The following is a 60,948-nucleotide window of genomic DNA, read 5'->3' on the forward strand; positions in this document are numbered from 1 at the left end:
AAAGGGTAACCAGGGAGAGAATAGGGCCCCTCAGAGATCAGCAAGGCGGCCTTTGTGTGGAGCCACGGGAGATGCAGGAGATACTAAATGAATACTGTGCATCAGTGTTTACTGTGGAAAAGGACATGGAAGATATAGAATGAAGAGAAATAGATTGTGACACCTCGAAAAATGTTCATATTACAGAGGAGGAAGTGCTGGATGTCTTGAAATGCATAAAAGTGGATAAATCCCCAGGACCTGACCCAGAGACTTAAGGGGCAACGTTTTCATGCAGAGGGTGGTACGTGTATAGAATGAGCTTTCAGCAGAAGCGGTGGAGGTTAGTATAATTGCAACATTTAAAAGGCATCTGGATGGGTATATGAAATACCAAGGGTTTAGAGGGATACGGGCCCGGTGCTAGCAGGTGGGACGAGATTGGGTTGGAATATCTGGCCGGCACAGACGAGTTGGACCGAAGAGTCTGTTTCCGTGCTGTACATCTCTGTGTCTCTATGACTCTATCTCTCCTTATCACCACCTGAAATGGAAGCCCCTTATTTTTAAGCTTTGCCCCCTAGTTTCATTCTCAGCTACAAGGGAATCATCATTTCAGCATGCACCTTGCCCGACATGAAGAGATCTTCTTTATGAACAAAGACTCAACATGTTGGGACTCTACTAATTGATATTTAGAAGAATGAGAGGTGATCTCATTGAAACATACAGGATTCTTAAGAAGCTTGAGTGGGCAAATGCTGAGAGGACGTTTCCCTTCCTGGGAGAGTCTAGAACCATGCGACATGGTCTCAGAATAAAGGGGCACCAATTTAAGACTGTGATGAGGTGGAAATTCTTCTCTCAGAGAGTTGTGAGTCTTTGGAACTCCTTGCCACAGAAAGCTGTCAGGGCAGTGTCTTTGTGTGTATCAAAGCTTGAGATAGATAAATTCCTGATTAGCAGGGAATCAAGGGCTATGGGGAAAAGCAAACTGCAACTCCTGTTCCTATTTCTTATGGTCTGGTCAAATCATAGAATCCCTATAGTGTGGAATCACACCAATTGGCCCGTCAAGTCTACACTGACCTTCCAAAGAGATCCCCACCCAGACTTAACTCTGTAGTCTATCACCATAATCCTGCATTTCATTTGTTCAAAATACAAATGGACCGCATTCTATTTTTCTATTTCCTACCTAGTCTGCACATCCCCGGACACTATAAGCAATTAATCATGGACAATCCATCAGACAGTGGGAGGAAACCAGAACACCTGGAGGAATTCCATGCAGACACAGGAAGAATGTGCAAACTCCACACAGACAGTCACCTGACGGTGGAATTGAACCCAGGATCCTTGGGGTGCTGTGTGACAGCAATGCTAACCACTAGGCCACCCCAAACTGCCCCAGAGCCTCTCAAGACCTTACATATCTCAGTAAGAGATATTCTCAGTCTTCTAAATCCCAATGATACAGACCCAACATGTCCAACCTTCCCTCATAAGATAACCACTCCCTCTTTCCAAGTATCCATTGGGTGAACCTCCTGAATTGCTTCTGGCCCATTTATATCCTTTCTTAAAGAAAGACAACAAAACAGTGCACAGAACTCCAGATGTGGTCTCACCAACAGGATGTGCAATTGTGATAAACCAGCCTACTCTGTGCTCCATTCCAGGTCACACTCCATGGTAAGGAAGCCTCAATAAACTATCTGCTAGGTTACAGCTCATTCCCATATTTAGAGTGTAATATTAAGGGAATTAAACAGGATAGCATATAGAGTTTTATGTCAGTAATTAGATATCATTACAAGGAGTTGTTCTATCAAATTGTATGATATTAAGGGAATTAAGCTGAGATATAAATTGAATTTTCTTTGACTACATTGATAATTAATAGGCTGAGTTTATATGGCACAGTGAACGTCTGTTTGGCTAGACCCACACACTGAATCTCAGGGTAGCAGTATTTCATTTGAGAATCCATGGTACCCCAGAACTACTAACACTGAACTTGGCCCTGACTGTCTAATAGGGAGGATGGGGACTGGGAGTGACCACAGAAAATCTCGAAAATTATTTTCCACAGACAGTAATGGGTCACTGCACATGTGCATAATCATTTAGTAACTATTAGTGTCAGCTCTATGTAAATAAAATCAATTAATGTCACTATATAATACAAAAATGCTTGCAGTAACTGCAATTCTTCATATAACTAAAGGAAAATGTGTGTTTTGTTTTATTTATGTCAAGGACTGTTTTACGAAAGCTTTTAATCAAGAAATGGTAGGAATTTTCATTTAATACAAATGGACCGCATTCTATTTTTCTATTTCCTACCTGGTTCTTTAAGCCAAAATTAGATGCAGTGTGGAAATTAGATGAGGCACAGAATTGGGGCTAATTCTAGTTCTGGGTGCTTTGAGTTTTTTTCTCTTCTGTAATTGGGACGAAGACACACCCGGCTAGGTCAGGAGAGGAGTGATTCAATCTGAACTGATCTGAACAATCTAGCTTTTTGGTGGCATAGTGGCGAAGTGGTTAGTACTGCTGCCTTACAGCACCAGGGACCCAGGTTCAATTCCACCCTTGAGCGATTGTCTGTGTGGGGTTTGCACATTGTCCCTGAGTCTCTGCATAGATTTCCATCAGGTGCCCTGCAGTCCAAAAATGTGCAGATTAGATTGATTGCCCAGAAAGGTGCAGGCCAGTTGGATTAACCATGGGAAATGTGGGATTGCAGGGATTAAGTTGGAGGAGTTGTGGTGAATCTGGGTGGGATACTATTCAGAGGGTTGGGTGTGGACCCAATTGGCTGAATGACCTGCTTACATGCTATAGGAATTCTATGATCCAACAAGATACCAGGCAGAATTGAAGGATCAACACAGTTTTCCAATCATTATTAGTTCCACCTCCTTACACTGTTATATTTACAGTAGTTTGTCATTCCTACTATTTGTTTCATGCAAAGGACAACACTTCACTTAAACTGACATAACAGAGGCATTTTCATTCTCCAGCTCTATGTGCGCTTGATCCAAGATTACCCAACTTGAACTCACTCACCTTGGAAATGACAGGAAAAAGGGACCATTTGACAGCCAGGGTAGAAAATGGAATGATTGTACAGGAGCAAATGATTGAGAGTTGGGGGCTGGGTTCTTTTGCTGCAGCGTTGAGGATGTTTCATTTTAATAAAAGGCCTTAAAGATACATAAATGGGAAATGTTCCATTCCCCAGGATTCATATTCCTCACTTTGATGAGCAGAATATTCTCAGTCTAAATTGAAGCCTATCGGCATCTTCCCTGCCATTTAATTAAAGTTTTACTTCACTGAGCACATATTTAACATCTTATTTCATCATGCAGCTTTCAAGAAGTCCTTGTATTTCCAGGGACTTTGGCACAACTACACAGCAAATATGAAAAGTGATTAAAAGGTAATGAGATTAAGGCAGTGGGAAGTGCAGCTAAGTATTGGCCTGATCTGCTATTAATAATATTGTGCAGAGAAATGTGACCAGTTTCCTTTCTGACGGAATAATGTTTTGAACTAGTTTGTAACATCTCAACATGACCATGTAATGAAATAAAGAATCAAATTGTAGAATCGTGGAATGGTTCCAGTACAGAAGAAAGCACTTCACTCATGTCTTCTGGCCCTCTGAAGGAGCAATTTTTCCTGTAGCTCTGCACATTCTTCCTTGTCAAATGATGACTCCTTGAGAAAGTCTCAGTTGATCCTGTTTCCAGCAGACTCACTACTGAGTGCGTCACTCTGATAGGCTTTTTTGACAGAGCATTGGAGGTTCTGCAGCCCGCCCTTTGAGAAGCTCGTGACTCCTTGTGAACTACATTTGGCTTTCCGAATTTCATCAGGGTTGACCACAGCATAATTAAAATGCAATTAGCAATCATGCTGCAGACATCAGTCCATCTCATCGAAAAAACCTCATCATAAAGTCATTAAGGAATGAGGAGAATTTTTTGGCTCAATTAATTTTGGACCGGAGTAAAAGAAGAGAGACAGCAGTCAAGGTCAGCAAATAGAAAACACCTTTGAAAATGTAATGGGTTTTAAATAGGTCTGTAGAAAGGAAGCAAAGATTAGATATTTCCAAAATAATTTTCAAAGTCACCATGAATGAAAGGACAACCCTGTACAAAGTCATGCAACTTACGTTAAGTGTGTGTCATTGGGCAATAACTGCTTTCAGTCCCGGTTCCTTTTAGCTCAGTTGTGATTTGCAAGGGACAGTCATTTAGCTGCTAAAGGTGTGTTAATGTATCTGTTTGTGTAATGTTTACACATGCCAGACATGTGCAGAACACAACTTGTTAGAATTTCTCTCCTATTCAAAATATTTGCCTGTTTAGTAATGTTCCTGTGAAGCAGCTTGGCATTTTTGTCAATGTTAAAGCATTAAATTAAATTCTTGTTGTTACTGAATAACAAAGTATTCACCCATAAGCTTGTGTTCTGCTGAAAGGTACCCGGTTTCTGTTGAATGCATTGTGGCTGCATTCTAAGCCCTCACCCCAGTGATCACTTTTTATGTGTGAACTTGCTGACTCAATTAGACTCATCCAAAGTCCACACATACACACTGCAGGAGAGGCCATTGGATAGTGATGAGGAGTAGGCATACAAGCTAATTTTCTTTCATCATGGTGGTACAGTGGTTAGCATTGTTGCCTTGCAGCGCCAGAGACCCGGGTTCAATTCCAGCCTCAGGCGACTGACTGTGTGGAGTTTGCACGTTCTCCCCGTGTCTGCGTGGGTTTCCTCCAGGTGCTCCGGTTTCCTCCCACAGTCCAAAAATGTGCAGGTTAGGTGAATTGGCCATGCTAAATTGTCTGTAGTGTTAGGTGCAGGGGTAAATGTAAGGGAATAGGTCTGGGTGGATTGCGCTTCGGGGGTCGGTGTGGACTTGTTGGGCCGAAGGGCCTGTTTCCACACTGTAAGTAATCTAATCTAATCTAAATCTAATCACCCTGGAAAAGCAGATTTTGGCACCTAAAGAAGATGCTAAAAGTATACATGGAACAATCAACGTACACAAAAAGAAAGGACAGGGTAACATTTCAGGCATGATTTTCACCAGAATTAAAATTGAAAGAAGTATTTGCCAAATTGAGGGAAAAGCTTTGTAGCAATTGCAGAGACTTGAATCAGAGAGAAGCTGTTTAAAAGAAAGATGATATTAAAGATTTGGCGATAGGAACAGTAAAAATAATTGACAATGAACAAGTCCGCATAAACCCAAAAAGATAGAGCAACTTGGGGAGTATGGACTACATTTGCGGGAATTTGGAATAGGAAACCAAGCACAACATGTCCCGTTGGGCATCTAGACACTTATTTACTGGTGTATGCTGATGCGTAGGTTCATGTTGATTCTCAACACGATGAAATCCTATCTCGAGCTCCTTCTAGCCTTATGGAAATTCCAGTTGTACCGAACAGCAACACAGAGTAATAGAGATGTAAAGCATAGAAACAGACCATTTGGTCCAACTCATCCATGCTGACCAGATATCCCAACCTAATCTCATCCGGTTTGCCAGCATTGGGCTCATATCCCTCTAAATCCTGGGAGACAGTGAGGTCTGCAGATGTTGGAGATCAGAGTTAAGATCATGTTGCTGGAAAAGCACAGCAGGTCAGGTAGCATCTGAGGAGCAGGAAAATCAACATTTCAGGTCAGAGCCTGATGCAGTGCTCCTACCCGAAACATTGATTTTCCTGCTCCTCGGATGCTGCCTGACCTGCTGTGCTTTTCCAGCAACACAATCTCAACTCCCTCTAAATCCTTGCATTCATATAACCATCCAAATACTTTTTAAATGTTGCAATTGTACCATCCTCCACCACTTCCTATGGCAGCTCATTCCATACACACACTATCTTCTGTGTGAAAAAGTTGCCCCTTAGGTCCCTTTTAAATCTTTCCCTCTCACCTTAAACCTAAGCCCTTTAGTTTTGGATTGCTCCCCTCCCAGGCAAAATACTCTGTCTGTCTATTTATCCTATCCAGCCTCTGATGCTCCAGAGAAAACAGCCCTCAGCCTATTCAGCCTCTCCCGATAGCTCAAACCCTCCAACCCTGGTAACATCATTGTAAGTCTTTTCTGAACCCTTTCAAGTTTACAACATCTTTCCTATAGCAGGGAGATCAGAACTGAATGTAGTATTTCAAAAGTGGCATAACCAATGTCCTGTACAACCACAACATGACATCCCAATTCCTATACTCTATTCACTAACTGATGAAGCAAGTGTACAAAATGCCTTCTTCACCATTCTATCTCCCTGTCACACTACTTTCAAGGAACTGTGAAACAACACGCCAAGTTCTCTTTGTTCAGAAACACTCCCCAGGATCCTTAGTGTATAAATCCTGCCCTGATTTGCCCTACCAAAATGTAACACCTCACATTTATCATCTTTGTGGAAGGATCTTGTATCCATCTGTAACCGCAGCAGGTCAGTAGAAACACAAGTCAACATCAGAGGAAAGGACTTCACATTCTTCCAGGACTTTACACTGTCAAAAGGTTCATCCTTCCCACCCCTATATCACCTTTATTGAACTTATCAAGGATTGTGCTTCTCAATTTTCTGTATTAAAGACAGGTTGTGCTGAAATCTGAAAAACAATGTGCTCTTCTCTTAAAAGGAAATTCAGGGTAACAGTTGTTAAAAGTTGTGAAGAGATGTATTCAGACAAATGTGGAGAAGATGTTTCCACCTTTTGAAGAACAGGACTAGGAACTGCAGATAAACTATAAGAAAATAACATGGTACTGACAAAGGTTCCAGAGATGACAATGACAAATACAGCTCTGTTGACCTATGAAGTCCTTCTTATTAATATTTGCTCGTGCCAAAATTTGGACAGTTGCCTCCCAGTCATGCAACAGCCTGATATAGTTATACTTGTAGAATTATACTTTACAGACTATGTCCCAGGTAACACCATGACCTTTCCTGTCCCAACAGTACCATAGATCCAACACTGCTGGGGGCACAGGCCTAACAGGTGAGAGGGAATTGTCTTAGGAGTCCTCAACATTGACTTGGAACACCACAAAATCTCATGGCACCAGGTCAAACATAGGCAAAGAAACCTCCTGCTGATTATCACATACCACCCACCTGATTATTCAGTGCTCCTTCATGTGGAACACTACTTAGAAGAGTGTGGTAAAGGTGCATTGGGTAGCATACTTCAATGTCTATCACCAAGTGTGCTCAGCAGGAGAACCACTGATTATGCTGGTCAAGTCTGATATGACACTACAGTTGGAATGGATCTGTGGAAGATGGTGAGGGAGCCAACAAGATGGAAAAACATGCATGATCTCATCCTCACCAATCCTATCCTACAGAGGCATCTGTTCATGACAGTATCAGGAAGACTGACCGTGGTAGAGTGTTTGTGGAGTCAAAGTTTCATCTCAACATTGAGAATGCCCTGCATACTTTCATGTGGCATCATGCTAAACAGAATAGACTTCAAACAAATTTCACAGCTCAAAACTGCTCATCATGATCTGCTGTAGGCCATCAGCAGCAGCAGAGCTGTACTCCAACATAATCTGCAGCCTTTGGGTCTGTCATACTGCCCTCACTCACCAATACCATCAAGGTATCCACCCTGGTAATGAAGAATACAGAATACAGGCCATGTCAGGAGCAGCATCAGGCATACCTAAAAATGACGTGCCAACCTGGAGCAGCTACAATGCAGGACTGCTAGAGTGCCAAACAGTGTAAGCAGCAAGTGGTAGACTGAGCTGAGCAATGCCACAAATGGATCAGATATGAGCTCTGCAGCCCAGCCACATCCAGTCATCAATGATGGTTGAGAATTAAGCAATGAAATAGAGGAGGGTGCTCCACAAATATCCCCATCCTCAATAATGGGTGAGGCCAGCAAATTGGTGCAAAAGACTGAAAGTGGATGATCATAAGACTACAAGACATAAGAATAGAATTAGGCCATTTGTCCCATAGAGTCTGCATCATCATTCGATCATGGCTGATGTTTCTCAAGTCCATTCACCTGCTTTGTCCCTGTAACCCTTGACTTGACCTTCAAGGCCCTTTGAGACATTGCATTCCCCACTCTCTGCAGAGCTCACATCTGATCCATTGATTGTGGTATTTCCAGTTCAGTCTACCACTTGCTTCTTACACCACTCTACATCTCAGTTCTCAAAGATCATCCCTTTGCTCTGAGGCTGTGTGCTCAGGTCCTGGTCTCTCCTACTACTGGAAACATCCTCTCCATGTCCACTCTATCCAGGCCTCTGAGTATTCTCTAAGTTTCAATCAGTTCCTTCCTCCAAATCCTTTTAAACTCCATCGAGTACAGATCCAGCATCCTCAACCTCCTCCCATATGACAAGCCCTTCATCCCAGGTTGATTCTTGTAAACCTCCTCTAGACCTCCTTTAATGCCACTACAATCTTCCTTAGTTATGGGGCCTAAAACAGCTCACATTATTCCAAATGCAATCTGACCAGAGACTTACACAATCCCCAGCAGTACACCTCTGCTCTTGTATTCTAGCCCTTTTGAAATGAATGCAAACATTGCACTTGCCTTCGTAACTGCCAACCGAACCTACATGTTAACATTAAGGGAATGCAGAACTTGTGCTTCAGGTTTCCAAAGCCTTCCCCCTCTATTTTTTCTGAGCAAAGTGCTTAATGTCATTCTTTTCCACAGTGTATTCCATCTGCTGCTTCTTTGTTACTTGCCGAGCCTGGCCAAGTCCTTCTGCAAACCTGAAAAAGAATGCCCTTTTATCCCCACTCTCTGCCTTCTGCCAGTCAGCCAATCCATTCCTGAAGAAGGGCTCATGCCTGAAACATCGATTCTCCTGCTCCTTGGATGCTGCCTGACCTGCTGCGCTTTTCCAGCAACACATTTTCAGCAGCAATCCACGCCAGTATCTTGCCCCAATACCACGGGCTCCTTACCTTATTTGGCAGCCTCACATTTGTCACCTTGTCAACGGCCTTCTGGAAATCCAAACAGATCATATTCACAGGCTTTTCCTTTGTCTGGCTTGCCCATTATTTTCTCTAAGAATTCTAACAGATTTGTCAGGTATGACTTCCCGTTAATGAAACCATATTGACTCAACCCTATTTTACCATGCACTTCCAAGTTCTCTGCAATCTTATCCCTAAATAATCAACACTAAGTTGCATAATGAACATTTGTGGAAGGCTAAGCAAACCTTTGATACCTGATGCATAAGATTTTAAGATACAATGTATGAGTAACATACCTGCTACAACTCTCCAAAGTCTGCACTCCCCCAGTTCTGCACAACCACAACTTGTATTTCTCCACCATTGCCATCTGCACCTTCAGCTCCTGCTTCCTAAAGCTCTAGAGTTCTTGACCTTCATCAGTAACTCTCTCTCATTTTCTTACAACATGCCATAAAAAGTATAATTTGATCACCTTCCTAAATAGTTTTTTGCTGGGCTCAGTTCAAATGTCCTCAGATAACATTATGTGTGGCATTTCACTGCATTAACATTGCTATTTAAATGTAAGTGGCTGTTTAAGTTCAGCATTTTTTTAATCGTTTTAATTCAAAGTGTTCAGGAATGGATCAGAGGTAGGGACATTATCTCTGTACTGCAAGAGGCAGCAACGCAGCATGCTTTGGAAGAGTGGGTCATTTAGGTCATTTTTTAATCAATCTGTCCATGTGTGTTTTGACACATCACTGGAGCAGGTGGGACTTGAACCCAGGACGTCAAGCTCAGAGGTAGGGACACTACCACTGGGCCCAAAGAGGCCTCAGGGAAGCATAGCTTGGCGGAGTAGGTCATATAGATCTATGGTGCCTAATTGTCTCCACCAGTAAATGTTTCCTCTCCATGTGTCTGGACCTGTTGTCTAGTGATTGACAGAAATGGATTGCAGTTCCGTGATCATTACATATGTGACTACCCACATGTCAAAGGTAAAGTGAAAAGGTCTTGGCTGTTTTTTTTCCATCCAACACTTTAAAAAGTGCTGCATTTTATGTGAACTCGTGTTCAGACAGTTAATGTAAGTCATACTCACCATTCTTTGCCAATTTACAACACAATAATTTTGATCTATTTAACAGATGCTCAGCTGAACATGAACCTAAATCAGGATCAAGAAGAAATTCAATCTGTAAGAAATTCAAGTCAGGTTTGGGTAAAATAAAATTAAGATGGCTCCGCAAAACAAAGTTCAAGTTAACACTAGCCACAATATGGAAAGCAGAATTAGGTGAGAAATTCAAATCTGGATTTGTCATAATATTCAAATCCATCTTCAAAATAAATTTCATGGAAAATCAATGTTCCCAAACATTATGGAAATGGTTAGGTTTGTGTAATGTGCATCCTGGCCTCTGAATAGAAGATTTGAATATGACTAAGCTGAAGTTTCTCCTTGGAAGCTTTAGGTCGATACAATCTAGAACTACAACCTACACACCTACTGAGTCAATAGGGAAGCTCTCAATATTTTTGATCATTCGCTGTACGTACACATTTATTTGCTTTTGGATCTGTCTGCTTACAATAACAGTTCAAACAGTTATCGCTTGGTTACACACAGTTCTGCTTATTTTAATTTTACTTGCTGCACAGTATTGTTTTTGCCCCATTGCCAGAGATGAAGATATCTCATCATTTTTGTTGAATATACTGAAAATTAGAAACTATAAAATGATTTATGAGCCCAATTAAGAAAAACAAAAAATCCTTTTTGTTTACTTTGCAACTGCTAAGTACCTTGTTAAACAGAAATTATCCAACATAATTTCTGTTCTGTGTTATTAGGAAAAATATTTTTCAAAGCAACTTTTAAAACATTCAAATAATAATATTAAATATATGAAAATGTCAACTATTTATTTAATTATAGACCATTTATTTTTAATATGAAGTTAAATGTTTTCCAATTTTTTTTTATTTATTCATAGGATGTGGGCATCACTGGAAAAGCCAACAATTATTGCCATATCTAATTGCCCTGAATTAGGTCATAGTGAACCATCTTCTAGCTACTGATAGCTTGTGAAGCCATTTCAGATGACAGTTAAGAGTTAGTCACACTGCTGTGAATCTGGATTCAAATATGATTTCCTTCCTGAAAGGACACAAGTGAACAAGTCAAGTTTTTACAATAGAGTAGCAGTTACATGACTGCAATTAAAGATATTAGCATTGCATTCCAGCAGCATAGTGGCTCAGTGGTTAACACTGTTGGCTCGCAGCGCCAGAGACCCACGTTTGATTCCAGCCTCAGGCTGGAGTCTGTGGATTCTCCCTGTGTCCTCCGGGTGCTCTGGTTTCATCCAACAATCCAAAGGTGTGCAGGTTAGATGAATTGGCCATGCTAAATTGCCCATAGTGTAGGTTATGGTGTAGGGGAATGGGTCTGGGTGGGTTGGTGTGGACTTGTTGGGCTGAAGGGCCTTTTTCCACATTGCAGGGATTCTACTTTATTTAATTAACTGTATTTAAATTTCCCAGCTAACATAATGGGATTCAGGTTAAATATCTGGATCATTAGTCAAGAGTTTTGGGTTACAACTCCAGTAACAAAATTACTGTGCCACCATTGCTAAAACATACATGTATAATACACTAATTCCCCTGAAGATGCTAAAGGATCAAGGTGCAGCTATGTGCAGAGGTATGCTTTACAGGAGTAAGATTTTTACATAGTATTTGTACCAGATACTTTTGTATTTTTTCTCCCTACAGGGAGTACAATATTCATCCATTTGGGGCAGTGGGATAGCACAGTGGCTCAGTGGTTAGCACTGCTGCCTTGCAACACCAAGAATCTGGGTTCCATTCCAGCTTTGGAAACTGCCTGTGTGGAGCTTGCACATTTTCCCTGTCTCTTCATGATTTCCTCCCACAGTCCAAAGATGAACAGTTTAAGGTGGCTTGGCCATGCTAATTTGCCCATATTGTCCAGAGATATGCAGGCAAAGTGGATTAGCCATAGGAATGCAGGGTTACAGGGACGGGGTGTCTGGGTGGGACGCTCTTCAGAGGGTTGGTGTGGCCTTGATGGGCTGAATGGCCTACTTCCATGCTGTAGGGATTGTATGGTTTGCCTCATCAAAATTCAAAACCCCAAACAAAATGTAAAGGATGCTGGAGATCTGAAATGAGAACAGAAAGTACAATAACATTCAACAGGCTTGGCAGCATCTGTGGAAAAAAAGAAACAAATTAATATTTTGCTTCCAATTTAGCACTTCTTAGAACTGGTGAGAGAGAGATGGAAAAGTGATGGATTTTATGCTACAGACAAAGGTGGGGAGGAGCAAGCAGCAAAGATTGGGAAAGGTGGCACAGAATGAAAAGCAAAGAAAATAGTAATTGTTGGAGGAAAGGGAGTGAACTCCAAAGTAGCTGCTTAACAGTAAGTGATAAAAGCAGAATATAGGTCACCTTTGTGAAAACAAAACCAAGAAAACATGTGGTCAGAGTGAGGGGAATCAAAATGAAGGACAGAGGTCATGGCCTGAAGTTGTCGAACTCAGGGACTCTGTAAGAGGTACTATTCCTCCAGCCTGCATTGATCTTCACTGACACACAGTGACAAGCCTAGCACAGAAATTACAGCATGAGAGTCAAATGGTACATTCAAATGGAAAACAACTAAACTTCAGTGTCATACTTGTGCTCTGAATGTAAGTGTGACTTAAACCAGTCACCCAGTTAGGGTTTTGACTCTCTGGAGTACAGCAACCTGCATTGTAAGTTGCAATAAGCAACATCTTCGAAGGAAGTACAAATAAATTGCTGCTATACCTGGAAGGAGTATTTATGGTGTTGGACAGTGGGGATAGAGGAACCTCTTGTGATCATATGGGAAGATGCCATGGGATGGGGATAAAATGTTTGGGTGTGACAGAACAGTGGACCAGGGTGTCACTGAGGTAGTGGTCCCTTTGGAATGCTGATGGAGAGGGAGGAGAGGGGAAGATGTGTTTGGTGGTGGTATCATGCTGGAGGCAGCTAAAATGGCAAATCATGGTTTCTTGGTGTAGGGAAGGATTGTGAGGACAAGAGGAAGCCTATCCTGGTCCTGAGAGGGAGGGGAATGTTGTTGGCAGAAATGCAGAAGATAGGTTGAACAGTACTGAGGGCTCCTATTAAGGAGGGGTAGGATTGAAATTACAGTTGAGTGAAAGCATTTCCAAAGCACCATTGTGAAAGGTATCATCATTGGGACATATGCAACAGAGACAGAGAAACTGGAAATGGAATACACAAAGCAGTGTGGTCAAGGTAGCTGTGGGAGGTGGTGGGTTTGTGATGAATATTTTTTAGACAGACTTTTCCCAGAAATGGAAACAGAGAAGTCAAGGAAAAGAAGGAAAACATCAGTGGACATACCAGGTGAAGATGTGAGAACACAAATGATTCATTTTTCCACTTCTGTACAGGAGCAGGAAGTAGCACTGATGATGGCATCAATATACCAGAAATGCAATTGCAGAAGCTGCCTCTGTGAAAAGCTTTTCAAATCATTCATGGGGCTGTGGGCATCCCTGCCTACACCAGCATTTATTGCTCATCCCTAAATGTCTAGAGACCAGTTAAGATTCAACCACCTTGCTGTGGGTCTGGAGTCACATGTAGGGCCAGACCAGGTAAGGATGGCAGTTTCCTTCCCTAAGGGACATTAGTGACCTAGACAGATTTCCCCCCAACAGTAGGGACCTGGACAGTGTTGCCAAACAAAGAGACCTAGTGGTGCAGATGTGTAATTCCTTGAAAGTGGAGTCACAGGCAGACAGGATGGTGACAAAGACGTTTGGCACGCTTGTCTTCATTGGTCAGAGCATTGAGCATTAGAGTTGGGACATTATGTTGCAGCCGTACAGAACATTGGTGAGACCACTTTTAGAATACAGTGTACAATTCTGGCCGTGCTTCTATAGAAAGGATACAATTAAACTTGAGAAGGTACAGAAAAGATTTACAAAGACTTGCCAAGACTGGAGGGTTTGAGTGAAAGGAAGAAGCTGGATTGGTGGGGACTTTTTCCATTGGACCATAGGAGGTTAAGGGGTGACCTTATGGAGATTTATAAAATCATGAGTCTCATAGGTAAGGTGAATCGCCAAGGTCTTTTTCCCAGGGTGGGGGAGTTCAAAACTCAGAGGCACAGTTTAAGGTGAGAGTAGAAAGATTTAGAAGGGGTTCAGGGCAATATTTTCACACATAGGGTGGTTTGTATATGGAATAAACTGCCCGAGGAAGTGGTAGATGAAGGTATAGCTACAACATTTAAAAGACATTTGGACAGGTACAAAAATAGGAAAGTTTTAGAGGGATATGGACTAGGCTGAGGGGTGACCTTATAGAGGTTTACAAAATTATGAGGGGCATGGATAGGATAAATAGACAAAGTCTTTTCCCTTGGGTCAGGGAGTCCAGAACTAGAGGGCACAGGTTTAAGGTGAGAGGGGAAAGATATAAAAGAGACCTAAGGGGCAACTTTTTCACACAGAGGGTGGTATGGGGATGGAATGAGCTGCCAGAGGAAGTGGTGGAGGTTGGCACAATTGCACCCATTTAAGAGGCATTTGGATGAGTACATGAATAGGAAGGGTTTGGAAGGATATGGGCTGGGGGCTGGCAGGTGGGACTAGATCAGGTTGGGATATCTGGTCGACGTGAACGGGTTGTACCAACACTTGGGCAACATGCAGGCTCCGGCTGGTAAGTGACAAGTGCCAGGCAATGATCATCTCCAACAAGAGACCATCTAACCATCTCTTTTTTGCATTCAATGGCTTAACCATTGATGAAAGCCTGCCATTAACATTTGAGGCGATATCATTGACCAGAAGCTGAACTTAATCAGCCATGTAAAATTTGCAGCCACTATAGAAGGTCAGAGATTAGGTATCATGCAACAAGTAATTCACTTCTTGATTCCCCAAGCCTATTTACCATTGACAAAGCACAAGCCAGCATTGTGACAGAATACTATCTACTTGCCCGAGTGAGTGCACCTCCAACAACAGTCAAAAGACTTGGTACCATTCAGAACAAAACAACTTGTTTGATTGGTACCCCACTCTACCACCACTAACACACAGTGGTGACAGCATGTACCAAGTATAAAATATGCTAAAGTAACTCACTAAAGCTCTTCCAGAATTAAGTCTCAAACCTACTTCTAATACTAGGAGGAATAAAGGCAGCAGATGCTTGGGAATACTGGCACAGGCAAAGTTTATCTCTAAGATACACATAATCCTAAATTGGAACTATTTGTCGCTGTTACTTCACTGTCATTTGGTTAAATCCTATATCTCCCTTCTGGACAGCATTATGGATGTCCCATATCCCAGCAATCCAAGATGGCGGTTTACCAACCCTTCTTCAGGGCTAATAGGGATGAGCAATAAATCCCAGTGAAACCCACACCTACATAGAACATAGAAGAATACAGCGCAGTACAGGCCCTTCGGCCCTCGATGTTGCGCCAATCAAAGCCCACCTAACCTACACTAACCCACTATCCTCCATATACCTATCCAATGCCCGTTTAAATACCCATAAAGAGGGAGAGTCCACCACTGCTACTGGCAGGGCATTCCATCAACTTACGACTCGCTGAGTGAAGAACCTACCCCTAACATCAGTCCTATACCTACCACCCCTTAATTTAAAGCTATGCCCCCTTGTAATAGCTGACTCCATACGTGGAAAAAGGTTCTCACTGTCAACCCTATCTAACCCTCTAATCATCTTGTACACCTCTATCAAGTCACCCCTAAACCTTCTTTTCTCCAATGAAAACAACCCCAAGTGCCTCAGCCTTTCCTCATAGGATCTTCCTACCATACCAGGCGACATCCTGGTAAACTTCCTCTGCACCCGTTCCAGTGCCTCCACATCCTTCCTATAGTATGGCGACCAAAACTGCACACAATATTCCAGATGCGGCCGCACCAGAGTCTTATACAACTGCAGCATGACCTCAGGATTCCGGAACTCAATTCCTCTACCAATAAAAGCCAGTACGCCATATGCCTTCTTCACTGCACTATTTACCTGGGTGGCAACTTTCAGAGATCTGTGTACATGGACACCAAGATCCCTCTGCTCTTCCACACTACCAAGTATCCGACCATTAGCCCAGTACCCCATCTTTTTGTTACTCTTACCAAAGTGAATCACCTCACACTTAGCTACATTGAACTCCATTTGCCACCTTTCTGCCCAGCTCTGCAGCTTCTCTATATCCCGCTGTAACCTGCCACATCCTTCCTCACTGTCTACAACTCCTCCGACCTTCGTATCATCTCTCGTACCTGAGAGATAATTTTAAGAAAAGATTCAATTTTTCTAATTTCTGATCATAAATCTCAATAAATTGCAATCTTCCTTCAGCCCTCTGAACTTTTGTCTTTCCGTATCTTGACTATATCCTCCTTTTGTTTCAATGAGCAATGATGATGATGATGATGATGTAAGGGGAGTCTGAAGGGAAAATGAAGTGGTAAACAAAACTTCAGGATCCAGTGTGAAGTGTTGCTGAGGACCTGAACCAAGACCACAGGCATTGTGTTTTCTTGCCCTTGCGTCTGGTTGGTTCACTGTTTTTTTACCTGTAATTTTTGATTTAATTTCACATCTTCTATATCTCCAGCTATATTTTGCAAATGATCCAACATACTAATCCCTACTGTACAGTTGTCTCTTCTTTACCCGTATCTTTTACTTGTCCTATTTGTTGGCAATACCATTATCCAGATGGAACATAAATCCAAGATCCCATTTTCTGTCTCAGGTAGGCTGAAAGCTGCAAAAGGTTCTATGATACAATTTTGCAGATGAGCAAGGCACCCTCCCCAGTGTCCTGGCCAACATTTACCCATCAATCACCATCAACAAATCATAGAATCCTTACAGTGCAGAAATAGGCTATTCAGCCCATCGGGTCTGCATTGACCTTCCGAAGACCATCTCACTCAATCCCTATAGCCCTGCATTTCCCATGGTTAATCCACCTAACCTGCATATCTTTTGATTGTGGGAAGAAACCAGAGCAACTGGAGGAAACCCACTCAGACATGGGGGAACATGCAAATTCCACACACTCACCCAAGGCTGGAATCAAACTCGTGTCTCTGGCACTGTGAGACAGCAGTGCTAGTCATTAAGCCACCGTGACACCCTAAATTGACTGTAGTGTCATTGTCACAGGGCTGTTTGTGAAAGCTTGCTGTGCACAAATTGGTTTCAACATTTCCACAGTGCACTTCATTATAAAGTACCTTGGGAACTATTGAAAATGTATGACAGAAAACCAGAGCTTTCTACCTTTCTTCACTTTCAATCAGATGATTTCATCCCCAGGTACTATAACCTGTTCATTTGTTGATTCTGAGTGAAGTAACATCCATTTCAAGCTCTTCCATTTCCACAAGTCATGGTGAAACACAACATGAAATGTCCATTGCAACTAGGCGCAAGCTTGCATCCATTCAAGTTTTGTATTTAAGTGAAAAGTGAATTTATTTGAAGTATAATTTCAACCAAGTGGATTATATACTGCTTAGAAAGCTGCCAGACTACTTTTAAGTACATCATATTCATAAGTGAGCTGGTTACTCCAGAATAACACCAGAACTGGACACAACAGCTGTGGCCTAACCAGAACTTCCTACTTGGTATCTCTGGTTATGAAGCCCAAGAACCAATATGTTTTAATAACCTCTCTCTTTCTAGCTGCCTACAATGGTCTGTGCACCAGTCCTCAGCTCTCTCTGTCCTTGTGCACTCTTTCAAACTGAGACAATGCTGCATCTTCCCAGCTCTTCCACCAAAATACATCACCTTTTCATTGGTCAGCGCATTGAGTATGGGAAACAAAAAGTGCAGGAGATCACAGCGGGTCATGCACATCTACGGAGAAAAAGCAAGCTAATGTTTTGAGTAACCTAGACACGAAACGTTAGCTTGTTTCCTCGCCATGTGATCTCCAGCATATTTTTGTTTGCTTTCAGTAGAGATTCCAGCATCTGCAGTAGTTCGCTCTTGTACTGAGTATAGGAGTTGGGACTTCATGTTGCAGCTGTACAGGACATTGGTGAAACCATTTTTGGAATACTGGGTTCAATTCCAGTCGCATTGCTATAGGAAGGATGTAGAGAAACTTCAAAGGGTTCAGCAAAGGTTTACAATGGTGTTGCAGGAGTTGGAGGGCTTGTGATATAGGGAGGGGCTTAATAAACTGGCATTATTTTCTCTGGAGAATTGGAGGCTGAGGGGTGACCTTACAGATGTTTATAAAATCATGAGGGGCATGGATAGGGTGAATAAACAATGTGTTTTTCCTAGGGTGAGGGAGTCCAAATGCAAACTTGCTAAATGAACTCAAATCTTCCCGTTTTGGTCTCCAATAAAGTTCTGTTAAAAAATAAGAAAACTTGAGTTTCCCAGCGATCATGAAGTCAATTCCAGCATACAGCAATCCCAATGTACAACTGGGTAATGAAAGAATCTGGGTTGGTTGAGTATAGTGGCTTGTTTCACAATTAAATCACTCCATCACTTACTCCGAAGATAAACTTTTGCGCTAAGGCGATAAAATAACACAAAGAATTGCAAATACTAGAAATCTGAATCAAAAACAGAAAATGCTGGAGAAACTCAGCAGGTCTGGTAGCATTGGTGCTATGTCATGGTGGCTCAGTGGCACTGCTGCCTCACTGTGCGAGGGACCTGGGTTTGATTCCAGCCTCAGGCGGCTGTCTATGTGGAGTTTGCGCATTTTCCCCGTGTTTGTGTGCATCCCTTTAGGTGCTCTGGTTTCCTCCTACAGACCGAAGATATACAGGTTAGGTGGGTTGGCCATGTTAAATTACCCCATGATGTACAGGCTAGGTGGATTAGCCATGGGGAAATGCAGGGTTTTGGGGTGGGTCAGGCTGGACAGTTCTTCGGAGGGTGGGATGGATTGCCCTGTAGTGATTCTATGGTTCAGTCCGTGGAGAGAGATTGGGAGTTAATGTTCCGAATCCAGTATCGGGTTCGCTCTCTCCCCAGATGCTGCTAGATCTGTTGACTTTATCCAGTTGTTTCTGTTTTGATTTGAATTAAGACTGTTGTCTTGGTTTTGCCTTCGATTTGAAGTGCAATTCAGCGGGTTGGAGACTTCTTTATTGATGACTTATCCTCTCGCTACTGTTCGGGATGGGAATTATTGGCGCTCTTTACATGCACTCGCTCGACGCTTTTATTAATCCAGCTCGACTCTTTCAAACTCCCGCCAGCATCCGCTGCCAGACGGCACACAGAAAACACTGCGTCAGCCAAAGGCGTTACGAGACTTTATTTCAGTCTACGGAACCGTTTTAAAGTCAGAGTCACACATTTAAAGAGATACCCCCACCTGGAGGAGAGAGAAAGGAAGATCCCACCCCTCCATTTAATTCACTTTTTGTTTCAGTGGTTTTGGGAAGGTATTCAGCAATGTTCGATCTCTGGAAGGATTTATTCGAATTATGATCCGCGAACGGTAATTTAGTCGATAGCGTTTTCGCAAAATCTCTTAAAATCCGACTATTTCGTAATTGGTACAGAGAAATATTTGAATTTGGTGCATTTATTTTCATATACACGAACGGATAGATAGATAGACAGACAGACATAGATAGATAGATAGATACAGACAGACAGATCGATAGATAGATAGATAGATAGATGGATAGACAGACAGATAGACAGATAGATAGATAGATAGATAGATAGATAGACAGACAGACAGATAGATAATTAGATAGATTGATAGATAGATAGATATCTGACAACGCTGCTTTTTTTTTGTCTATATAATGAGCCTGGAAAGTTTACTTCCCAATATTAACCCAGCGGCATTTAACCCGTGTCCTTCATTTTTCAGTCTGTGAGGCTGCTCCCTACTGGAAGCGTAAGGACATGGAAATTACGCTTTGATTTCATAACATCTGAAATATTGAACGGATTATTACAATTTCACTCTACACGGGATGTGGGCTTCGCTGGCAAGCCGAGCATTTGAAGTCCCACTCTAACTGCCTAATTAAGATATTGCTGTACACAAAACAAACGTCACCCTCAGTTAATGTGTGTTTTGTTTTATCTCTCCCTACATGAATCTAGAGGTTGTTAGCGAGAACACTTGCTCTCTGCTGCAGAGATTACCACCTTCCTTTGCCCGCTCTGTACACATACCTCCCGCACTTGTCTCACATCAACACACAAAGTCCTGAATATCACACAGGAAAAGATGCGCGTGTGTTGTCCGTAAAAAAAACACAATACTGCTTACATTTTAAAAACTAATTTGTTGGAAAAGTTGGAACGATTCACTCTCCATTCCTTACAGAATGTGAAGAAAAGGTGTGATCTCAGGTGACTGCCCGAGGAGTGAGCAGAAAGAGTGTGTGTTTGTGTGTAAAGTGGGATTGGGGGTGGGGGAGCAGTTTGGACCACTATTGGTAATGATTGCCCGGTTCTCCGCTGCGCTCCTCAGCTGTACCAGCGCTGACAACGCCTGGTAACCAAAGGTGGTCATTTTTTAGATTGACCCTGAACTCAATTCCCAATATTTTGACGCCGTGCCCGCAGTGACGCTATGATTTAGTGACTTAGACCAGGATACTGCTGCGGGATGATGGTGGGGAGATTATCGAATTCTATGGGATTCCCTGCAACCCTTCAATGTACATCAAACGGGATCACGGAGCGAGAGGCGCTGAGGAACCTACAATGAGGTGTTACCTTTAACTCAGTGATCTGGAGACAGTTAGGCCAGTGCCAACTAGCTCAGTCAGAAGTCACACTACAGCAAGTTGTAGTCCAATAGGTTTATTTGAAATCACAAGCTTTTAGAGCGCTGCCCCTTAGTCAGGTGAAGCTACAAAAGCTTGTGATTTTAAATAAACCTGTTGGACTATAACCTGGTGACAGTGAGGACTGCAGATGCTGGAGATCAGAGGCGAGAGAGTGTTGCTGGAAAAGCACAGCAGGTCAGGCAGCATCCCAGGAGCAGGAGAGTCGACGCTTGCAGCATCTTCCTGATGAAGAGTTTATGCTTCAAACGTCAATTCTCCTGCTCCTCGGATGCTGCCTGACCTGCTGTGCTTTTCCAGCACCACACTCTCGACTATAACCTGGTGTCGTGTGATTTCTGTCTTTGTCCACCCCAGTTCAGCTTCCACTTCATGCCTACTAACGCAAGCACAGGAAAGGGGAAAGGAAAACAAAATTGAGGGCTTTCCAGCCAGTCTCTCGGATACATCAGGGTTAAATACAGTGACCATAGCCCCTCTCGGCTGCTCTCTCGTGAGCGGTTTAACCTGAAAGTCACCACACCCTGAGGCGAGAGACTGTGAAGGAGAATCCTTCATGGTAACCTCAGCCGGTGTGGGAATTGAACTCTTGAACTGTCAGCCTTACAGAGCGGCCGTGGAGCTGACGAAGTTCACTGCAGCCTCCCGGAATCGAGTGACACTGTACTTTCAGCGGCACAGTGCCAGCGGGCAGCCACTCTGAGGACTGATGAGAAAACAGTGACCAAAGCACTTACTCCCCACGGGGGCTCCTCGTCCCTTCCGCCCCAATCCCCGGTGGATTCAGCCTTGGAAAGGATCCCAGAGAACCTGGAGGTTTACGGTCAACTCATGACGGGGCAGGCTGAGCTGTCAATCGTAAACCCACGCTGAAGAAAGCAGTGGACCTAGAACTCATTTCCCAATATTTTGACGCCATGCACCCACTGACGCTATGATTTAGTGACTTACACCAGGATACTGCCGTGGGATGATGGAGCGGGGGGGGGGGGGGTGAGCAGAGAGAGAGAAGGGGCGGTCTCACTGAGTTGAAGACGCAGCGGTGACGGATCTGTTACAGCCGAGCCGGCTTGAGAATTCGCTATAAATTCATTGTTACACCGCCTGACATCTTAGATCTTCTCTACAGGGAAAGTGGGGGGGGGTGTGCTTTACAAAAAGAACTTTGTCCCCCTGAAAAATAAACATTTTGACGCGTCTGACAATACAGAGTTTGGAAGTTTTGGACAGAGCTGCATTTCATAATATTTTTTCTGTGTGTGTGTGTTTTGCACGCTGGGTTTTATTTTGTACAATAGTTATTTTGGAACCTGGTGGGTTTGTTTGGATTTTTTTGTTATTTTTTTCTCTCTCCTGTCACTGTAAACATGGTGCTGTTTTTTTCCCTGGTTGTCTGCAGCTTGTTGCAGACGATGCTGCACTGTTTTGCAGTTCAGGATCCTGACCTACCTGAGGCGGGTCAACTCCGGCTCTCTCCCCTGCAGCGGGGCTGGCGGAGGAGGAAGGGGCCGGTGCAGAAGGTCGATCGCATTTACGCCGGGGATGGCAAGGTCGGCTACTTGGTGTACGCGGACGGCGAGAGGTTCCTGCTGGATTTGGAGAGGGACGAGGCGCTCGGTTCGCCCACCCCGGGAAGCCCAGCACTGTCCCCGCTAGCCCAGGCGCCCAGCCCCCGCTGCTTGTTCCGGGGCACGGTCAACTCCGAGCCGGAGTCGCTCGCCGTCTTCAATCTCTGCGGAGCTCTGCGAGGCTTCTTCGCGGTCGGCCACTCCCGTTACACCGTCAGCCCGCTCCTCACCGGCTCCGGGAGCGCCGGGCTGCTGCCTTTCGGTGGCGCCGCGGACCGGGCGCCGACGCCGCACTTCTTCACCCGGGACCGTTTCAGCTTCGAGAGGCCGTCCGCAGAGCTCGGCCGCTGTGAGATCCGCACCCCCTCCGGTCAGCCCCCTGCCCGGAGCCCCCAGCCCCGGAGCTCCGGCCGCTCCAGGCGCTCGGTGTCCCGGCTCCGGCACGTCGAGCTGCTGCTGGTGGCTGACCAGTCCATGTCTCAGAAGTACGGCGACAGGGTCCGCCACTACCTGCTCACCCTGGCCTCCATCGCCTCCAAGCTGTTCGGGCACGCCAGCATCGAGAACCCGGTCCGCCTGGCCGTGGTCAGGATCATCGTCCTCACCGAGAACGACCAAGGGCCGGCGATCAGCAAGAACGCGGCGAACACCCTCCAGAACTTCTGCAAGTGGCAACACAAACAGAACCAGGTGGACACGGACCATGAAGAGCACTATGATGCTGCTATCCTGTTCACCCGGGAGGTAAGTCAGTTCAACACACACACAGAGACAGATAGACTGACAGACAGAGACAGACAGACACACACAGATAGACAGACACTCAGGGACAGGAAGACTTCAAGGTCAATGGATAGATGGATGAGATAGATAAGCAAATACATAGATCGATGAAATAGATGGATTAGATGGAGAGCGAGATGGATAGATGGATACAGAGATAGATAGATAGACGACTAGATGGATAACGAGGTGGTTAGATGGATGGATAGATAGACAGATGGATAGATAGATAGATAGACAGATGGATAGATAGGTAGATAGATGAAGATGTGCTAAATGGATAGGCAGATAGATACTGGTATGTTTGAGCGTCGCTGTTATGGCCAGGAGCAATGAACTTTAACTCAAATAGCCTATGCGCGTCTTGCTTTATAAACCATCGTGTCAAACGCAGTGATTCCCGGGAGAAACTCAATGTTTCCAATTCCTTGCCCCATGAATTTGAAAAGTTCGACTAAAATGTATAAACTGCGTTTTGATTGTTGTGTCCTTTGCTGAATTGTCATGTTGTGGTTGATTCAGAAGGTTGGCGGCAGCTAGCAGTGTGCTCCTGACTGGAGAGGGTAGTCAGATCCACTTCGCGATTTTGGAACTGTTCAGGCTTCCGGCGGTGGATCCGCTTCCCCTTACTTTTGCAGGAGTGAAGATGAAGTCAGCCTTCACCAATAACCATCCAGTTAAATGTTTATCAACATACAACTCTGTGGCTTGCTCTCTAAATCTCAGCCTCCAGAAAAAAAATTGTCTGCCAAATTTGGTTGAGTATTTATTCACAGACACGTGACGCCTGTTGAATGTATAATATTACGAAAATTAAAATGTGTCGTCCTGTGAAAATGAGAATAGGTTTGCCCAACATTTCTGTTTACACCTATAAAGGCAGTGCCACTTTAAGATATCCTTGTGCTAATTCCAGAATCTTTGGATCAGCCTCCGGTCAGCACTGTTTTTTTCATTCGTGGGAACTTCAGAAGCTGGAGTTTGTAAGTTTTATAAAACCCGAAAGAACTGTGGATGCTGGAAATCAGTTCAAGTTCAATTGCAAGTTCGATGCCGAGAGGAACAGTTACGAACACAAACTTCCCTCTTTAGCTTCGCTCCTGTAGCCATACAACTGCAGAAAAATTGCGGAATCTAATTTTAGATTTGAAGAGCAAGTTTCACTAGCTCAAGGCATAGCGATTGGACAAGAATGGCGTGGGGTGGGGGGAGTTAGTCCAAACCCAATTATTTTGACACGGGTTTTGCCCCCTTTTTCAGCTCATTGCTACGTATCCAGGAATTGTCTTTGTTTTGCCATTCCCCTTTATAGAAACAATGTTAACGTCAGTTAACCCGAGCTCGACCGTTTATTTTTAACTGGCTTTTAGATGCCTACTTAAATAGTTTCAATGCACGGGGCGTAATGTTTAAGATTACCTTATATTTCTGGTATTTGTCCCTCCTTTATTCTTGTTACTTATGCTTTGGTGACTGGGTTTGTAACGCCATCGAAATGCAGCAGCTTTCCATCCTCAAGGAGGTAATTGGTTTTCAGAATCAGTTGAACCAACAGGTGTTCACGTACAGTTGTACAGATCTGGAAAAAGTCTGACCTGAAGAGTCAGGGTTTTTTTTTGTTTCTTTCATTCTTGCCAGTGTTCCTGGTTATGGGGGAATGCTGTTGGTGCCTTTTTTCCAATCGCATTGGGGCCAGGGAAATGTATGTTCCAGGCTGTTGAGTGACACTGAGCCTGGTGCGTATTGTTTTTTATCCATTCACGGGATGAGGGCATCGCTGCCTCAGCTAGCATTTGGTGCCCAGCCCTAATTGCTCAGAGGGCAGTTAAGAGTCAACCATCATTGCAGTGGGTCTGGATTCTCATTTTTACCAGACCAGCTAAGGATGGCAGTTTCCTTCCCTAAAGGACATTAGTGAACCAGATGGGCTCTTCCAACAATTCACAATAGTTGTGTGGTCATCATTAATTTCAGATTCAAATTCCACCATCTACCATTTTAGATTAGATTCCCTACAGTGTGGAAACAGGCTCTTCGGCCCAACCAGTCCACACCGACCCTCCGAAGAATAACCCACCCAGACCCATTTCCCTAATGCACCTAACACTATGGGCAATTTGGCATAACCATTTCACCTGACCTGCACATATTTGGACTGTGGGAGGAAACCCATGCAGACACGGGGAGAATGTGCAAACTCCACACAGACAGTTGCCCGAGGCTGGAATCAAACCTGGGACCTTGGTGCTGTGAGGCAGCACTGCTAACCACTGAGCCACCGTGCCGCCCTTAATGGCAGGAGTTGAACCCAGATCACCACAGCATTACTTGAGTCGACTGGATTAATAATTTAGTAATAACTCCACTAAATCATTACCCCTTTTCACTATAAGTTGTTGGGCACCAGTCATCAAAAAGTGGCATTACGAGGTTTTCCTTTTCAGGTTTTGTGCATTGAACCCAATTATGAACCTGAATAAGATTTACCACAAGCTGGTGACCTCAGTTGGTGAGATATTATGCTAGAGAGTGGTGCTGGAAAAGCACAGCAAGTCAGGCAGCATCCGAGGAGCAGGAGAATCGACGTTTTGGGCAAAAGCCCTTCATCAGGCATCATTCCTGATGAAGGGCTTTTGCCCGAAACGTTGATTCTCCTGCTCCTCGGACGCTGCCTGACCTGCTGTGCTTTTCCAGCACCACACTCTCAACTCTAATCTCCAGCATCTGCAGTCTTCACACCTGCCTAGATATTATGCCAGAGTATGGTTCAGAACACCATCAACAGTGTGGCTTAAATTTGTGCTCTATCTGAGGTGGACTTGAGACCTACCTCCCATCTTGTTCCTGAGGCCACCACTGACCAAACTGTCCTTCAAAGTGAACTTCAACAGAGAATGAATGAAGGACCTGACCTCAGGGCTGATATATGATATCACATCGGCATAAGATTGATTATCTTACTAGAGAGCAGCAATCAAGATTGGGACCTTTTTGAAGCTTGTCAGCCAATGAATAGATGCTTATTCAAGCCTAGCTAGACTCATTAGCCTCTGTGGTAGTTTGAAGTAGTCTTTAACTGCTTGAACTGGAGAAAAGCTCCAATTTTGAATAGCCATAGCATTTTCACATGCTTACTCTTCATCTGAGCAAATGTTGAGAAGAACACAGAGAGAAAGAAATGATTAGCTCTTAAAAGGACCAAGTATATGAAGACTTGAAAATGTGAATTGGGATGTTTTTCAAGGTCAGCTGAAACAGACAGGATACACAACACACCTAGTCACCTGATAGGAAATCATGCTATCACTTCTTGGATACAACTTCACTTGCAGCTATTATGTGGGGAAGCAATAGCCTCGTTGTGATGTTGCTGGACTACTAATCTAGAGACCCAAATAGTGTTCTGGAGACCTAAGTTCAAATTCTGCCATGGTAGACGGTAGCACTTTAATTCAATAATATCTGGAATTAAGAACCTAGTGGTGACCATTGCCTATTGTTGGGGTAAAACACACTTGGTTCACTAATGTCCTTAAGAGAAGGAAATCATCTGGCCTACATTTGCCTGCAGACGCAGTGCAGCAATGCAGTTGACTCCCACCTGCCTCAAGCCAGCCACATCCTGTGCATGAATAAAAAGCAGTCCCTGTTTGCTTTTCTGTGTAACTAATATGTGTGAACCTCCTTGCTTCCTCAAGCTACAGCAGTCCTTTCTACTCTTTTCCTTCCTACAGTAAGTATTGAAATTAAGATTCATTGAGTGTTCTAATTTTTTTTGTCAAAACTTAAAAATTATTGACATAGCTCTTATACTGCATGATATTGGGCGGCTCAGTGGTGAGCACTACTGCCTCATGGAGGCAGGAACCCAGGTTTGATTCCAGGCCTCAGGTCACTGTCTAACTGGAGTTTACACATTCTCCCTGTGTCTGCATAGGTTTCCTCCCACAGTTCAAAGATGCACAATTTTGTTGGATTGGCCATGCTAAATTACCCATAGTGTCCAGGGATGTGTTGGTTAGGTGGATTCGCCATGGGAAATGCAGGTTTGCATGGATAGGATGGGGGGGGGGGGTGGCTCTTTGTAATGTCAGCGTGGACTCAATGGGTCGAATGGCCTGCTTTCACATTGTAGTGATTCTATGATTTCAGCCATGTAGCAATAATAGCACTGCAAATGTCATGAGTGCCTTTGATCCACAGTATTTAAGAAATTAGAGTTCTTCTTCCCAACCTCAATCTAATAATCCCAATCCACATCTCCTACCTCCACCCCACCACTCAAATGTCTGCCCATACAGAGGTCAGTGAAAGACTAATTGAGTTTGCCTGTTACAGCCTCCACAGTTCAATAACATGCTGTCATTCATTGTTAAGACTGGTGAGCTACCAGAAGATTAATCACTCCAATGGAAGAGTACATTCAACCCAGAGTTAGGAAATGAGGGGATAAAACTGAAAAAAAAGAAAATAGATATTTGAAGGAGTCTGTATAACAAGCCAAGTGTGTGTCGGGGGATGAGCAGAAATGCCTGCATTATCTTAAGGCTTTCAAAACATCAGTCATTGTCATACTGAGTAAAGCTGAAACATTTCTATTATATACGGTTTGTTTTAACCTTGGCAAAGCAGTGACTCTTAATCATGAAGATGTTATAATAATAATCAAAAATGTAGTATTTCATTCCAATGTGACCCATTACACAAACTAGCAGGGAGTGTTTAAAGTCGGCTTCCAATCCTGAAGATCCCACCATCAGAATGTAATGAACTTAGCAGCGAATACCACTAACAACACTAAGCCATGCTGACATCTTTATGTATTGCTATAATGAGTATAATATCCTCTTATACAGGTCAGACTATGGCCAATAGATGTCTCATGACTCATTAGTGTCACCTGCAATGCACTTGACTGATTGACGATGTTCCATTTCACAGCATTTTCAGGAGAAGAAACTGGTAAAATTGGCATACAGTAAAACACTGTAAATGTCTCCCTACCTGCTCTGAAGCTCAAAACATGTTGACGTATAGGTGATAGGTACCAGGCCTGCCCCAGTAATCTGCTCAAGTTGCAGTTCTTCATTTGTGAACCTAGACAGTAAATGTCATGAGGCTTTTTGGCAGCTCCTTCTTGGTATCTTGGTTATTATTTCCACCTGATGGGGTGTAGCTGATATCTATGAGATGGAGCTGTGCATGCGTTAGGTTCTATTTTTATCTAAAAATGCTTTATGCTCTCTCTAACTTCATTTTAATGTAGCTCTTTCTTGCTCTACCTCACTTTTGATGGTTTACATTGCTCATCATGGGCTTTGCATGTAAACCTCTAATTGGCTACATGGGTGGTTAGTAGTTAAAGACAAAATAAAGTCATTGGTGATTTGGTGATGGGAAAAAAAAATTCACTATGTGTGATAACACTTCCAGATAGAAAGAATGAAAAAAGAAGGGCAAGATTAGATTACTTACAGCGTGGAAACAGGCCCTTCAGCCCAACAAGTCCACATCAACCCTCTGAAGAGCAACCCACCCAGTCCCATTCCCCTACACCTAACACTATGGGCAATTTAGCATGGCGAATTCACCTAACCTGCACATTTTCAGACTGTGGGAGGAAGCCCACAGAGACAGAGGGAGAATGTGCAGACTCCACACAGACAGTTGCCTGAGGCAGCAATTGAACCTGGGTCTCTGGCACTGTGAGGCAGCAGTGCTAACCACTGTGCCACCCATTATGACACAGTAATGGATGCATTTCAGTTGCATTTGAGTGTGATTATGGATATAAAAGAAATGAGATGCTTTTTGATACATTTACCTCATTTCTTTTTAATTTCCATCTTGGATTGTCTTGCACAATGAATTCCTTCATTTTTAAGAAAAGGACTGGCATTGATCATGCACAGAGCTTTTAAAATTCCAATGCTTGAAATTCAGCTTCTTGAAGTCCCAACTATGCACAATAACTATAATTCCAAACATTGATTATTATTGCATCTCATTTGATCATATAAAGCAAATTTGGCAACATCTATAATTGCGCAATACAGGCTCTTTCATTGCAGTGGATCAGAAGGTCTGAATTCAAGTCTCACTTACTCCGGAGCTGTGTCAATGCACAGGTTAATTAAAAATACTTATAATTGCACAGGTGAGGAGATATGTTTCCACAGTCAGTAACTACTCCTTCAGGAATATTTCTTTTGAAACCACAGTAGTTTACAAAGAGAGACATGAAGAATTCAGGACAGGAAATTTATAAAAACTGAACCAAAGTCTGTCACATTGACAACTCCCCAAAATGATTCAAATTTAGTAACTGATGAAAGTGCATGTGTGTAAGTGAAGCAGTTACTTCTCCAATTTGGACCTTAGAAATTTGAATGGATTTGGTGAACAATGCGTGGAGAAAATACTCTGTAATGCTTTACGAATAAAAGTATTCACCTGTACAGAACAGGAAGATCTCAGGCTTGATTTCTAATCAGTAATACGTAGATGATGTCAAGAATGTTAGGGGTAAAGGCTTGTGTCGGTATTCTGGTGAAGGAAGGTTATCGAGAGAATCTGTCCCTGATCACTGTTTTGTCATTCCTGTTAGAAAGGCAGGGGTGGACATTGAGTGGAGTCAGAATGGGATATGTTTTGATGCCAGCTACAATAATACGCTGTGCAAGCTTGGATATAATATCAAGCTAGCATATAATATCCCAGTTACTATTAGCACAAGTTCAGACTGCATCTGAAGGTTCCAGGTTCAAGTCCTACTCCAGAGATTGAACGCAAAAATCAAGGCTGGCCGTCTAGTATACTACTGAAGAAGTGTCTTCTTTCTGATAGACGAGGCCCCATCTTTCAGCTTGGGTAAGTGCTCCCTTGGTGCTTTCTCAAGGAAGAGCAGGGAATTACCCCTCATGCCCTGGTTGATAGTAATCCCTCAATCAACATTGTTGGTCCTCATCACCTTGTTATTTGTCAGAGATTGCTGTGTGCAAAATTGCCTGCTATGTTTCCTACATTGCAATGATTGTTTCACTTTTACACAAAGGTACTTCATTGGCCGTAAAGCACTATGAGGCATGCGATGGTTTTCAAGTGCAATACAAATGCAATATGTTTTTTTTTAATTGTTAAAGCTGTTTCTAGCCAAATTGATCCTATGTTGAACAAGGTTGAAAGACTACTAGATTCCTGGCTTGTGCCATGGTCCGAACTGCTAACAATTCAGTAACCCACAATTCTATTACTTTTACATAATTTATTTTTCATTTATCAGGTGTAATTACCTTGTGGCATATTCCTCTGTTTACAAGTACAACAGAAGATAATATGCCATTCATTGAAGAAGCCTATCCATGTCATATTTTATATTACAAGGAAAAATAACCTTTAATTATACAGCTGTCTTCCCATCATATGATATTTTATTTTTGGAACCTTTAAGAAAATGAATTGTAAATTCTTGGGTTTCATAGTAACTCTCTTTTGGAGAAAGGAGGCGGAGATAGAAGGGGTTGAATCAGAAGTGAGAAGAGCAGGTCAAACCATTCAGCGTATAGTGAGGTCACTGATGGAGGGAACTGGTGATGGAGAGTGGTTAGAGAGTTGTGTTTATCAATAATCATACTATGAATAGAAGAACTTATTTAGGGAAAGCTCACTGTTGACAAGGTAACTACCAAATCCCACACCGGAACAAAACTGTGACTAATATTGTACATGTTTTTTTTTGGGTCATACTACTGTGTAAATAATAAACAGGGAGTGTGTGTGTGTGTGTGACAAAATCTTTCTCCGCTGTGATACCCTCAACCTTTAAATGGAGGCAGCAATGCAAACACTAACCAGCAAAAGCACCTGACTCTGGAAGCTGTGAACTAATGCCAGGGGCCTGTGTGAAAACACAGTTCATTGCCTCCTTCCTTTAACTTGTTTGCTTTTTATATAATTATTATTTTTATGCCTCTGCAGTGCTGTTTAACTCCCTCCTCCTCTTTTTTTAGAGCGCCACTAATGGCCAGTTTGCATAGATTGCGGGTACTGCTCCTTTATGCGAGCAGAAAACATTCATCACCATCCACAGAGCAGAGCTCAATAAGTTAGGGCTGAAAGCATTCTCTCTTAGGGTGAAACAGATTATTTACGAGCAACCAATGTCTTGACATGGTGGCTCAGTGGTTAGCACTGCTGCCTCACAGGGACCTGGATTTGATTCCATCCTCAGACAACTGTCTGTATGGAGTTTGCACATTCTCCCGTGACTGGGAGGGTTTCTTCCGGTTGCTCCAGTTTCCTCCCAAGGTCCAAATTTGCGAAGGTTAGGTGGATTAACAATGTTAAATTGTGTCCAGGAAAGTACAGGCCAGGTGGGTTAGCTGTAGGAAATGCAAGGGTAGTGGGATGGGCCTGTATAGGATGCTCTTTGGAGTGTCGGTGTGAACTGAATGGGCTGAATGGCCTGGTTCCACATTGTAGGAATTCTAGTGTTGATCTATTCACTTAGCTACTGCTTCTCTGTTTTGCACTGGCAGTGACATACACTATGATCCTGTCTATTTACCTTTATATAATAACTTAAACAAACTAGTGGATACATATTGACATAGTTTAGAGCTTGTTACAAAACAATATGCATGGCAGTGAAATATTTGCTTCATAAAAATAAGCTGAAAGAATTGCAATGCTGGAAATCAGAAAGAAAAACAGAAATTGCTGGAACAGTACAGTAGGTCTAGCAACGTGTGTGGAGAGAAATCAGAGTTAACGTTTCTGATCCAGTAACTCTTTCTCAGAATGGAAGTGTTTATTCCAAATAGATTAACATCTTCATTAATGTAATCACAGAATTTTCATACACTAACGTTCAGAGAAGTTGTAAAAAATATTTGTGATGTGTCAAGTGCTGGGAATGCACCTTAGAAAAGAAGCTGTCAGCTGATGGTCTGATTTATCGCTCAATAACCATGACCCACCAAGTTTTGTCAAACATCACTCTTTATCAGGAATACCAACTCACAGCTTTAGTTTTGTTTTTGAACTGATGTTTTGTGCTTTATTTAAGAATGTGGAGCAGCTTTGAATCTCACTGTGGATCCTCAGAAGTAAAATGTGAAATGTAGATAAAGAGTCCTGTATTTCTAGGAAATAGGAGGGGATTATGATAAACAATCTTCCTGACCATATCTGGTTAGCTCTGTAATCTTTCATTCTTTGATTTATTCTATATACTCATACACTTCACACTAAAGACACAGCGCTGTGCTGGATACAGTTCTGTGCGCATCGGTCGCTCTTAAAGATTTTATCAAATGATTCTTTTCATACCAGGCTGCTCAGTTCAGACTGTATGTGCACTACAGCTAAGACTGATGCTTTATCTTATTCTAATCACATGCACGATCATTGCATAACAGTCAGGTGACAATACATGATCCAAATTAAATTAACAAAAGGGTGATGGGGTGATTGTAGATAAATGTTAACTCAAACTTATCAATTTCAAAAACAAATTCATTGGGAACAATTGTGCTTGACAGACCTTGAAAATACTTGTCTGGAGAGGTATTAAAAATAGCAACTATATGATGTTTGAAACATGGCCAATGCACAACCTAAAAATGCAAACCACCTTTGCAATATAGTCATAAAGGAAGGCAACTATTTAATGCTGTGATTTTCTTACATGGAATCTGAAATGTACAAGTAGCTACAATTACCTGGATTTATCTATCTAGACCACAGCCCCTGGAGTACAAGAATAGCAGACTGAAAAATGAGTCAGGTTAAAAAGCTTTGTGTGACTGTTGTTCCAGACTATCCTTGAACAATGGAATATGAGATTTGCTGAAACCATATAAATCATTGAAGCTTTGTAACTCAATAAGTTCATACAGTGTCTCAGAAGGAAACCATATGGGGGTGAAGTGAGGTGGGGGGTGGGCATGTGGGGTGCAGTCTTTAGCTTTTAATCCAAACAAAGATATCAGCTGAAAGCATGTGAAGGACAAAAGAAGTTGCTGGCCTCCACAATGCATTTAAAGCGACTCAAAATTACTCAGTAATGTCCATTTGTACCAAAAAACATCAAATCCGTATAAACTGTCAGGTAAGGGAACCCATATGTAAGAACCCCACAAAAACAAAAATCCAATCCTAAGGTAAGGGTTCCTCTAAAACCCCAACATTCTTTTGCTCTTACGGCTGTAGCTCAACTACTTTCAGATCAAGCCTCAATTTAGAGACCTGAGCACAAACAATATAAACTGACCCTTCATTGCATTACTGAGGCAGCTCTGCACAGATGGAAGTGCCTTTTTCTAAATCAAAAACTAAGCTGAGGTTCTGTCTACGCTCTTTATTAAAACTAAAACCACCCCATGGTGCCATTATGTATAAGAGCAAGGGAGTTACACACAATTGCTGAACAATGTTTAACTCTCAATTAACATAAGTAAAAATAGATCAACTGGTCACTTTCATGTTACAGTTCGTGGGAGTGTTCTGCAAACACAATAACTGCCACGTTTTCTGAATTATAAGGTGACGAAAGTTCAAAAATACCTTATTGATTGAAAATTGCTTTGGAATATCCTTGATGTGGTGGTGCCAGGGTTGGACTGGGGTGGACAAGGTCAGAAGTCACATGACACCAGGTTATAATCCAACAGGTTTATTTGAAACCACAAGCTTTTGGAGCACTGTTCCTTTGTCACCTGCATTCATTATGTAAATAAAGCCATGTCCAAATCTAGATGTTCAAAATGAGTGTTAATCGCTTCCTGGTTATGTTCTCCACAGTGGCTGATAACCTGAAAAGTATTACATACTTCCAGCTGAACAAAATCACATGGCAAGATTTCATGCTTTGAAACCTTTACAGTAACAAAATTACTGAAAACGTATTGATTAAACGCTATTATCTTTTTGTAGCTAACTGTAGAGAGCTAACTGTAATACATATCCCATATTGCACTCTTCATGGAATTACATCATTGTTCCCACCTTTTAATAAGTTTCCATATTCTCAACACCCCAGTTAGTTATTTTGATTGATCATCTTCTGGCATTTTTCTCAGTTTTGATGTGTGCTTTAAATCCACCCCCAGCGTAAATCCTATTCTGATGATTCTTCCTAACCTGGCCACACCAAAATGGATCCACAAGGATCTTTGGCTAGAGGGCATCTTCCTCTTGCAAAGCTTTTTCTCTCTGCTGACCACATAGAACCTGTCTGTGATGTTCATTGATCTGTAGAGAAGCCTGTAACCCGATTGTAAAAATGGCTTCATTGCCATCTTTCCTGTGGCTTCATGAAACATTGTTAATTTTGCAGAGAAATTGTAATCAGCTTTCCTGATCCCAACTCCCTTTCATTTTAGAAGTTTATAACATAACCCAAAACCAATGACACCCTTCTGAGTTTCTGGCATTTTGGAAGATTCACAGCCGACTCACTGATAGATTGCTGCCATTGTCTCCAAGGGTAAAAGCCTTGTACATTTTTTTCCCCAGGAAAACAATCTCAGCCTTCCCTTAATCGTTAACAATCAAACCACTCAAATGTACTGTCAGGCAGACGTCAGTTCAGGTCACATGACCTCTTGCATTTACCCTGAATTTAAAGACACAGTCCCAAAATATAATTACAACTTCAGTGATGCACTTATTGCCTGGAAAATGTTACATTAATGATGCTCTGTTTTAATGTTCTGATATTTAATTGTTGGAAATTTTACCTCAAGTCTTAATCCATTAGTTGGCTGTTGATTGTCAATCGAGCATGTGGTTATTATTTGAATATCTAACAGTCCTGCTTGTTTTAAGATTTAAATCGAATATATTTCTATGTTCTTTTACTTGCAGAATTTGTGCGGACATCATTCGTGTGATACTTTGGGAATGGCAGATGTCGGAACCATCTGTTCTCCTGAGCGCAGCTGTGCAATCATTGAAGATGATGGCCTCCATGCTGCATTTACAGTTGCTCATGAAATTGGTATGGAAATTTTCTTTAAGAATCAGGTTCTAAATTCAAGAGATAAATAGACAGAGGGATTGGCCTCATTGTGTAGGCGTAGGGTAGAACAGAGCTGAATTTAGGGTCAAATCTCCTGCAAGAAGGAGACCCAAATTGTGAATGTACCAGCTCGCTGCAAGAATAATCCCCTTATTCGCATTCCTTTGCTCTTTTATCGAACATGATAAAGATTTTTCTATTCCCACTGTTTGTTTACTTCCACTTTACAAGTTACTTGGATATTTATATACCACTATATCAAGTAGGCAATACACCATCCTCGGCATAGAAAACCATCTTACAATGCCTCTCGTTTTTGCATTGATGGTTTCAGGTCAATGCTTAAGACATCCAACAATGGAAATAGACATTTCAACTTTACATCACCAAAACTTGTTATCAACACATTAGGTGTTTCTTAAATTTGGGTGGTAGGGGAGTGCACTGCTTTGAGGGGAGTTGAGGCGGGTAAACTCGCAACTGTTAAAATGTCGCTTGATAAGCACTTGAAGTGTCATAACATTCAAGGTTATGGGTCTAGTGCTGGAACATGGGACGAGTGTAGGTTAGTATTTTTCATGGTATGGACTCAATTGACTGAAAGGCCTTTTCTGTACCCTGTCACTATGATTTCTATGATTCTTCACTGTAATGAGTTACTCACATTGTTCGCCATATACAGAGCCTCTCCTCCATAATAACACCATGATGAATCTCTTCTGCGCCCTCTCATAGTCTAATCAAAAGAAGTGCCACCATGCAACCACCTCTGTGTACTTAAATCTGGTTCCCGAGAATAGGATTGGGTAAAGTCTCTGGGAACATGATATGTCATACTGACTTAGATGCCAAAATATCCAAGCAAAAAGTCCAAGGTCCAGGAAAGCAGGCAACAATTCAGCACTAAAAGGGGATAGAAGCAGTGCTAAGAGATGCTTGGTTTGGATTTTTGAATAAGATTGTTCACCAAGAGGTGCATTACAATCAAAATGATGGAATAATGTTTAAACTGAGGCATCAAGTAAGACAATGCTTGTGTAATAATGTAACTACTTCTTGTTGATCAAAGGACATCTCCTAGGACTGTCCCATGATGATTCCAAGTTTTGCGAAGAGTCGTATGGCTTGACAGAAGATAAGCGGCTAATGTCTTCAATTCTGACCAGCATTGACTCCTCCAAACCATGGTCAAAGTGCACTTCTGCTACTGTAACAGAGTTCTTTGATGACGGTCATGGTAGGTATCCTCAGATGGGCTAATAACAATGTTATCTATGTTCCTCTTGTGTTTTAGTAGCTCCTGTGTTTTATAAATAGTCCCGTGTCAAACCTCGCTTAGGCCATGCCAATAGAATGCAATCTCACTTCAGTTGAATTGTTTGTACGTAAGATAACCAGTCCCACATGGCTTAGTCAGTCAATCATGGCACTGTCAGATGTAGCTCATTTAATAGTCTACTCTGGTACTCCGAGATATAAGACTGCAGGTTCAAACCTACTGTAGAAACAAAGAAACTTTAGTAATGTGGCCAAACTGGTTAAGTAGCAACTTGTAAACTTTTCAACACTGTCTAAAAACAGCTGGAAAGAGTGGGAGAGATTCCTGGTCAACTATGTGATGGATACAGGTTGGAACAACTACCATAACTATCCATAGCTCCAGGCTATGACATGCTTTTAAAAGGGTATGTTGCTGATGCAACTTGGACTTAGCTTGAAGGTCAATGTAGACCAGAAGGGTGCCAACAGTCTCTATGCTGGTTTGGGTGATTTGGGATCTCCGCTATCCTCCAGTGGAGATCAAAGCATTATGGGTCTGCCCTATTTTTTAGCCGAAAATTTGAGGGAAGGAAGGAGGAAACCTGAAAGGAGAATCCAAATAAAGCATAAAGTAAAATGAGCGCAGCATGTGGGTGTAAACAGAATTACAAGGAAATACTTCAATCATCATTTGTTTCATTGAGTGTAAAAAAGCAAGAAAACATGAACGTTCATAAGGAGCCTTATTTCATCTTCAGAATGTCTTAAAATGATTCACAACCGTTGAGCTGTTACTTAAATATAGTGGATGATATCACATATTTTTCTGAAGAATTAACAAAGAAGATTGAAGAGGGCAGAGCAGTAGATGTGATCTATATGGACTTCAGTAAGGCATTCGACAGGGTTCCCCATGATTAGCAAGGTTAGATCTCATGGTAGAAGACAGAGGGTGGTGGTGGAGGGTTGTTTTTCAGACTGGAAGCCTGTGACCAGTGGAGTGCCACAAGGATCGGTGCTGGGCCCTCTACTTTTTGTCATTTACATAAATGATTTGGATGCGAGCATAAGAGGTACAGTTAGTAACTTTGCAGATGACACCAAAATTGGAGGTGTAGTGGACAGAGAAGTGGATTACCTCAGATTACAACAGGATCTGGACCAGATGGGCCAATGGGCTGAGAAGTGGCAGATGGAGTTTAATTCAGATAAATGCGAGGTGCTGCATTTTGGGAAAGCAAATCTTAGCAGGACTTATACACTTAATGGTAAGGTCCTAGGGAGTGTTGCTGAACAAAGAGACCTTGGAGTGCAGGTTCATAGTTCCTTGAAGGTAGAGTCGCAGGTAAATATGATAGTGAAGAAGGCATTTGGTATGCTTTCCTTTATTGGTCAGAGTATTGAGTACAGACGTTGGAAGGTCATGTTGCGGCTGTACAGGACATTGGTTAGGCCATTATTGAAATATTGCGTGCAATTCTGGTCTCCTTCCTATCAGAAAGATGTTGTGAAACTTGAAAGGGTTCAGAAAAGATTTACAAGGATGTTGCCAGGGTTGGAGGATCTGAGCTACAGGGAGAGGCTGAACAGGCTGGGGCTGTTTTCCCTGGAGCGTTGGAAGCTGAGGGGTGACCTTATAGAGATTTACAAAATTATGAGGGGCATGAATAGGATAAATAGACAAAGTCTTTTCCCTGGGGTCGGGGAGTCCAGAACTAGAGGACATAGGTTTAGGGTGAGAGGGGAAAGATATAAAAGAAACCTAAGGGGCAACTTTTTCACGCAGAGGGTGGTACGTGTATGGAATGATCTGCCAGAGGATGTGGTGGAGGCTGGTACAATTGCAACATTTAAGAGGCATTTGGATAGGTATAAGAATATGAAGGGTTTGGAGGGATATGGGCCGGGTGCTGGCAGGTGGGACTAGATTGGGTTGGGATATCTGGTCGGCATGGACAGGTTGGATCGAAGGGTCTATTTCCATCCTGTACATCTCTATGACTCTATATTCAAATATAGCAGCTAATTGCACACAGCAGGGTCCTACAAATGTAAGTGAAGTGACTAGCCCAGTGCTTCCCAAACCTTTTCTCTCACTGTCACCACACTGTAAGGGTTGAAAATTGTTGCAGCCCTTGGTAAGTCCTCATGGTGAGAGTGGAGTAAGGGGAGCTCTGAAAGGAGTCGGAAACACAACCACTCTAACTTGGTCAGAGCCCCATGATTTCCATTGATAGCTCAGAACTCGGCACTCCAAAGTTTCAACTCATGACCCCACTGGGATCCCGATCTCACTTTGGAAAATTCTGGACTAACCAGTTAACCAAAGTTCTTTCGTGGTTCTTCTTGAGGGAAAACTGTTGGAGAGAATTACCTGCCTTCTTCAGATAGCCATTTTGGGACTTTCACCATCTGCAGACAAGAGAGATCTTTTCTTAGTTTATCTCATGTGAACCAAAGGGGTCAGATAGTGCATTACATTAGAACCTGGGGAATAGATGTGGGCATTCTAAATCAAGTCTCTGGTGGATATAATTACAACTTGTAATTCAGCACAAGTTGGTGCTAAGTTAGCAGTTTGATAGCTCAATTGGGCAATGGAAACACTGTGATACCACAAGGACAATAAAGACAGACAATAATCCTGGGGTGAAAACAGATGCCAGATGCAGATTAGATTAGACTTACAGTGTGGAAACAGGCCCTTCGGCCCAACAAGTCCACACCGACCCGCCGCCCACCCATTCCCCTACATTTACCCCTTACCTAACACTACGGGCAATTTAGCATGGCTAATTCACCTGACCCTGCACATCTTTGGACTGTGGGAGGAAACCGGAGCACCCGGAGGAAACCCATGCAGACACGGGGAGAACGTGCAAACTCCACACAGTCAGTCGCCCGAGGTGGGAATTGAACCCGGGTCTCTGGCGCTGTGAGGCAGCAGTGCTAACCACTGTGCCACCGTGCCGCCCATGTTAGAATGATGCTATGGCTCTGTCCTGGAAGTGGCTGACGTTGATACAATAGGAGGATATTACTTTCCATCACTTCAAAGGAATCTAACTCGTGTCAATGATGGTAATTCTTGAATTGAATAAATCTGGTTCTTTTCACTTCTTTGAAGGTTAGTTGGGCACAGCAAAGTTACTGACTGGATGGTATTTATTTTATCTGTTCAATGACATATATTTTTAACCATTGAAAAGTCAGTGAGATTTTGCTTCCTTTATTCTAATTATTGCCACTCTGTCCTGATAGTGCCAGATCTCTTTAAGGGGCACAGTTTCACAGGCATCAGTTCCTCTAAGTGCCTATTTATGTGCAAGTGAATGTGTCCCTGGTGGTATATTAGCCATGTCACTGGACTAATAATCGGAGGCCCATCAGGTCTGGCAGCATCTGTAGAGGAAAACTGACTTAACATTTCGAAACCAGTGACATTCATCAGAAAGGGAAAGTGTGGTATTTATGTTGATGACAGATTGTGGTGGAGGAAAGCGTAGTGAATAGAGTACATTAAAACAGAGCCAAGAGAGAGAGAAAAAAGGGATAGCGAAACAAAGAGATGGCTGATGATAAGTTGAGTGAGAGAGATAAATGCTAAAACAAAGATTGCTGAAGAAACTCAGCAGATTTGGCAGCATCCGATGAGAGAGAGAAACAGAGTTAACATGTCGAGACCAGAGAGCCTCCAGTTCTAAAGAAGAGTTACTAGACTCAAAACACTGCTTTCTGCCCACAGATGCTGCTTAGACCTGCTGAGTTTATCCAGCAATTTCTGTTTTTGTTTTCGATCTCCAACATCTGCAGTTTTTTTTGTTTCATTGTATATTTATTCACAAGGAATTTGAATATTTGAAAATAGGTTGGCTGTGTTGGGAACAATCCATACAATACAAGACCTAGGGTTGTGGGCAACTGGCAACACAGCAATGTAGTTAACACTGAACCAGCCTATGACATGGCCAAGCCATCATTTCAAGGGTAATCAGGAATGGACAATTGAAGACTTTACCAGTGACACACCAACATCCCATGAAAAGGATTTAAAAATGCAATTACTTGCAAAGGATTATTGGTGAACAAGAGAAGAAGGAATCCAAGTTGATATTTCCTCTTTCTATTTAGTTCAGTTGTTTTGAGACTAATTGTACTAATCCTCCTGGCTGGATAGCAGTGCAAGAATTTTACATGTGTATCGATTCACTGTCACACTTAGTAAGCCACCCGGGAAGCCAGGTTTTGTTGGATTTTTCAGGTTTTTCTAGATGTATGAATAGGCATTTTACAATGTGCTGAGTGTTCTCCTTCCTAGGGGATTGCCTCCTTGATCTTCCACAGAAGCCCCTGCGTGTACCTGAGGAGCTTCCAGGCCAGAACTATGATGCTGTCCGTCAGTGCAAGCTGGCGTTTGGGCCAGAGTACACAGTGTGTCCGGGAATGGATGTCTGTTCCCGCCTGTGGTGCGCTGTTATTCGACAGGGGCAAATGGTGTGCATGACCAAGAAGCTTCCTGCCGTAGAGGGAACGCCATGTGGAAAGGGGAGGATCTGTCTCCACGGCAAGTGTGTGGACAAAACCAAACGGAGGCATTACTCGGTGAGTGGGAAGTCCAGAGGTTACACCATTGATTAGACAATGTGTGTGTGTCTGTGTGTGTGTGTGTGTATGTGTGTGTGTCTGTGTGTGTGTGTGTGTGTGTGTGTGCGTGTGCGTGTGTATCGTGTGTCTGTGCCTCTGTGTGCTATAGTTCATATGTCTGCATGTGTCTGCATGTTGATGTGTTAGCATGTGTCTCATGTCATGTGTGTCCATTTATTTGTGCAAGTCTCTGAGTGTGTGTTTGCATCCTCGTGTGCTGTGTGTCGTGTGTGTATTTGTGTCCATATGTATGTGTGTGTCTCTGTGTGCCATATGTTCATATGTCTGCATGTGTCTGTATGTCGATGTGTTGACGTGTGTCTTGTGTCACATGTGTCTGTGTGTGTGTGTCCATTTGTGGGTGTGAGTCTGTGTGCGTGTGTTTGTGTCCATATGTGTGTGTGTGTGTGCATGCGCGTGTGTCTATCTGTTTGTCTGTCTGTCTATGTGTGTAAGTCTGTCTGTGCCTGTGTGTGTGCATGTCTGTAGTGAAGATATAATCAGATGTAACCACGAGGTGTTCCATAGTTGAATAGACTGCTAACTCTGGCTGTCTGGGCTCAAATATCAAAAATGCATTTATGTGGTTTTGGGCGTTTATAAAGACAAGTTTCCACCTTGAGAAGAGGAAATGAGAAGCAAATGGAATGATTGGTATGGAGAGATTCCCACATTAGCCTCAAAGTTGCCATTGTGCTGAATTTAGTTTAACTTCTATTCAAATATATATATACATGATATTCTGACGTTTGAGGGATTGAAGGCACATATTTGAGGCACCGATTGTCCAAGCAGCTGGTACCATTCCAGTGCCAGTCTGGAATCGAAAATGCAGTGAACAAAGATTCTGGTGCCCCATTCCAATTGAAATAAAACTAGTAAGTTACAGAACAACGTGCTGTTTCATTCCAATGGCGTAACGCAAAAGCTATTTTCCCACAGATCTCTTTTGATGCTGGCTGCCAAACAGCAGTGGGTTTTCTCCTGTTCCTGAGGATAAAACAAAATGTCATCTGAATAGTTTAATAGAGAAACATTGGCAAATTCTCAGTTCACAGTCCTCATGGTGCCTGGCCCTGTGGCTATCAGATCAGGTTCTGTATCTTGAGGCCATGAATTTGCACCATGGTTGACTTGTAAGTGCGACTGGTTGGACTCAAATCTCTTGTTCCATAGTAGGGAGCAGAGGATCGCAAAGATAAACATGTTACTATCCTATGATATAATTTCAGGACCTCCAAGCAGAATTGGGTCGATTCATTGAGTTCCAGGTGATTGCATTTTTAAAATGTTGGATTTTTTTAGGTCTAGCACCCCCTATGGTTCAGTGGATGAATTAATTAGGTGGAAAAGGAAGGGAAGCATCAAGCTAGGTTTTCTAAGCATGTTTAACCTTATTAAAAACAAATTGGGCTCAACTGAAATGCTCTTCCCTTAGAAATAGACAGCCAATGTCTAAATATGCATGAAAGATTCCATGGGCCAAGGTGCTGGGAACTGGGAACCACTGGCTTTGGGCCAGGAGCAATGGAATTTAACTTGAGTTCGACAATGCGGGGAACTAGGTAAAAACCATGTGTCCTGAGAGAAGTGAACTCCATATTGCAGTGTCTCTCATTAAGTGGTCACACTGGCTGTTGGTAAAACCATCCACATGTCTTGTGCCAGCAAAGTTGAAAATTCTTGAATTCTTGCTGACACATTGTTAACTCCTCTAAGTGCAAAAGACTTTCTATGATTTACATTTGTTGCTGATCGAATTACAGGCTTCGGCTCATGGAAATTGGGGATCATGGGGTTCCTGGGGAGAGTGTTCCCGGACGTGTGGCGGGGGTGTGCAGTTCTCCCGTCGACATTGCAACAACCCTGCCCCCAGAAATAATGGCAAATACTGCGTGGGGAAACGTGCCATCCATCGATCCTGCAACGTGACACCCTGCCCACAAACTGGTATGTCTATCCTATGATTCCTCTTCTTCTTCTTAGACATGAAAATATGCCAATCAGGGATAACGCTTTGGCTTGGTTTGCTCTCCTTCCCTTACATTTCCCAAAGGCCTCACCCAACAGGGTTAAAAAGCTGAAGTCAGATTTCTGCATCTCACCCAAGTAGCCTTTCTCAATGCTTAATATCTTACTACCTGTGGGTGATTTGATGATCAAAGATTGAACCTGAAACCATTCTGTATGCAGTGCCCTTTCTAACAAAGTGTTGTGATCAAACACAGGAACCTGGACTTGTTTGCAACATCTCTCCCCTCCCCACCCCTACACACATACCACACCCCACACTTTCCAGCCAAGGGGCATTGAGGCCTATTAGGCTGCCTTGTTGTTAAAAAGATGATTCAAATTACCAAAATGCAAGCATTGCATTTGGGACTTTTTGGTCTGCATGCCCATCATTGGTGATGTCAGTAGCCTTTCGACCAGCTGACAAGAAACTTAATTACAAATATTCCTATTGAAGCACAAAAAATTACAATCAAACATTGAGAATATTGAAGAAACTCAACAGGTCTAATAGCATCTGTGGAGAGAGGAACTGAGTTAATGTTCCAACTCTGGTGCCACTTTTCTTCAAAAGGAAAAGGCCTAGGAAATTGCTTTTTTATATTTCCTTGGAAACCCTCAGCAATCCAAGGAGCCATATTGATTGGCAGGAATTTCCTGTGAAGTGTTCACTGTGCCACCTCATTTTCTGGAAGTACTGTGCAAACCCCTTTGGTTTCTGGGAGATTTCCCAGCAGTTGGAGGAACTTAGTCCTGGAGGTACTCTGAGCCAGTCCTGGCCATTGTCCGCAAAGAAGGGGAAAGAAAATACATGTAAACCATTTCATCTGACTTGTCTTTTTAAGTTTTACTGTCAGGCCACTTGCAAGATAGTTGAATTATCTCATCAATTCTTTCTTTTTGTTCATTCATGGGAAGTGGGCATCACATAATTACCCAGAAGGCAGTTGAGAGTCAACCACATTGTAGTGGGTCTGGAGTAGGCCAGACCAGGTGAAGATGGCAGATTTCCTTCCCTAAAGGACATTAGTGAGCCAGATGGGCTTTTCCTGACAATCAACAATGGTTTCGTGTTCATCATGAAACTCTTAATTCCAGATTTTAGTTGATTTCAAATTCCAGCATTTGCCATGATGGGATTTTAATGTGGGTCCCCAGAACATTAGCAGAGTTTCTGGATTAATAGTCTTGTGATAATACTAAAGATGTAGGCAAAGGATTTCTAACTGTATTCATTAGACATTCCAAAATGGTGGTAGGAGCAACCAATCCACCCTCTACATTCCCATGGTTTTATGGCAGAAATCTAGATACCATGGAATAGCTAACTGGATTAAAAATCTTGAGAAGTAACACCATATTAAATGTGAACAGAATATAATGAAGTTTTCAATCTTATAACATCTGTAATTGGAAATAGTTCGAGGTGAGCAGTGCATAAAGTGGTTGGGATAAGCCTGGGCCTGGCAAGTATTAAATGATGGATTTCAGACTTGGCAAGCTGATCTCACCAAAAGGAATCTGACCATTGGACTGCATGGAAGAAAAACAAAAGTACATCAAAGTTTTCAAAATGCTGTCTTTAAATATGAACTAAATAGTTATCAGAACTGACCTTTTGAATAAATTTACATTTGCAAATAAGTTAAATTACAATGTACTTTGAAGATCTTCACAGCATAAGGAGAAGGGAATGATGGATTTGCTCATTTCAGAGCCCTGAAACTTGTTTGCACTTTTTCAAGCTTTATTGGTGGCTCGTGTTTTGAGTCTGCCGTCAGATCCTATTGGTCTTGGCATCTTACCATATAGTGTCTGATTGTAAAATGCCAGAAAAGTGATTTTTTTTTCCAGCCTACTGTTTACATGACCGTACTTTAAATTCTGGTTGTTTAGTCAAAAGAAAATTGCATTTCCAAAACAGTGAAAAATATTAAAATTCTTACTGTGTCTACAAAGCAGTGAGTTGGAAGAATACCACACAGTGAGTGTGTGAGACATCATGAAGCCAATTTATTCATGGCACTCCAACAAGCGAATTATGTGTGGAATGAAGTGCATCAGGATAGGAAGGGAGCTCAGTACATTTAAAAGCAAGATCAAATACTGGCAGTTATTGGAAGATTTATTATGCAATGGAAAAATAAGGGCAGGAGGGAAACTTAATACTCAGGAGAGCACACAGATCGTAGAAAAAACTCAGTTAATGAAGAGGAGGTGAGTATAACGTTAGAAAGTTCAAATGGTTTAAATGTTAGGTGTAGAATCATAGAATCCCTACAGTATGGAAGCAAGTCATTCAGCCCATCGAGTCCACACCAACCCTCCGAACAGCATCCCACCCCACCTCTGTAAGCCAGCATTTCACAAAGCTAACCCACCTTGCCTGCACCCATGGGCAATTTATAATGGCCAATCCATCTATTCTGCACATCTTTGGACTGTGGGAAGAAACTAGTGCATCCAGAGGACACCCACGCAAATGTGGGGAGAATATGCAAACACCACATAGACAGACACCTGAGGATGGAACCAGGTCTCTGGCACTGTGAGGCAGCAGTGCTAACCACTGACCCACTGTTCCACCCTGAAACCATTATCAAAGAGAAGGCAGTCAGGTTAGAAGGAGAACAATCCTGACGGGCTGCATAAAGATAGCAGACATCAGCAGTATTGAAAATGAAGGTGAAAATGAGTCCAGTATCTGAAAATTGGATGCAGATTCAGTGAAGAAGATTAGGTAGTGATTCCAATATCAGTGGAGTGGATACGGTTACAAGGAGGAGCCTATAATTGAAACAGTGAAGGTGAGACTAGGTCAAGCTTAATACCAAGCCAAGAGAGAGAAGCAATTATTGCCTGAGGCAGTTTGGCAAAACAGGAAGAGCACTGGAAAAACCTTCTTCATTGTTTCCAAGTAGACAATTGTTAGCCTTACTCCACTGGACGTTTTTCATTGGAGTGTAGGAGATTGAGGGTGAACTGAGGGATTGATAAAATCATGAGGGATATAGATATGGGGAATGGCAGGTGTCTTATCTCTAGGACAAGGGATTTCAAGGCTGGGGGCATATTTTTAAGATGAGAGAAGAAAGATTTACAAAAGACATGAGGGGCAGTTTATTTACACAGAGAGTGGTTCATGGCATGGTGGCTCAGTGGTTAGCACTGTTGCCTCACAGCGCCAGGGTTCCAGGTTCGATTCCAGCCTTGGGCAACTGTCTGTGTGGAGTTTGCACATTCTCCCTGTGTCTGCATGGGTTTCCTCCGGGTGCTCCGGTTTCCTCCCACAGTCCAAAGACCTGCAGGTCAGGTGAATTGGCCATGCTAAATTGCCCGTAGTGTTAGGTAAGGGGTAATTGTAGGGGTATGGGTGGGTTGCGCTTCGGCGGGGCGGTGTGGACTTGTTGGGCCGAAGGGCCTGTTTCCACACTGTAAGTAATCTAATCTAATATGTGGAATGAACCTGCAGAGGACGTGGTGAATGCCGGTACACGGTTACAACATTTAAAATACATTTGTATAAGTACTTAAATAAGAAACGTTTAGAGGGATATGGGCCAAGCGCAGGTAGGTGGGACTGGTTTAGTTTGGGATGGTGGTTGGCATGGACTGGTTGGACAGAAGTGTCTGTTTCCCTGCTCTATGACTCCAAGACTCTAGTCATTTCTCCCTATTTTACCTCACACCACCGTAGTTGCTGCTGCAGTTTGTGAAAAACATTTGGTTAGCTTGTATAGCATTTTTATTTAAAGGTGAACTGCTCTGTCATAATGAATAAAACTAATAAATCCAACACATAATTTTTAAAAAATCCTTTGATTCAAACAGGCAAATCTTTTCGTCATGAGCAATGTGAAGCACGGAATGGGTACCAGACTGATGCCAAAGGAGTCAAGACGTTTGTGGAATGGGTTCCAAAGTACGCTGGCGTGATCCCTGCAGATGTGTGTAAATTGACCTGTCGAGCAAAGGGAACAGGATATTATGTTGTGTTTTCTCAGAAGGTAAATATGTGAAGTTGGGATCATGACAAACTGTATCTGTTATGTTGTTAAGTTAAGTGCAGCCTGAGTGTACGCCTGTGTCCAAGAATTCGATTTACATGAAAGCAATAACCAAAGACAGCTTAAAAAAAAGCTGTTGAAATACAAGCCCCATGAAGGTAATTTTAAAAATACATTCATGAAGCTGAACTGCTTCACCTGGCCCCAGTAAGACCAGCTTAGACCATATCCACTAAACATCTAAGATCATAAGTGGCCTCAGCACTGGCTCCTTCAGCCACTGGTGATTTCCCCCTCTCTCCTGATCAGACAGGAAAGTGATGAACACAATCAGATAAACCATGAGCTTGTTATTGAATGTGGAACAGGCTCATATAACCTTTTGTTCCTTATATTTCCTGTGTTCTTCAAAAGTGTTTGGCATAGTCTCAGCCCACCAGCGGCAATCTCGTACTAAACCTCCATACAAGGCACTGGTGAATGCAGAGAAGCATCACGGGATGGTTATAAGCCAGTCTACGTGGTGGGTCCATGCCAGCTCTATGCAGAAGAAACTCAGCTAGTGCCATTTTTCTGTCCTTTCCCACAGCACTCTCTTCAAATGCTTGTCCAATTCCTTCTTGAATGCTCTGATTGAACCTTCCCTGAGTTTCTGCATTCCTGACCGTTCAGTGTGACACAAGTTTTCTTTATGCTGCCATTGTTTCTATTGTCAATCACTTTAAATGTGTTCTCCAATTCTCGACCCATCCTCCAAATCTCTTTGTCCACTGCACATCCTGATTTTAGACCTGTTTACCAAATCTGCTCTCAACTTTCTCTTTTGGAAATGGAAATTGATGTGCAATCATTTGGCTGGGAATTAACATGCAAAATGACAGGAAGTTTTCTCACTTTACACTGTGCAGCAGAATTGCATATCTATTTTATAAAGAGGTCATTTAACAAGAGAGTTTTATTCCTTGGCACTGCTATTTTGTATCTTTATAAACACAAAACTTTATTTTTTTCTTAAGTATTCTTGAAGTAAAAGTTTTATTGAGACAGAATATGGACTAACTTAAGGGGCTGCCCACGGATCGATAGGGAATCTATTTTACCACACGTGCTATATGGAATTTAGAGTCCAAAATGGTGTTAATGTGTTAATGTTTTTGCTCTTTTCACCTGTAATTGAAGAAAGCATTTGTGGCTTAGCATTTTGCCAATGATTTTAGCAATTCCAATGTATCACTGCCATTTATTTAAAGTTTCTCAGGATGGTTAGCATGCGCTTTGTTGAAAATAGGTTTGACACATTCCCTCCCCACCCAATGTGAAATACTGATTTGTAACCGCAAGTCAGATGGCGTGCCCAAAATCAATACTAACTCTCAGTGTTTTTGTAGACCTTTATCCTTCTTGGCTTCCTTATTTGCTATTACTGTCAAATAAATAAGGATGGAGAGAAGAGTGACTATAAAGGAGTATGGATCAGAACCGATTGCTGGTTTAACTGAATACTCATAAAATGAGCAAGTAAGAAACCAGCTTAAATACAAGGCAGAGCAAGAAAATACCTTGAAGAGTCGCTAAGCTGTCTGCTTCTGAGAAGCCAGTTGCCTTCTTTGCTGCATAACAATTGCCTTTACCACTTTGTAGGGAAGGCTTCAAGAAATAGTTTGTCTGTCAGATGATCCTTCCCTCACTGAAGCTCTCTCCATCACAGTTTTTCCAATATCCTGTAACTATTATTGTAGTTACTGCTGCTTTCAACTTTACTTGCTGTTGCATTCGAATTGACAAATACCTCAGTCTGATGTTTGAGTAAGATCACTGATTGATGGCTCTGTTTGAGCTATAAAGGCGAGAGTGGCCAAGACAAAGCTGCTGCACTCTTGCATCTGTTGTTTTCGTGCCAGGATTGGCACTGTGTGATGGCCACCTGCCTATCTTTCTCCCACTTAAATCAAACTCCAGTCTAAAATTGGGGTTAACAATTCCACAAATTCTTTGTCCACCTTCACTGTGTTGATATCAAAACTTATTGCAGTTTCTATTTTACTTTTCCTCAGCCTCAAAACTCCTTCCAACTCTCAGTCTTTTTGCTGCAAAGAACAGGTTTTTAAAATCCAAATATTGATCACTGCATCATTGTTTTTTGATTTAGCTCCTTTTCACTGCTACACTTTGCAATCAGAGTGCCGTTCTGCACAACTTACATCTTAGTCCTTTACGTAGACTTCACATCAGCAAGTGCAAAGCATCTACTTTATTCACAGCTATAGCATGTGGAGATCTCTACTGATGGCTCAACTCTCTCACAGAAAATAATTCATACACCTGGCCCTTTTGGCCCAGAGTCTTTCTTCTGTGGCCGAATAATATTTATTCAGCTTTACAGGACAGCAGATGTTAGGTTTATGTCGTAGATATGGTCAATAGTCACATATCAACTGAGTGAAGACATTAACTGAGAGTCCTAGAATTAGAATTTAAAAACAAAATACCTTATAATGTGTAGCAAAATCCAATGTAAAGCTCCCTTATCTAATGAAGAAGACTGCTTGATATGATCAGTCAGTCTTTTGGATATATGGCCTACATATATGGTATTATACATGTCAAACATCATTAATGGATGTTTTGTCCATGGCAACACCTCTAACAGTCACTTTCTAACTAATTAGCAGCCTCCATGCAGTATAAATGTTGGTATTTCTCTTGAATTGGTATTCTTGCAAAGTATGCTAATGAGAAGCTCTGACAAAGTGGGACATTTTTCAGCATTTCTCAAGTTGTGAACTCCCCAACAACTATTAATGACCAAAAAGCTAGAAGTTTTCTTTCCTGAATTCTGTTTTACTTTGTTTCCAGGTAACAGATGGCACGGAATGTCAGCCATACAGCAATTCAGTATGTGTGCGGGGACGCTGTGTCAGGACTGGCTGTGATGGTATTATTGGCTCCAAGCTGCAGTATGACAAGTGTGGAGTTTGCGGGGGTGATGGTTCCACTTGTGTGAAAGTATCACGAAGTTTTACCAAGAGAAGGTAATTTGAACCAATACATTATGTCAAAATATGAGGTGAATATTAATGTCAATGATATTTTATGAGCCATCAGTGTGTTTTTCTGTAATATTTTCTTTTTGAAAGCATTAACGTCAATGGCATCTTTCTAAGATCATAGTTTATGGGTTTAGAGGTCAATGATACATGTTATTGCTGGGTACTGGAATACATCGCCAGTTCTATTTTACCTAATTAGATTAAATTACTTACAGTGTGGAAACAGGCCCTTCGGCCTAACAAGTTCACACAGACCCTTCAAAGAGCAACCCACCCAGACCCTTTCCCCTACACTTAACACTATGGGCAATTTAGCATGGCCAATTCACCCAACCTGCACATCTTTGGACTGTGGGAAAAACCGGAGCACCCGGAGGAAACCCACACAGACACGGGGAGAATGTGCAAACTCCACACAGACAGTTGCCCGAGGTGGGAATTGAACCCAGGTCTCTGGTGCTGTGAGGCACCAGTGCTAACCACTGTGGCACCCAATTTTCCTCTTAATTATTTTCAGCATATTTCAATCAGCATCTGCAGATTTCCCATACGCTTTTCAAGCTAGACTTCTTCATTTATGTGCCTAGGTTGTGACAGTTAGCAGTTATTTCACAATGGAATGGGAGATGATTGACCTTGATCTTGTCCTAACCTGATTCACATGTATTTTCCAACTATGCACAAGGCATTACACTCCAAAGCAAAAGATCAAACTGTCCTTTTTTTTTCTTTCACTGGAAAATTTACAGAATACTTGTGCTGAAAAACTCCCTTTAAATTTAAAACAGCACTTTATTTAATAGGTACCTTGGCACTGAGTCGATTTGGGAAAATAAGATGGATGGGGAAGGCTATTAACAGGAAGAGACATTAACAATCTGCTCAGTGCCAGTGTGGATCTGCTCCTCAGTGGTTAGTCGAACCAATTGTAACTAGAACAGCTTTTCTTTCTGGGAAAGTAGCCTGAAGTTTAACTTCCCAATAGACCCTAAACTCTCTTAAGTTAAGGATGAATGCTTGGATCAGACATCATCAAAAGTGCAGGAAGGTCAGTAGTTAGATGTATTTAAGATAAGTTAATGAGCGGTAATTGTCAAGAAGAGAGGAAATGCTGTTTACAAACCAGTCTCCAAATATTCCGGCCCTGTCCTTGTAGTTTCCTATTGACCTACGTTCCTCCAGTTGTATTTCCTTATGTAATAGACACTTCAACTGCTTGCTGGGGTGGACCAGATGGTGTGGCACCAAGATGTACCACAATTGAGAAGGCTACAAAGTTACTTCATGTCCTGTGCTGAATTCATTGATCTCAGTTAGGGTGACATTGAGATGCCAAATTTAGCCTCACTCATGAAGCTTCAGTAAGTTTGCCTGTGACGTGGAGATCCACTTGTAACTGATGACATCTCATTTGTCATAATGTTGGTCTAATTTGACCAATTGGAGCGATTTTATCTCTGATACTGTTCAACGACATTGAAGCAGAAGCTCTGAGCACGTTCTAGAGGAGCATCTTCTAATATTTGAAATCAGGATCTTCTGTTTACTAGGTGCTTGAGTCCACTAAGCAATAGCATCACTTACTATGGAGGCCAATCTACTAAAACATAAAGCTAAAGTTGAGTCCAGTTGCAATAAGTCTTAAGGTCTGCTAACCTGATAACTCACCGTGAGTGCCCGTATATAAACAATGATGACTAGGCCACTGCCAACCTTCCTTGAAATGTCATCATAAGTAGCATGTGAGGATTGAGCAGGATTACTTAATGATTTAAATTGTCAAAGTCACTGGGTGTGTGTGAGCATAGGGGTGCATCTGACTAGTGTTGGGGAACATAACACTGTTTTCAGGAATAAATAACTGTGCTGGGCAGTAAAAGGGTTAAAGGACATTACAGTGTCCCAAAGGCATCAGGTTGGTCTACAGCAGTTGGTACAAATGTAAAAGCTTAGGGTGCTATTTTGAGAGTCTGCAATGTTAAGGTTGATTAAGGGAAGGGTTAAACACTGTTACATTCTGAGCAAGTCCGCTCTGGTGCACATTGGCCAGTGCAACAGTTTATGGAAAAGACACCTCCTATGGGTTGAATTTAAGGAAATTCCAGTGTTCAGAGGAATGCTATGAAAAATAAATGGCAGCAGTTTCAAACAGGTCTCCGCAGTGTGGCAGACAGACTGATTGAAGCACCCAATCCCTTTCCGCCTGATTTCTAGTTTAAATACAATAATTATTGAGACCACAAGGTCATCAAAGTCGAGTCCAATTCCAGCTTTGCCATGCTCAGATACATAAAATTGAAAATTAAGAGGCTTTCAAGATAGAACCGTACAGATGATAATCTCTCCCATCTAAATGAATGTCTGTCTAATGCTGTTAGCAATTCTGTTCACAAACACATGATCCAGATGCGCAGCCCTCACTGCTAAAACACCTCACATTGCCGCACAGACAGACTGACTGCCTCACACTGTCTCACAACACATTTAGTGTGTCCAGGTGCAGCATGTCGGGTCAACGGACTCTTCCACTCTTCACTGGGGCACTCATGTTTGAGATCTTAACCACTAACCTTAGGATCTCGCACTTGTGCAGAACCTGACAGTAATTCCTGACATTTCTCTTGTTCTCCTTCAGAGAGGCTACAGTGGGCTCATTACATTTGTTGGAAGTTTCTTGTTCATTACTTCCATAAGTCATCTATTTGTTTTAAATTAATGCATCTTTTAAAGTAACTGAGATAAAGAACGGCTGGATAGGCTGGACATTTTTCATTAGGGCGTTGAGAGGTGACCTTACAGAGATTTAGAAAATAATGAAGGGTAGATTGAGTTAATGGTAGTTGTCCTTTCCCTAACATGCAAGATTTCAAGACTAGGAGACATATTTTTAGGGTGAGAGGAAAGAGATTTAAAAAGGACATAAAAGGCAGTTTTTTTACACAGAGGGTGGTTCACATGTGGAATGAACTTTCTGAGGAAGTGGTGGACATATTACAATGTTTAAAAGACATTTAGATAAATAAATGAATAGGAAAGGTTTGGAGGGATATGAGCCAGCAGCAGGCAGGTAGGACTAGTTTAGTTTGTGATTATATTTGGATGGACTGGTTGGACCCAAAGGATCTGTTTCTATGTGTATGACTCCATGTGGTAAGCATTTATATAGTCATATTGCATGCAGGAGTTGGTAAGTTTGTAGGTTGTTTATATTTATAGCTTTAGTTGAGAGCAATTACCATGGATACCAGTAAGTGACACAGCATTGACTGACAGGTTGCTCTAATCAACTATATTTGAACCAAAGCAATTTTCGATTGTATACGTGTGCATCTTACATTGTAGAAAATACTAGAGCCCATATGCATTGCCCCCCCCCCCCCCCAACATTTACATCAATATTATTTTGAAAAGAATATGTTGTGACCAGGTGAAAGGAGATTGGATGGTTATCCTCTTCTCCGACTTTTTGTTTGATTGAAACAAGTTTATTCCTTTTCTTTTGAAAAAGAATATGCTTGCAAGTGCAGAGAGTGTTTTACAGTCTCTGGGCTGTGACCATACACACACATATACACACACTCTTGCTTTTAAATAGATGCTTAAGCACACTGCAAATAAAGAGCCAAATGTAATGGCTTAACGATTAGATGCTGTCTGGAAATTCCTTTCATGGCTAGAGTCACATCGTCTAAATGATGTCTAATGTTTTGTCTCCACTTAGTCGAGTTAGATTGTGTGGATGCTTAGCTAACAGCCTAAAATTCATACTTCTTTAAGACAATTACTCCTGGAGAGGCTTTGCCAATGGGCTGCCTTTGGAATGGAGATGGCACCATGTTGCCAATACTCAGCCATCTTGGATTGTGATTTCAAGTGCTTGGAATATGGCTTCAGTTTTTTGTTAAAATTCAATTAGAGGCTTCCAACCAATAATTCATAATGTCATTTTTAATAAGGCATGGTTCCACAATAAATAGCAAATCCTGTAGGATATTCCTGTAGAATATACTGTAGGAGAATAACAAACCGTGTATATATTGTCAGGAAACAGAAATATAAGAGAAATTATAATGGAATAGTGCACCTAGCTTATGTTACAGCATAACAGACTTTGTGTGTGTTGTATGAGAATAGATGTATGCTTGACAGGAAAATATAATCCCTGTTTTGATTATAGGCCTTGAAAAATTGCATTAATTTTAAAAGTAAAGAGAAGATTGTGTATATTACATAGAAATAGTAAACTCTTGGCAAATTATGCAATCACTCTTACATTGCAAACTTCATCTTAATTTTGTTTTGTTCATTTAGTGTGGGTTACAGAGAGGTAACAAGAATCCCTGCAGGAGCAACACACATCAAAGTGCGGCAATACAAGCCAAAGGGTCAGCAGCGGTTCACTGCCTATTTAGCAGTTAAACGGAAGAATGGGGATTACCTCTTCAACGGCAAGTACATGATCTCGACTTCAGAAACGATTATTGATCTAAATGGCACAGTGCTCAACTACAGCGGGTGGAGCCAGAAGGATGATCAAATGCATTCAATGGGTTATGGCCCATTAAAGGAGCCACTGATAATTCAGATACTTGCCACTGATCCTGGGAAACCACTTGACGTGCGCTACAGCTATTTTATTCCTAGGAAACAAATGCCTTCAGCCAATGAAAATGCCATCAAGACTCTGGCTGCACAATCCAACCTTCCCAAGTGGGCAACAGGACCCTGGTTGTCATGTTCCAGAACCTGTGATACTGGCTGGCAGACCCGAACTGTTCAGTGCAAAAACGGATATGGGAAACTGACAAAGGGATGCCGCCTGTCCCTGAGACCCTCAGCATTTAAACAATGTTTTCTGAGAAAATGTTAATGCATTACTGTTGAGTAAGAATCTTTTTTATTTTGTCATTTTGTTTGGTGTTGTCTTAATCTAAAATGAAAACATACTTGGAGAAAAGGAGGGAAAGGGTAGCTAGCATGCATTGGTTTAAAGCAGACACCAATGTCAGTTTGGGAACAATCAAAGCGTGGGCAGAAGATATCTTGTGGACCAAAGAAGTGCACATTGGTGTTGCACCCAGTGGGAGAGCTTCAGATGAATTGCCCCAGACTAGTGAGAATGGGAAAGCAGAAGATGACACACACCTGCATGTTGCCTACCTCAGATGCATCCCTCAACTGCATGGAAATGAGATCAATGGAGCTACCCTTTCCATGGATACAAGCTGGTGCATTGATTCCACAAATCATTTTGTCCCTCCCAAGGAATCTGACATTCCAACACAAGCCTGCCTTGTGTTGCAATACGTTTGTTGCTTTGCTTGCTTGTGGCTGTTCAGTTGGACTTGGTGACTGATTCTAGGGTGTTCAATTGTGATCATGCACAGAGCAGTGCATTCTCACTTACTCATTCACTCCTGTGCACGTGACAGTAAAAGAAACCAGCTGGCTGGTGAGGGAATTTCATGTGTTCAAGAATGGAATGAAGAACAATTGTGCCAATGAGCATGCAGCATTCTGTGGACCCTGGGAGGAACTTGTGCCATGGTGATTGTTAAAGTGTTTAATGACATTATCTCTTTGCAATGATTGAATGACAGAGCAGACTTGATGGGCCAAATGGCCTAATTTCTGCTCCTATGGTCTAATACCTACAGGAGATAGTTAATACCCCTATTGGACTCTTTCAAGGAATCCTTGATTGAAATATGATATAATTCCATTCAATAATAACAAACCTGATGCAACACAAGAACAAAGAGTAGAATGGCTGTGCTGTTAGGAATTGTATGGTCAAGGGGAAGCTGGTAAAATAATTCTATACAACTTATAGTCCTGATAGACTCAGGGCCAGACTAAATGCCCACAAGAAACTCAAAAAAAAATTTGAGACTGGGACCTTTCACTAAAGTTCATATATGTAACCCAGAAATATGGAGTTTCTGAATCATTCTAATTAATTATAATATCAAGTTATGACTTTCACTTGGGTGAATATCTGATCAAAGGTTAAATCATCTACCCTGACTCTACTTGGTGTACTCCTTGTCTGTTGGACTAATATTGCAATAGAGCAAATGGAACCACAGAGAAAAGAACAGGTTTGTGAACTTTTTGTCTGAAGAGAAATGGTTTGCTTCGTGCACATACTTACTGTATTCAAGATATGACATAGCCTAGCAGGAACAAGACTTTAATAGTTAATGTGGTGCTTGCAGATGATACAGCAGATTCTTATTTTCAGGTTGCCACCTGGGAATTAGGAGCAAAGAAAGGGAATGGGTTCAAAGCCTGAGTTCTGATATTTGCTTTGCTCAAAATGAAGGTTCATCAAAAACCCTGAAATCGTCACTAACTAAAGGAGTCATATCACAGGAGACAGCTCCAAGGCAGATTTAAAAACTTATTTTCAAATGAACAGACTTCCTACATCCAAACAAATTGTCTGCTCCAAAACTGGCAAAGTGACAGTCTAACTCCTAACTAAAAATATCCAAATGAGTCTGTGGTTTGCATCTCTGGAATTGCTGGAGGTTAGGATCAAAGGTCAGTAGGTCATTCAGATGTTGGGATTACTGCTCCCCGGTCAATTCTAGGATCTTTAAAAAAGTGCATGTGGTGTTTGGCTTTAAACAAAGTTGAACCTTACTCGTGATCTCACACACTCAGTGGAGTCATTAGTGTGTTTCTGCTTAACCATCTATAATTTCCATGCCAGCACACCAATGCTGGGATCTACCCAATCAGAAATTATTTGCAGATGGGTGAATGTGCAATTTTATAAATGATGTGTTAATTTGCACGTTTTATTCCCCCATCTTAAGTGAAGCTCAATTATCAGCCCCTTTCTAAGTGGGCCAAAGCTTGTTTAGAGTTGCCTCACTGTCACCCTTGCCAACCATTCTACTGATATTCATTCTCAGGATAAATGCATTGTTGCCAAAGCCACATTTCAAGCCATCCCTATTTACCAAAAGAGATTAGTGGTTCTGGCAGGTCTCCTATTGTTTCCTGGAGTAGAGAGGTGTGCTATGCCACTCAAAGGTCAACCAAGTTAGTGTGAAGTTGGAGTCATGAACAGGCTAGTTTGAGTAAATGTAGATAGCTTCCTTCCCTGAAGTATGTTAATTGATTTGATAGGTTTGTCAGATAGTCTAGCACCTTCATGGTCACGTGTGCCTATACCAGCTTTACACTTTTTGATCTCTTATCAACTGAATTCAAACTGGCAGACTTTCAAAGGGAGATTTGATCTTTTTATTTGTATTATTAATCCAGATGTCTATTATTAATAACCCACAAACATAACCACTCCACTAAAAGCACAAAGTGGTACTGAACTATTCAGACTGAGAAGTGCCAGTCTTAGTCTTTTAATTATGCTTAGATGACCTCAGATGAAGCAGCTGTAAGCAATGATGGATCAGAAAGGATGATTCAGTCCTTTGGAGATCATCCCTCCAAATGTACTCACCCTTCCAAGGCCACCATCAAACTGCTGTATTCATCTTCCTGGCAATTTTTTTTCCAATCATGTATAACCCTGTAGGTAAGAAATTTCCTCCTTAACTCAGTGAAGACATGAGTAGAGGTCTCAATTCACCCAGTGAAAGGAGGGGACATATTGGTATTTAGAATCAAATTGAACCTGACTGAATAAATGGCCTCACCAAATGGCACGCTCAAAAATCTTTTATTCGGGCAGGTTGGAATAAGTCATTCACCCCTCCACCCCTCCCTGTACCTCCTCCCCTACATAGTACGATAGCCTTATACTGTTCTAGTATCACTAGTTAATTTTTGTGTATGCCATTCCGGCAAATTATTATTTGGTTTATGTTCCACTTTTGTCTGGTACAGTAGAAGGGAAACCAACACCTTCGGACACTGTTGATGCCAGTTTTCTCTGGATTAGTCTCCAATTTCAAACAATGCTTCAGAAAACTATGAGGTAGCAAGCACCTTTTCAATAAGACCCTACCTAAATGGATTGAATTGTTAACCAATTTATTTTCCATGGGAACAGAATTCAAACAAAACCTAGTCAGAAACTTCATTGGCATTTATGGTATGACCTAAAACAGGTGTGTACATTGCTCAGGTGTTGATGTATATCTCTGCTATCTTGGCAGCACATGAAATAGAGCAAGGTATTCCTAATGTCTATTTACAGAGATGTGTTAACCAAAATACCACCTTTTTGTTCACTGTCTATACAAAGTTCATAACTCTTAGAACCTTTGTACACAATGCCTAAAACTTAGTTAGTAGTGACAGAGTCAATTTTGAGTTGGAAATTTCCCATACTACAACTCAATTAATAAAAGATTGCCCCAGTCTGACCAGTAATTACCTGGTCTCAGTTAGAAATCCTGGAAGAGAAATTGTCTTCAGTTTTCCTGAGATAAAGTTTGGAAACTCAACCAGAGTTCCCACTTCAAATAATTATCCAACAAAGTCTTCTGGAAGCTCTATTGCTGTGTTAATAGCATTCAGTGCTCAGGTTCATATGTAATGAATGGTCGCTGATATAAAATTTGGTTTAGAGGTAATCTCTGAGTCAAAAGAAATATCTTTCAAGACAGCAACCAGTTCCAAATTTTGGATGGCATCAGAAGGATACTAATCATTGATAATAAAAACAGAAACTTCTAAAGAAACTTAGCAAATCTGGCAACATTTGTGGAGAGAAAAATGAGTTAGCATTTGAGTCTGGTATTGACTCTTCAGAACTGGAAAGGGCTGCAAACTTGTCAACAGAATTATTGTATGCTATAGACAGAGGGGGAAGAGGAGCAAGTGAAACAGATTGTAAGAGTGCTCAGAGCCAAAGACAAAGAGGTTGCTAATGGCAGTGAAGGAGGGGTAGAGACACAAAGCCTGTCTGACTGTTAATCAACCTGCAGATCCTTCCATTACTTCACACTATTCTCCAAGGGAAGAGTTTGAAGATACAATAACAACAATATCCAGAGGGTGTCTATTGCATTCAAGAAAGAGAAGAAGGGAGGGGAAAAAGCAAAAAAAAACAAGTAAACAAATCAGCAATTGAAGAAGTAGAATTTGATGTTTTTTTAATGTCAATTGATAGGTCAGATTTACATTTGCTTCTTTAGCTTATTGTTGCACAAAAGTCAAAATTATTTATCGTTTAACATTTAAACATTCATTTTCCTGTGGAAACTGTCTCGTGACAAATTTGGCACATGTTATAATAGGGCAGCTCTGATCCCAACAAAGACCATGTGATCCCAGGTTGGACAAAAAAAACTCCTTCTATTCTCAGGGCACAGTATAAACTGCCAATTCCAAGTCCTGAATACTGGCCCAGATATGAGGAATAAGGTGGGATAATGGGGGTAGAGGAAGAGTACTATTGGTGTCCCTTTTGATCCTAAGTACATTCCTGGAGTTGAGTTGAGCCACAGTAGGCCAAAGGATCCTTCTTGCCCACTACATGGTCCTGGGAGGAGCCATAGAGTGGGTTGGATTTGTTCATTCATTAGAAAAACGAGGGTGTTATTCTGAATTCTACCGTTTGTAATGCCCTTATTCACTTACTTAGCTGGGCCAATGGAATCAAAATGACCAGAAACCTATTCTGCATCTTCAGTTCGATCATTCCCTTTTGAAGTTGGGAATCAAAGAGATAATCCTTTTCTACAATGTATAGATTTTAATTGGGTCTCCGTTATGAGGGAGAAAACATTCCAATGTAAATTTAAATTGTGAAAATGTTAAGGCACAGCACTGAAATAATTTATTTGTGTTAGTATAATTGGTGTGAATTTGATGTAACAGTTATTTATTGTTATTTAATGTGGAGAACACACATCATGCAATTTTTAAAAAGAAATTGCTGTAGTGTTCTATTATACAACTGTTTAATTTATGCTTCACTCCTCTTGTGAGAGTTCACTATATTTTTTAAATATGTATGTTTACGTAATGTACAGCACTGGTTGCTTTGTGTACTGTTGCATTGTGCTCTTTCCTCGTGTAATTATTTAGATGTTTGCATTCCTCATGAGGGAAGCTGCGCTTGTCTTTTTTTTTATAAGAAAAATTATTAATTGACTGAGACAACATGTCAAAAGCAGTTTAGTACTTGTTTTAAAAGATGTAGCAGTTGTGTAATGCATATTAATCATGTCTAGATCAAAAATGCAAACACTTGCAGGATTATAGGGACAGGACAGGGGACTAGGACTAGTCGAATTATTCTCACAGAGTGCTGACACAGATCCAACAGGCTTCCTTTTGTGACGCAACTAGTCTGTGATTCTAAGAACTTTTTTTATCAATTATTTTAAGCACATCAGTAATATTCTGTAACGTACTGTAACAATAATCATGTTGTCTGTGTAACTAATGCTAAAATTCACTTTTGTAATGTGTGTAAATTATATATTCAAAATGCAATACCACAGTCCCATAATTAATGCCTGCTGTTGTTTCATTTAATGGTTGAATTTAAAAGAACATTTTCAATATTCAATTCTCATTCAGAAGTTTAGTTCTTTCCTCTATCACATCTCCCTCAAAAACAAAGAAACATAAAATCTTTACTTTAAAATAACTATTTTAGTTGATAGAATTGAAGGGAGATAGTCAAAGCAGTAATTATACTTTGTAAAGAGAAATAAGATTTAATACTGTGTGCAGGTGTACACATGCATGTATGAGTCTCTGGCTACATGAGTACGACTT

The 60,948-nt window shown here is 41.8% G+C and overlaps 1 protein-coding gene across 1 annotated transcript; it reads left to right on the forward strand.

Moving 5' to 3' along the window:
- Positions 1-22,026: 22,026 nt before the first annotated feature.
- Positions 22,027-60,729, forward strand: adamts5 (ADAM metallopeptidase with thrombospondin type 1 motif, 5 (aggrecanase-2)). The gene is made up of 8 exons (XM_072585726.1): positions 22,027-23,203; positions 35,111-35,243; positions 36,334-36,501; positions 40,843-41,126; positions 42,935-43,118; positions 47,013-47,188; positions 50,045-50,220; positions 54,550-60,729. Exons 1-8 carry the CDS (start codon positions 22,259-22,261, stop codon positions 55,106-55,108), a joined length of 2,625 nt encoding a protein of 874 aa, XP_072441827.1. The 5' UTR covers positions 22,027-22,258; the 3' UTR covers positions 55,109-60,729.
- The last annotated feature ends 219 nt before the right edge of the window (positions 60,730-60,948 follow it).

This window comes from Chiloscyllium punctatum, chromosome 15, assembly GCF_047496795.1.
Source record: "Chiloscyllium punctatum isolate Juve2018m chromosome 15, sChiPun1.3, whole genome shotgun sequence".
NCBI classification, from domain to species: Eukaryota; Metazoa; Chordata; class Chondrichthyes; order Orectolobiformes; family Hemiscylliidae; genus Chiloscyllium; species Chiloscyllium punctatum.

What these genes read in the sequence shown, in the direction of transcription:
- adamts5 (XM_072585726.1), top strand. Translation starts at nt 22,259, where the DNA reads ATGGTGCTGTTTTTTTCCCTGGTTGTCTGCAGCTTGTTGCAGACGATG. An exon ending in TACAGTTGCTCATGAAATTG is followed by an intron (nt 35,244 to 36,333) that starts GTATGGAAATTT and finishes TGTTGATCAAAG; the next exon opens with GACATCTCCTAGGACTGTCC. An exon ending in CGAAGTTTTACCAAGAGAAG is followed by an intron (nt 50,221 to 54,549) that starts GTAATTTGAACC and finishes TTGTTCATTTAG; the next exon opens with TGTGGGTTACAGAGAGGTAA.